The sequence below is a fragment of the Eptatretus burgeri genome, chromosome 3, assembly GCF_056783735.1.
Source record: "Eptatretus burgeri isolate ZD-2024b chromosome 3, Ebu_testis_v1, whole genome shotgun sequence".
NCBI lineage: Eukaryota > Metazoa > Chordata > Myxini > Myxiniformes > Myxinidae > Eptatretus > Eptatretus burgeri.
Window position 1 is genome coordinate 54,060,822 of NC_140963.1, and position 72,089 is coordinate 54,132,910.

Genomic DNA, 72,089 nt, shown 5'->3' on the forward strand with positions numbered 1-72,089 from the left:
ACTCGAGAGGTGAACAGAGACCCTGCTCCAGCACAGCCCGGGGCCTCGCAGCAGCAGTTTTTGCAACAGGTTTGATTCACCAAATGAGCTGTGCACTTTAGATGCAGTCGCGGTGGCAGCACGAGCCCCCACCCGCACCATTGAACACATGTTCCAGAGGACTTGCCGTGTAGACCTCCAGGCCTTCGTCGTGCATTGAAGTAACCACAGCAAGTTCACGATGTATTTGCAGAGCAGCAATCAAGAGTGTGGCTGAGGACATTCTTCCAGGCAGGCACCACACAACGGCGACGTTAAGACTTTGCTCAACCTTCTCCTCAGTGGGTTTTTTCTTTTCTTTTTTTTCACATCGCTCATCTTATCTCCTCAGGAAGGGGGTAGTTTCATGATCACGTGTTGAATGCCCAATCACCCAAATCTGGGTTCTCCCCATCGTCCAATCTTTCGGTGGAAGTTCTTTCCAAAACTTCACGAGACGAGATCGTACATTGCATGGTTCAACTGCTCTCAACACTCAAACAAACAAAATCAAGGTTAACATCGATTAAACCAGCCATCAGTAAACGTCATGGGCTCATGTATCTCAACAAGACTTACAAAGGTTCTTGCAGAAGCATTCAACTTGCATTATCAATATTTTATCTCTTTCCTTATTATTTCCCTAAATGACAACTAAAATATACAGAAATCTCAGTTGTATGTATACTCAAATCATTCATCATTTGCTATTTCCATGTAGAAAAGCAACAGTCTTTATCAGGGTTCCAATTTGCAATCAATAATTCTTTTCACCAAAAATATTCCATCATCTATATAAAAATATAAAAGTAAGCTACTTCTTTCAAGTACCGAATCCAAAGTGATTCGATTTTGCACAGTTACCATTTAACATTCATATCTGCTAAACAATTTAAGTTTCAGTCACAAGTAGTTCCAGAGCAACTGCCATTATATTATCTTGATTCAATTTGCAGTAACTTTTCCCTATCCTCAATTAACAGATTAACAAGGTCCTTAGGCCGAAGTCACATTGGCTCTACGGCGAGGATACGGCGGCGTACGCCCTCTGAATTGACAGAAACGTGCGGCGGCCGCAGAGTTTCTGCGGTGGCCTCAGAGTGGCCCTACGCCATTTGGCTATATTTTACAGGCCGTAGGGGTCGCCATGGAATTATAACGCGGAGTTATAACTTTTTTCATTTCTACGTTTGCTGGAGCAATTTGACAAGCCGAAAAAAAAAAAAAAACCTCGTAAAAAAAAATTATAATAAAAAAAGAACCCACTCGTGACCGTCCGTCTGGCCGCACGTTCGCCTTAGGGACCCCCTGCGGTCGCCTTGCGGGCACCTTGCGTCTGCCTTGAAAATTCTATGGCCGCCGCAGGAACGTCCTCAGGTCACCGTGCGACATCAAATCGAAGACCGTACAGCACCCTCACGTTTTCGGTCTCCACAATTTATAAATACCCCGTGCGGCTCCCCGAAAAATAAAAACATATGTGACTGCTACATTGTGTGACCGTGGAAATACTGCGGCCGCCCTGTAATTGCTAGTGGCTGTAGATTTTGGAGACCCCACGGCCGCCGTGGCAAATGTGACTTAGGCCTTAGGTAAAAGGATTCTCAAATTGTAATCTCAAAACAAAAGTTCATTTTTTTTTTCAATATTAATATCACATGCAAACAGTTTAATCAATACCAAATGCTAACATTATTTCATTAACCTGATGAGCATCCATTTCTTTGTTTAACCAATGAAATATCTTGGAAAATAATGTTTAACCAATCTCAATCATCACCACTCTGAATTCCATCGACATTTTAAATCCCTGACATTGTCCATCTTGTCCACTTCTCTCTCTCACCAAAACAGCACACGTGCTGCAATATAACCAGCTTCACATACACAAGCGATCTATCACTTCCTCTGACCTTCTCAATTACAAATCCATTTTCACTTATCAAAACAAATAAATACAGTTTAAACCTCTGTTTTTTTGGGGGGGTTTTTTAAACAGTTGTATAAAAATTGTCAAATCATTTGTCAATAAACAAAATTCTAATCAAATTAAATATTTCATGAATGAATCCGACAAATCGATAATATCCCAGCGGTGCCTCCAGAGGAACATACAAAGCCACCAGAGATGTTTTGCTTTCTGCCATTCGTGCCGACAGCTGACCTTGGCAGACAAGCTTGCAGATCAAAAGACTTTATATTTTGCTAAGTGTGGAACTTGTTACATTTCTTTGTCCTGTAATATAACCCAATTTTTCCACTAACTGATGCACCTCGTTAACAGATCAATCATTATATATGGTAACATGAATTCATTCATCTATCAACTTTAACATTCTCAGACTAATAAAACAGTACGCCTAGTTCAACGTCCATCCGAGGGCATCATCTATTATCTGTGAATCGCCCTAAACATCATCAAATCATTTAAAAAAATCATTCCAAATCACGTTTCTACATTTAGATCACATCTTTTAAGTACAATGGTTACAACTCTGATCAAAATCTTCCAAACATTTCTGACACGTCCTAACAGCTTGCTCAGCACTCAAACCTGCCGGGTTGAGTAATTACAAATCCTCACAATGCCAGTGAGAGCTCACCTCGCTTTGGACTTCACCTTCCGAATATATCCCACATTCACAATTGTTATTTCAATTTATCCAAAAATCCCTATGGCTTTTAAATAAAACTTCAACACTTGCTTCCCCAAATGGACCCCACCCCAAACAGACTCAGTTTGAGAGGGTTGGCCCATACAGTGTAGCTCGTGACCCTCGCGCCACAAACACCAAGCAACAAGGAACAGGAAGTTCTCTCCACATCCGGTGGGAACATCCGGTGGGGGGAAAAAATGCTAACACAGGCAAGAACCACAGGTTGGCATCACACCACCATCGCTCACACAGAACACATAATTTCCCCCGACACACATTGCTGTCAAACACACGATACATTTCCCTCATTAAAAGCATATTTCGGATTCGTTTCATTTTAAGTTTGGATGAGAATTTGCAATATGACGAGGGGAAAGGAAGGATTACCTCACAATTTATCGTTAAACGCAGATTAACACAATGAAATTGCACTCTCAAGCTTGAAAGAGCGCTGAGCCGATGCACGATTACGTCAACACGCACACTCACGAGCATTGTGTCTCATCGACTCGCCTGTGATCGCGTGCCTAAAACCTTAAAACGTTCATTTTTTTCATCAGAATTGTTACAGAAACCTGTGAAGGACGTCCTCAAACCTTCTAAAGTGTTATCATTCATCTCGTAGACCCTCACAATAAGCAGTCCCTCGACGGGACAATTCTCAGGTTTCCTTTTTTTGCCTACAAAAACCCACGGCGTCACGGTCACTCGTGACTAATCTGGAACCTGCAACCTTCTTACGTGCTCGATCGAATTGCCTCGCTGAGACACGGCACTCAGCATAAACCCTATAAAATATCAGTTTTTCTCCAGATTTTCGACAATCAAGTAATATGGAATAGGCAAAGCCCAGAAGCGAATGTAGAATTCTTCTTACATTCGCTTCTGACTTTACCTATAATGTGTTCACAACTGTATACTTGCCAACTATACAGTGGTGCATGTAAGCGCCGCACAGCTGATGATTTTGACGCAATTTCCGGTTACTTCGGCCTGGATTCGGGATCAGCGATCAAATAATGTAAATCACGATTAAAAATTATTTTTTGATGATGCGGGTCATATCTTTATTAAAATTAACTTTGGGGGAAAAATAATTGAATAAATAAATAAATAACCAATCACTTCTGGTCAAGAATAAAAGAAATTAAAAGTTCCGGAAAGAATTTCAAAATCACTCCCGGTAATGTTAAATACAAAATAAACACTTCCTGTCATGAAAAAAATCACTTTCGGAAGTATAAAATTAACTTTGGGAAAAAAAATAATTGAATAAATAAATAAACACTTCCGGTCATAATCTCCCGGCATGCATCATTCCCCATGACAAAAACCGAAAGCAAAAGGGTCATAGCCGAGACACGGATTCCAAATTGCCAGGGTATTGTGCTGTTGTTGTTGTTGTTTCCTATTCTCTCATGTGCACGCGTTGAGGATGAAGCTCCCTTCGTTCGCTATTAAACATGCTTAACGACCACCAAAAATGAAAACAGAATTTAAAATGAACCCATAACGTCGATCAAAGCAAAAATCTCAGATCCCCACAGTAATTCACACAATTATTTAATATTATTTTATTAGTCACTAGGTGAATGCACCCGGCGCTGCCCGGGTTCTTTTTGAATGAATTTAATCTTCTATACATATGTCTGACGCGAGCACAGTATCAGTCCCCTATTGGGCCATGGCAGTCATAGGCTAAGGGGGTTGGTTAGGGGGAAACACACCCCTCCCCCCCCCGGCTGAGGGGCCTTGCCACATAGCCTATAACCTTCCTGGGGCCCATCCCGACATTTTTTGTTTCAGTGGTTAGCTCCTATCTTTCACCTTTCAGGAGATTAGCACATGCAGACAAACAAACAAACAAACAGACAAACAAAAACTTAAAATCATATGTTAGATATATTGCATATGGCGTTGGCCCCATGTCAATCGGCTGAACTTGAAAAATTAACGTTACGAAATCAGGTGATGATGTCATAATTCGAAAACCGGAAGTCGGAAGTACAATTCTTTTACATCGGGACACTCCCGGATACATGCTCTGTCAGTGTGTGAAGTTTGGTGAGGATCAGTCCAGTACTTTTCACGTGCATAGGTCACAGAGAAACACACAATCAGGTGATGACGTCATAATTCGGAAACCGGAAGTTGGAAGTACAATTCTTTTACATGGGGACACTCCCGGGTACATGCTCTGTCAGCATGTGAAGTTTGGTGAGGATTAGTCCAGTACTTTTCGCGTGCATTGGTCACAGAGAAACACACAGACACACAAACAGACACACTTTCAACTTTATCTATCTATAATTCCAGCAATCTCTGTGTATGTGTCTGTGTGTGTGTGTGTGTGTGTGTGTGTGTGTGTGTGTGTGTGTGTGTGTGTGTGTGTGTGTGTGTGTGTGTGTGTGTGACCACTGTTTCTCGACAACCTCTGGTCCGATCTAATTGAAACTTGCCAGGTATATTGCTGGGGACCTGAGGATGTGCCTTTTCAAGGTTTGATATTAATCGGACAAGTGCTTCCCAAGTTATGGCCATTTATTTACCAACCAATGGGAAGACGCGTTGTTGCGTGGGCGTGGCCGATAGGGAAGGGAAGCACAGCCACGTTCCCCATTACGGTTACAACGTACGGGCTTCCGGAGAGTGATGACTTCGTGTATTCTAATAATTTCTCGATTTCTTATGCGCATTTATAGATAAACACAATGGCCCAAGTTATGATCGTTTTCATATTAGACGGTGTATAAATTTCGGGAACATCAGAGTGCTGGTTTGCTCCGAACCAGGAAGTAAATTTTTTCTCTCTCTTCTCTTCTCTTTTTGTTTTTCCTTGCCATGACATTGCGAAAAGGTAAAATACATTGGCGCTAATTGAATAATTGGGTATTAAAAATAAATTGTGAATAATCGTAACTGCGAATAATATCGAACTTCCGGGTCACGCACGTACGGGCATGTGAGAGCGAAGAAATGGCCTGTGCGGTTTATTTATTTATTATTATAATTTTTTTTTCTTTTTTACGGGCACGTACTAGTATATATATATATATGTATATATATATATATATATATATATATATATATATATATATATATATATATATATATATATATATATATATATATATATATATATATATATATATATATATATATATATAGATGACAACATGATATTCAGCCATCCACGAACGATCTTTACATAATCCAACAGCTTAGCAAGTCAGGCTTGCACAGACTCCCTCCTGACCATCACACGTGATTCCAATTCCCTATCGAGTTTACACATGCATTCACACAAGTCTTCAAATTCAAGTCCCAAGAGAGCACGTTTCATTGCAGCGAAATCTATTGGACTCGCACAAGTTTCATTTCTCCACTCACTCAGCAACACATGCATCTCAATGCAAACCACCAGCCACGCTCCCAGCCGGTCAATCGTCTCCTGCACTCTACAAAACGTTTCGTGCAAATCATTGCATTTACAAATCCGTAACACCTCCGTACAATACAATACAACAAACCAGAAATACAAACAGGTAACTCGACGAATATTTATAATACTCATCTGTTTCCCACTTAACCATTGTCCTTTCTAACCCCATCTCAGCCTCTCTCAGCCACTGCTCTTCGGCCTCTCTCAGCCACTGCTCTTCGGCCTCTCTCAGCCGGTCTGTGGCACGTCGCTTCGTTATGCCCAATGTCATCATTCTTTTTTCACCTGTATTTCCCATCTTTCAAACCGTTAACAGGTTAACAAATACCATATAGTATACACTTCAATAATGCTCGAAACAACTATAGTACTTATCGTTTGCTTAAAACGGACCCTCTCTCTCTGCAGGATCCTCTCTTTCGATCAATAAAATTCTCTGCCATGTACTCTCTGTTCGAAGTGCGTTACCCGCGAAGACAGGCTACCGTCCAGGAACGCTCTCTGCTTACCTTCGCTCAAGCACCTGCCGTTCCAGACCTCCAGGGACTGCTTCCAGGGGTTCAGCACATCCGAGTCACGGCACCAAACTGATGAGGAATTTTTGAGTTTCGTTCACTTCTGAAGTCTCGTTGTGATCGTTTAGAATTCCTCAGTTTGTTGTGGAACTTTAACTGGTTCTATTTTATTTCTCTTACTTTTCAAAGACACTGTTTAACTGACTCGATGTAAATCTTGTTTTTCCAAATCAAAGACACAGATTAATTCATTTTCCACAAACGTGAAAATACATCACATCAGAGTTTTATTTTAACTTGGTAGCAACTTAAGTAACAAGGAGTACAACCCACTGTGGAGGTATACATCCACACATGCTTGCACTCTCTTGGAGTGCAACCCACTGAGATGCTATACATCCTCATGTGCTTGCACTAAAACAAGATTACATTTTCTGGTATTTATATGCTTTTCATGGGAGAGTGGTGGGGGCTGTTAAGCCTTAAACAAGAACTCCAAAATGTAATACGTGTCTTCTAGGTGAAAAGCAACTTTGTAATCATAACAACTTTGGTGTTATCAGAAAGGTCACTTTGTTCCAGAGCAAGACAATCCTTTTATCAACATTTAGGGCAAAAGACTCTTGGCTAAAGGGAAGGAACACTGACAGCCAATTCGCCTTATAGCATAAAAATTAAATTTATAAAACACCGGCACAATTACTATTTAGAGTACATTAATATAATTATTTTCTTCCACAAGCGAAAAACGATTTTGATCTTTTCGTGACCTTGACCTTTGATCCAATTGGACCCAAAAGTTAATGGGGTCGTCCAAGGTTCATTGCCCACCTGTGGATTAAATTTGATAGTGTTTGCTAAAGCCGTTTTGCTGTAAAGTTGCTAACAGACAGACAGACAAACAAACAAACAAACAGACAAACAAACTGGACGATTACAATATCCCGTTCCCTCCCTCCGGGGGGCCGGATAACAACCATGCGCATGGGAAAAAGGACAACAAGACAAGCAATAACAAACAATCCTCTTTATGCCCAAAATGAACAGAGCAATTGTTTTTATACTATTCTGGAGTGCAAAAGACACGAGAGAGCTAAACATCTGGCAAGGGTGAATGGGGGTGGGGGCCAGCAAGCATGAGAAAGGGAACTGCAGACCTGGCCACTTTGGGAGGGAAGGGGTGATAGACACGCTCAGATCATGACAGCCCGGGAACACGAGGCCGGCCGTGAGAAGGAGAGGGTAACAACAAGGTTGAGACAAAATATGAAGAGGCCGAGTGAATGGAGACACGAGCATATTACTTTGATCATTGCTTTCGTTCACCATTGAGTAACCAGTTTCTCCAAATACGACAATCAATTTTATGCTGTTATATAATTGTCCTTTGACAACAAGGCGTCCATTGAAATCGCCTTTCGGGAGTTATTTAATTACCATCAGACAATTGGTGCCAGCAGCAAAGTGTCCTTCTCTTGAGCAGCAGAGCAGTTTCATTTAAACATTGCAAACACTAATTTGGATATATGACAGGCTGGGATGACAGGATGACAGGCTGAGTCAACCCCCATGATGTTAATTCAGTGGCCAGTAGAGCTTGAACTCAGGACCCCGAGGATCCCAAACCACCACCCTAACAACTAAAGGCACACCAGGCTCTGGGAATACATGAATATAATTAATTTTATTTCTGCCACATCGTGCTCGAAGGCGCAGGAGAGGCAGGCACATTTTGCATGTGTGGAGTGTGGAAGGCTCCCGTCTGATTCGGAGTGGCAGACGAGAAGGCGGAGCAGCAGGCGAATGCAGAGATCGATCCCAGGCCAGACAAGAGGAAGAACAGGTGCATGGATGGCTTCGCAACTTGTCCGTTTTCGGCCCTGCGTTGCAGGATGGGGCGCCGCCCCGAAGCGATGTCGTCACCCGAGTTGGGCGCTCTGTTTTGGCCCCAGCCACCACATGGCCCGGCCGTGATTTCCGGAAGCAGCCTCATTGTAATCCAGCGAGAGTGAAATTGTCTCGCTCCGAACCCCGTGATATGAATCGCCTTGCACGGAACTCCCGGGCCATGCCCCGGCGACCGGCCGAGTGGCGCGTCAGCCCCGCATACCCGCCTGGGCACCCCCGGTGACCTGCGGTTAGCGCTGGTCAATGCACTTGTTCCGTGGTACGCCATGCGATCCGAGGGATCCGGACCGTACAGCATGCCTCTGCTTGGTGGCGGCTGCATCGAGACAGGCGTGCGGAAGGATGTCTGCTGTCCGTGGGAGACATTAATGGCCGCGGCGGCATGCGAAAATCGACTGAAAGACGCCGTTGTGAACCAACACGCAGACCCGAACCAAGATGTGTGCCATGTATGCCCTGTACTGTGCGATGGTAAGATGCCATTTAATCAGCACGTAGACCCGAATGAAGAGGTGCGCTATTTTCCCGTCCTGTGCAATGGATTGAAGGAAAGGATTGGATATAAATCAGGGTTAAAAAGAGGATAGATATAATTACTGGATGGAGATTTGGATGAAAGGGTGCGCCACGTGCATCCCGTACGATCCTGCGGTGGGAAGTTGTTGGGGTTGTTTTTTTCCATCATTTCATTAGTTGGTTGTTCCTTTTGCGTCTGCGAGAACATTCATTCTGTGGATGATGTTGCTGTGATTTTCAGAAGCGGCTGTCTGGGTAGGGTGCCTGCTTGGATTTATTTCAGGAATAAGAGGAAAAGCGTTCGAATGAAGATTGAGATGTAATCAGACCTAACGATGAGATCCACACAACGCACTTCGTTCTGTTTGACGCAATAGACATGAGGGAAAGGTCTAACTGCACATATATTAATGAAATAACTGTCTGGGGATCACTGTATGATGGATGCCATTGCCTTAGAGGCATGCAGTTTTAAGAACCGCAACAATTTGGTTTTATGTATATATGTATTATGTATATGTATGTAGACATGATGTATATGTATCCCTACAGTATGTATGTGTGAATGTTTGTATATCCGCTCTTTACCCATTGGTTGGATAAGTGACCTGACGTCACTCAGATTTGTAACCTGAAAGACTTAACCTAAACTACCCAGAGGATTGAAAAGACCCCCCCACCAAGAATCCAAAAGACCCAAATGACCCTGAGGATCCAGAAGACCCCAAGGACCCAAAGGACTGAAAAGATCCTGAACACCCAATGGAATCCGAACACCCAAAATACACTGAAGACCCTTCATGACCCCGAAAACTAAGAAGACCCAAAAGACCCCGAAGCCCCACAAGACAGAAAAGACGCTGAGGACCAAAAAGACCCGAAAAACCCTTAAAGACCCTGAGGAACCAAAAGAACTCAAGTTCCGAAAATACCCAGAGGAGCAAAAAGACATTCAGGACCCAAAGTACACAAAAGACTCTGAGGACCCTGAACACCCAAAAGATCCAGAGGACTCAAAAGACCTTGAGGACCCAAAAGACCCCAAGGACCTACCAAAAACCACGAGTAACCAAAATACTTTAAGAACCCTAAAGACCCAATGGTATGATCTCGGCCTCATGGAAATTCTGCATGATGGAAAATGTGGTCCCGAAACACCCCCTCCCCCACACACAATCCCAATTCCATCCCCCAAGTTCTCAATCCCCCTGCCCCCTTCCCAACGTCTCAATCGCCCTCTTCCCACTCCATGCATCCTCACCCCAACTCTCTGTCCTCCCCTCCCCATTTCTTACTGTTCTTAACAACGTCACACAAAGATACATAGGGAACTTTGGTGTATTAGAAAGCCATTCAGCCTCTCATGTCTGTGTTGTTCCTGTCCCCGTTTGTTTAGAGCAATGTCAAATGTAAATAAAGATGGAACCTGAATTTCACAATCACTTCCCCTTTCTTCCCTCATCCTTACGATAATTCACGGACCGATGTTTGTCGCGCAGCTCGGCCCATGGTTGTGGGCCAATTCCATCCAGACTTGGATCAGCATGACCCCAATTAATGTATGGGGTGATTTTATCATTACCGGTGGTCTTGGGGTGGGGGACGCAAATTCTCCATGGAGATGTGAATGAATGAGGTCGTGCCGCCTCCATCTGGGGGAGGGTATCACAATTCTCCAACACTTCCAGCACAGTATTCCTGTGTCCGTGTTTTCAGTGCAGTGAGGTGTTTTGAATGATGAGGAAAGATAGCCTGGCGTTGGCTTGGCGGTTCGGATGGGGGCTTGGGACCATCGGTCCGCTGAATTAATACCGGAGGGTTGACTGAGCCTGTCATCCTTCCGAGGTCGGAGAAATGAGCACCAGTGCATTGGGAATTGGGGCACTGCATCAGCGGTGTAGCCACGCCCCGAACCAATCATGTAACCAGCCGCCGAAAAGGCCGCACACGATGGGAGGAGGACAGTGTGACAGTTCCAAGTATTCAACACGTTCTTCTGATGTAAACCTTTTTATTTGAGCGGTGTATAGGTAAATAAGAACAGAGTTCAATTTGTTCGACCACTTTATTAGCGTGGAACGACAATAATCAAACAAGTATTGAACAGGTTGAAAAGCCCACAACATCCCTGGCTCCGGCTCAGGCTGCGCATGCGCACTGGCACAGGGGACCGTCGATATGTAGAAGTACCGTAAAGTACAATGTTCTCTATCTCCCTCCGAGTCTTTATTATGTTAATAGATAAAGGCTGAGAAAATATTAAGTTTAATGAATAAACAAAAGTTGATATCGCCCATCGTGTGACTATTCCATGGAGTAGTCCTTGTGCCTGGCAGGCACGCTGGTCGCTCTGGTGGATCGGCGTTGACCTATTGCTGGTGCTGGTGGTGTCACATCGGGCCCCAGTGGGGATGGGGCTCTCGGGGTTTCAGGGGCCGATGGTGGCGTCTGAAGGATCGCGCGCCTCGGTGTGCCTCGTCCTGGTGCTGCTGGCGTGACTGAAACGGGTGTCGTCTTGCGCTGGGGTGTGCATACTGACGTCAGTGCCGGCGTGGGCCCCGTTGGCGTCGCAGATGTCACGGGTTCGCTGTCGAGGTCAGGCAGTTGCGGTGTTACAACGGGTGCAGGTACAGTGATGCGGGTTGCTGGATCATCATAGATAGACCGGGGTGGCAGCTGGTCATTGTGAACTGGGCTAAACTTGCGCAGGAATTTCCTGTTCCGAAGTGTGACTCTGCCCGAGCCGTCGATCTTGATCACGTATTGGTCGTGTTGGCGTACCTCCACGATACTGCCTGTCTTGTCCCATTTTTTTGGGTGGAATCCTGTCTGGTTCTGTACGCGGACTAGGTCCCCTACAGCAAGTGGCGGAAGGCGTTTGGTGTGTTTTGCCCAGGTGTCGGCTGTGCGGATATGACGTTTGAGGAGGGCCTCCTCCCTCGCTTTCAGGGTCTCATGCCAAGTGTCGTGCGGTCTGTACTTCCCGGGGATAATTGGGATGAAATCGCGTATCGGGCGGCTGAAGACACACATTGCCGGGGAGATCTTCGTGTCAGGGTCAGGCGTGTTACGATATTGTAGTATCGCTCTCTGCACAGCGTCAGTGTCAAGTTCTCCCTGCGGGCTGGTGTTGTCCGTGATAAGTCATTTCATTGTCTTAACTCCAATCTCCGCGCGACAGTTGCTGTGAGGGAAGGCCACCGATGACAAGCGGTGGTGTACGCCCCATCTGTGCAGGAATGACCTGGTCTCGGTGGAGGTGAACTCCGGTCCCCCATCCGATGCGAGCTCTTCTGGTGTCCCGTACATCACGAAGACGCGACGTAAGTGGTTTATGAGTCCGGCAGCGCCACCCGTCGACTTTGAGATGATCGGCCAGTTCGAGTATCTGTCCACCGTCACAAGGTAGTGTGCACCCCTGTGTACAAAGAAGTCCGAGCACACTGCCTGAAAGGGGTAAACGACCGGGATAGGTGGAGTTGGTGGCGCTCCAGGCTGTGATGGTGTCATCCGGTGGCAGTGTCCGCAGTTTTTCCGAGTGGTGCTGATGTCGGCCGACATGCCTGGCCGGAATACAGAGGATTCTGCGTGGGCGGTCATCATTGATACGTCCTGGTGGGCAGCGTGTAGGGCGCTCAGCACATCGCCGCAGAGTGAGGGTGGTATGACTACTCGGTCCTTGTATAGGATCACTCCATCTGTCGATGTAATGTTCTCGCGGTACTGGTGATAGTCGCGAATTGTCTCTGGCATCTCGATTTTTGAGTTGGGGATGCCGTTCATTGTCATTCCCTCCAATATGTGCATATCGCCATCGCTGCTGGTGGCTTCCCTGACGCGATCCCATGTTACTGATCGCAATGATTCGAGGCCCGCGGCGCACCATGCCAGGTTGTCCTCCTCGACGTCGTCGTCATACTCCGGCTCAGTTTGGCGTAGGAGAGACAGGACGTCGGTGTGCGTGCTTGGTTGAAGGTGGGTTGCTATGGTGGCATTGTCATCTGGAAGGTTCATGAGTGGAGGTCGCGTAGTGCCGACCGGCCTGCGCGACATGGCATCTGCCGCCTTGTTCTTCATGCCCGGGATATGTATGATGCGGAAGCGATAACGCAGGGTCTTCTCCTTGAGGTTCCTGAGGCGGGGGTTGGGTATGTCGTCAAGTGCTCTGTCCGAAAGGAGTTTCAGCAGTGGTTTGTGGTCTACCGCAATGATCAGGTTCTCGCAGCCCAGTACGAAGTAGCGCGCCTTGTCCAAGGCGTCCGCGACTGCGAGAGCCTCGCCCTCTATGGGTGCGTATCTGGATTCTGCCACGTGTGTAAATCTGCTGCCGACCAGGGTTATTTCCATCCATCAGTGCAGCAGAATGGTCTAACTGGCACGCATCGGCAGTGCTTTTGAAGCAACCAGAATCCGATTCCCTCCTTCGACCAGTCCGTGGCGATGCATGTTGGCTTAGTTTTGTCAAATATGCGGACACCGTGTTCGATTTCTTGTACGATCACGTCCTTCGACTCGCGGAATATGTCCTCTAACTCCATGGGCCACTGGAAGCGTTCTCCACTTTTCAGGAGCTTCCGGAATGGCTGCATTCGTTCGGCCATACTAAAGGCGTATGCCACCTGGTTGACAAGCCCGAACCACGATCTGACGTCGGTGATGTTACGCGGTTGTGGGAAATCGTGGATTGCTTCCAGGTAGCGGCTGCACGGTCGCACGTCGGTCATGGTGATGGTGAAGCCCGCGAAGTCCACCGTGGGTGCGCTGAAGACAAACTTCTCTGGGTTGAGGATGATTCCATTCCGGCCGCATATATCCAGCCATTGGACCGCCTGGAAGTAGCTCCCCTCAATCGTGTCTGACCATAGTAGCGTGTCATCTACGCACTTGGTCTTGTTACCAATGTCCGCGACGATCTCATCGTATCGTCGTGAGTAACCGTCCCCCGATGCCATATACCCTTGTGGGGCAGATAGGTACCGGTAGCGCCCCCATGGAGTGATGAAGGTCGTCTTGTGGCGGTCGTCCTCGTGTAGGCGGACGCTATGGTAACCGTTCCATGCGTCGAATACTGTCTTGCGCTTCCCGTTAGGTACGCGTCTCGCCTGGTGGAACGGGGATTGGGTGTGGTGGGTCTCGCGGAACGCATGCTTGTTCAAGGCCTGAAAGTCGACGGTGCGTCGCGGCTTGCCATTCTTTTTTGCGCAAATTACCATGCGGTGACACCATGTCACCGGCGTGCCGACGGGTACTTCCTCCAACACGCCGAGCCGAACGTCCTGGTCGAGGCCTGCTTTTACCTCATCTTGCCAATTTATGGCCACGGAGATGGGAGTGTGATGGGCAACCAGTGTCGCGTTCTCACTGAGCATAAGACGTAGTGGCGGGCCGGTCATTCTCGGTAGTGGCTGGTGTGGGCATGTGTTGAATGTGCTCTGAGCATACATCCTTAGTAAATGTGACTGTAGTGCCTCTCTGTTGGCCTCGGTCGCTGGCATGGGGAGTGCGGTCGGCTTGGTCGGCGGCTCCGCGCGTCGCGGGCAGTCGCACAATTCCGAGGTCGTCAGATTCACCTCTCCGAGTGTCGGGAATCTGTCCGAGATCATTCCCAGGTCCATGCAGGCCGCGCGGGAGAGGAATATGCGGTCCGAAGAGTCCGTCACGTACGCGATTTGGCGCGTCTCCAATCTCCGAGCGTCGTCACTGTTACCGGCGAATCTGACTACCACGGCTCCGAGGATACGAATTCCTTTGTTGTTTGCGGCCTTCATGGTCATGGATACAGGTATGAGGTCCTCAGTACTCAGGCCCATTTGTTGGACGACCTTAATGCCGATCAGGCAGCTCTGGCACCCCGTGTCTGCCATAGCGGGTAGGGTTACCGCGTGGGTGTGTTTCAGGAGGTTAAAACCCAGCGCTTTGTAATCCTTGCGCTTGTTGGTGAGAGTGAGGTTGACGTATGGCTGCGGGTCGGATATGTGTTTCATCCACTTATCGCACATATCATCGTGCAGGTGGTGAGCGAGGGGAAGCGTGCGCATTTCGTCCTCTGTGCTGGCCATGGTGACCGTGCATAGCTCGACGAAGGCTGCCGTCTGCTCGTCGTACATCCCGTCGGTCTCCTTAGATGGGGGTCTTGCCGATCGGCCGCCCAGGCACGCCTTGTCGAGGTGATTCTGGCGGTCACACTTCCAGCACTTTTTACCGAATCCGGGGCACTCGGCGCGTCTGGCGCGCCATTGAGGCGTTTTGCCGTGGCCCACCTCGCCACAGTAGATGCATACTCCTTCGGGCTTGGCCTTCCGTTTTTCCGGCCTGGCTCCTACTCTGGCGCGGACGTCCTGTCGCTTTCCCTGCCGATACGAACTACTGATCGCGTCCGTGCTCTGAGTGTCAAGCAGGCGCGATGCTGAGCGTTTTCCAGACTCTTTGGCCTCGATATACTCTATCATGTCCTTTAATGGCATGTCCTGGTTCTTCTCACCGAGTAGGTCAAGTTGTATTGCTTGGTCCGCGATGCCACGGGCAACCACGTTGCGCAATATCTCTTCCGTGAAGTCGTTGACCTGATCGCACCCCGCCTTGGTGCACCTCATTTCATACTTGCACGTGTCTGCCTGCCCCTTGATGCGGGCGTGGAACGACCGGACGGGCTCCTCGTGTCTCTGCCGCATGTTAGACAGGGCCACTCGAGCTACCATCGTGTTCTCCGTCCGGACGGCGAGCGCCTTCATGGCGGCGAGGACGTCTTCTTCATCGCTGCCCATGAGGCTCCTACCCGCCGCGCGAGTGAGGTCCTTTCTCAGCTCCTCCTCACAGCACTCCAGGAGCTGCGTGACTATGTTGGGTCCGACAAGCTTAGTACCTGTTTTGTATTCGCCCCAGCGGGTTATGAAGTACGACCAGGCCTCGCCCGTTCCGGCCAGTGCTATGGAGGGACGCTTGAGTTTCTCCATCTTGGCATTCGAGCTCGCCGCCCTGGGGGCGGCGACGTGCACAGTGCCGTGTATACTCAACATGGCCGCCACCACTGCCGCCTCTGCGTGTGTCGCCATATGGTCACAACCCTCGATCAGGCACTCTGCTTCCACCGGCGCCATAGGAATAGTTATTCTGGAGTAAACGTTCTATTTTCGGTGATGCACACGTGTGTACAGTGTCCTGGGGGCGAAGATTGGGTACAGTACCCGAGAAATCCAAACTCACTGTCGACGTTCTCGTGGTCCGTTTTCACCCAGTCGTGTCCTCCTCAGCACCGACGATCTTTACTCGACTGCATCAAGTTGTTTGATGATAAATAAGAACAGAGTTCAATTTGTTCGACCACTTTATTAGCGTGGAACGACAATAATCAACCAAGTATTGAACAGGTTGAAACACCCACAACATCCCTGGCTCCGGCTCAGGCTGCGCATGCGCACTGGCACGGGGGACCGTCGATATGTAGAAGGACCGTAAAGTACAATGTTCTCTACAAACCGAAGTCGTGCTGCGGATCTCGCGAGATCAACCCGATCCAGATTAATCCGCAGGAACTATTTTACATGGCAGGGTGGTGTCCCGTTGTTATGGTAATTTTAGTCATGGATCCCGACTCTCGATTCACAAATGAGCGTCCTTGGTTACAAGAAATGTCACATCGCCAGTGGAGGACGTGGTTTAATCCGTCGTGCGAGCGTGGTGCACGGGGTTACCGTGCAGGGGTGCTGTATCGAGGAAGGTTTGGCCTCGCCGGGCACGTTGTATCGTGTGTGTTATTAAAGTTGATTTCAATCTCACCAAGACTGGTGTTTGGCCTCGGTGCTCCGTTGGGGATTCCCTTTAACCATCGTGGCGTGGTGGCAGCGTCGGGATACGATTCCACGCACTCTTCACCCCGGAGACCGCGATCGGCAGAACGTCCCTGTTCCGAGAGCCATCTTCGAACCCCAATCGCACCTCACAAGAAGGTGAGTGGCCCACCAGCTCACTCTGTAGCTGTGTCATCAACATCGTCTGGACAACGTGCCCGTCGTCAAAATGGCCACCACACACCGCGCACCGAAGCAGTGGTCACTTAGCAAGAGTGAAACGGTGAACTCGTTTGAAAATTGGAGACAATTTGCTTTATATTTTATCACTCGATCCCAACTTTGCTCCCTTCCTCACTGAGGACGTCACCGGGGAGAAGGAGAGCAGAGCGTTCCCTCTTCGTGGACGTGTGGATGATGGTGAGGATGTCCCCGTTGTGCAGCGTCACACTGTCCAACAGGAGGTCACCGTACTGGAACTTACACTGGGTCAGATTGCAAACTACTGCCCTGTGATATCCCACAACACCACAGTCCGAAACTCCACCTCTGTAGTCAACATATGGCAATCGATTCGACAACATTTTGGATTCCCGTCGACAGGCGCACACTTCATTGACTTTCCAGCGATACGCCATAACCCCGAAGAGCGCCATGAAGACTTATACCAACGCCTGATGGAGTTTGTGGAGGATAACTTGCTTCGACAAGATGGCGGCATCTTCCACAATAACCAGTTGATCACTGAAGATGAGGAGTTATCCCCCTCGTTGGAGAACTCCATTGTGCTCACATGGCTTCGCCTTGTCCACAGTGGACTCCCCGAACTCGTCAAACAACGCTATGGAACTGAACTCAGGTCCCGCACTTTAGCCTCCATCAAACCGGAGATATCCCAGGCGCTTGACTCACTATTAGATGAGCTCCTTGCTGCTGAAGATACAACGTCCTTGTGCACTTCAACGTCTCGACCACAGGTCCCCCGCCCGGCATCGTTCCCATCACCGTCAAAACCTCGTCAAGTCTTTTCGGGGACTCGTTCCTACAACCTTACAAAGTCCTGTCCCCTCTGCAAACAAGTACGCCGCACTGATTACGGTCATTTCCTCAGTGAGTGTCCTTTCCTCCCCGAATGAGCTCGTCAGTACATCGCCAGAGCACGCCATGTGGCTGACATAACTGAAGAGTTGGATGACGAGTCTGGAGACGTAACATATGCCCATATGGACAAGGTAGTTAATAACATAGACTATACAGAACCGTCCACTGTCTCGAGTGTCCAGACTCGCCAGTCTCAATATCTTGACACCTTCCACGGCCACCACACAACCCGAGTTACCATCGACAGTAGGGCCACGGGTAACCTGATTCGTGAGACAACTGTAAGGAGGTTTGGAGCCAAGATTCAGAAGAGTGCACAGTCCGCTCGTCAGGCTGATGGGTCTTCCCCTCTTCAAGTGGTTGGTGAGACCAGATTGACACTGATCCGCGACGGAAGGGAATTTCAGTTTGAGGGCCTGGTTGTCGAAAATCTTAACATAAAGGTACCAGCAGGAACACCTTTCATGGAGTCTAATCACATCTCAATCCGCCCTGCGAAGCATCAACTTATCCTGGGTGACGGCACCACAAACGTTTATGGTTCTCAGGAAGGGAGCCTTAATCGCCATGCAGTATGCCGAGCTCGTGTCGGACGTGCCCCACCCCACACAACTACTCTGTGGCCCGGTGAGTTTATCGAAATGGTCCTTCCATGGGACATGTCGAGTATCGACTCAGCGTTCACACTCGAACCTCGCACGGATGCCCCCAGTGCGAGGTCACTGCGACCCATTGAGTACTGGCCCCCACCGAGTGTCATCCGTAGCATCAGCGGGAAGGTTCGGATCCCCAATTTAACTAACGAACCACGAGTTCTCAAACGACATGAGCGATTTTTCCAAATTCGCCCTGTATACATACCCGAAGAACACCCAGATGACTATACTGAGACCAGTCCCCCCAAATTAAAACGCACACTCACTTCACTCTCAGGACACTCTTCGACTGTCACCCTCGACCCTGACAACATGTTCGCTCCTGACACATGATCAAAGTTTTGTGCCCTTCTTGAAGAGTATGATGAAGTGTTTGACCCAATGTTCCAAGGCTACAATGGTGCTGCAGGCCCCTTTGAGGCTGTTGTTAACATGGGCCTCGTTCAGCCTCCACAACGCAAATGCCATCTACCACAGTATGCGCAAGATAAACTGCGTGAACTACAACACAAATTTGATGAACTAGAAAAGCTTGGAGTCTTTGCTCGCCCTGAGGACATGGGGATTACTGTGGAATAACTGAATCTTTCATTCTTGATCAAGAAGCCCAGTGGCGGGTTCCGCTTAGTCACAGCCTTTGCTGATGTGGGCCGACACAGCAAGCCCCAACCTTCTCTTCTGCCAAACGTAGATTCCATCCTCCGCAAAATTGCTCAGTGGAAGTATCTAATTACTACCGACCTTACGAGTGCCTTCTACCAAATCCCATTATCTCGCAAGTCCATGAAGTACTGCGGTGTAGCCACACCCTTCCGGGGAATACGTGTGTATACCAGATCCGCTATGGGTATGCCTGGATCAGAGACGGCACTCGAAGAACTCATGTGTCGCGTCCTTGGTGATCTCTTGGAGAAGGGGACCGTCGCCAAACTCGCTGACGACCTCTATTGTGGTCGTGACACATTGGACGAACTTCTCCAGAACTGGAGAATGGTGTTGCAGGCTCTGCGTAAATGTTGACTTCACCTCTCTGCTACGAAGACAGTTGTATGTCCAAAGAGCACCACCATCTTTGGATGGATCTGGTCTCATGGTACGATCCAGGCCAGCCCACACCGTGTGGCTACACTCTCTCCTTGTTCTGCTCGTGAGAAGGTCAAGGGAATGAGATCCTTTATCGGGGCATATGAGGTTCTCGCTCGTGTTATCCCCAACTGCTCCGCTCTCTTATCCCCCTTGGATGATGTTGTGGCTGGGTGCCAATCACTGGACTGAGTTGTGTGGACTGATGAGTTACATTCTGCCTTCCACAGAGCCCAAGCTGCTCTTTCGTCAGCTCGTACAATTACTCTTCCTCGTCCAAGTGATCTGCTATGGATCGTGACGGATGGTTCTGTCAAAAAACACAGCATTGGATCAAGTCTGTACATCAGTCGCAATGGAAGACCTCACTGCGGGTTTTTTTTAGCGCAAAGTTACGCGGACGCCAACCTACCTGGTTGCCATGTGAAGTGGAGGCCCTTTCATTGCTGTATCAGTAAAACACTTCAGTTCCTTCATTATCCTATCTGAACATCAGGCATCCATCCTCACCGATAGCAAGCCGTGCGTCCAAGCGTATGAGAAGCTCTGTCGTGGAGAGTTTTCAGCGAGCCCTCGTCTATCCACATATCCATGGATAGCAGTTCAGGCAGAGTGCGCAGACTTACGGCGGACTCATGCCCAACTGATTCAGGGCACCCGTCCATCGAAGAAAACAACCAACATCAAGGATGTCAAATGTTACCTCCAGGTTGCGTCACTTTCCAAAGATGGCCTAGTTGTAGTCCGTCGGGACAACCCCTTGTCCTCGGCATGTGAGTGCATTATTGTCCCACGTCAGGTAGTCAATGGCTTTCTAACAGCATTACACATTTAACTGGATCACCCGAGTCATCATCAACTCAGTTCTGTGATTCACCCCTATTTTTATGCTCTTGAATTGGACAGAGCAATCGATCAGGTAACCTCGAGGTGTTAACAGTGTGCTGCATTGCTCAACATTCCTCATACCATTACCAAGCAGTCCAATGGAGAACTCCCTGGTGCTGTTGGTGTATCCTTCGCAGTGGATATCATCAAACGCAATCACCAGCGAGTTCTTATATTGCGATAATGTTCCACTTCCTACACGACATCGTGCCTTGTGGAGAATGAACAACACATCACTCTCCACAACAACTTGATCCGCTTATGCATAGAGCTCCGGCCATTGGATGGACCACTTGCTGTCATCCGCACCGATCCGGCTCCCGGCTTCACACGTCTGGTCCACGATGAGCTTCTTAAACGTCACCGGATGTGCATCGAGATTGGTCGCATTAAAAATCCCAACAAGAATCCCATCGCCGAGAAGGAAGTTCGTGAATGTGAAGACGAACTTCTACAACAGGAGCCGATTGGAGGACCAGTAACTCCACTAACCCTCGCACTGGCCACTGCCAGTATGAACTCACGAGTTCGTGCACGAGGACTCTCGGCCCGAGAGATGTGGTGCCAGCGGGATCAGTTCACCAATCAACAAATCCCGTTTTCGGACTTACAAATAATACAAGCCCAACACCATCTTGGTTCCATTAACCACCCCCATAGTGAGAAGTTGAAGGCACCCATGGGGTCCGTCAAGCCCAATGTGTCAGTGGAAGTCTGTGATTTGATCTATTTGTACTCTGATCGTAACAAGTCATGCGCAAGAAACCGCTACCTCGTCTCTGCCACCGGTGGACAATGGTGCAACATACGTAAATTTGTGGGGTCCCAATTGAGGAGTGTGGCTTATCAGGTGAAAAAGTCTGGTTGCTACAAAGTCCCAGGCTACTGGAAGGATATGCTCCCACTTCCTCGCAATCGGGGATATGGTGTTGCACAACAAACCGAGGACGTATGCCTCCAACCAGCAACAAAACCACCAGACCCCCCATTCATCCCTTATGAGCTGTCTTCACCTGCCGACAGTGCTGAATCCTTCCCATTCCCGAGTAGACAGGTACCAGATCTAGGTTCGGATGCATCCCCGAGGCTTGACACCTGTAGACCTGGTTACTCTAAAGCCATCGGCGACACCTGCGAGGAACATCCAACGGTGTGCCCAACCGTCTGGACACCAAGACGCTCCAACCGTGTACGTTACCAGCCCAAACACTTCAAGGATTTTATTTTGGATGCTTGGAGTCATATTGTGGTCACAATGCTTGCAGAAACTGTCATGGGGCAGAATAATCCCCGAGACCGGAGGGCAGTCTACCCGGTGATGGTCTCAGTATATCTGACTGACTGGTACATGATTTATATGACCTCCTCCAGGTTAAGTGACCATTATCCTTGTTTAACTTTGTGTACTCTGCCTCAGTATTTGAAGCCATGTACTGTCACCTACTTTCTTCATTTATAACACCAAGCATGATAGGAGATAAATGACCTCGTAAAAAAAAGGGGGGGGGAAGTGGTTACGCCAGTAGAGTACGTGGTTTAATCCGTTGTGCAGGGGTGCTGTATTGTGGAATGTTTGGCCAAGCCGGGCACGTTGTATCGTGTGTGTTATTAAAGGTGATTTCAACCTCACGAAGACTGGTGTTTGGCCTCGGTGCTCCATTGGGGATTCTGTTTAACCCATGTGGCGCATGGTGTTTTCAAGAGTTTTGTTGTGGTTGGGGTGGTGGATTTGGATTGGGATTTATATTATTAACATAAAGATCAACATATTTTAACTTTACTCAAAGCATGGTTTTTTAATGGTGGTGTAAATAGAAGCTCGAGGTGTGTTTCCTACTCGCTTCGTGTTTGTACATGACGTCACATCAAGGGGAAAATGTTCTGCTGGAGCAGAAGCCCTCTCCCTCTCCCTCTCCCGTCTCCGTCTCCCTCCCCTTCACCTTCTCCCCTCCCTCTCCCGTCTCCCTCTCCTTCAACTTCTCCTTCTCCGTCTCCCTCTCCCTCTCCGTCTCCCTCTCCCTCTCCGTCTCCCTCTCCCTCTCCGTCTCCCTCTCCCTCTCCCTCTCCCTCCCCCTCTCCCTCTCCCTCTCCTTCTCCCCCTCCCTCCCCCTCACCTTCTCCCACTCCCTCACCCTCTCCGTCTCCCTCTCCGTCTCCTTCTCCGTCTCCCTCTCCCTCACCTTCTCCCACTCCCTCACCCTCTCCGTCTCCCTCTCCCTCTCCCTCTTCGTCTCCGTCTCCCTCACCCTCTCCTTCTCCCACTCCCTCACCCTCTCCGTCTCCCTCTCCCTCTTCGTCTCCGTCTCCCTCACCCTCTCCTTCTCCCACTCCCTCACCCTCTCCGTCTCCCTCACCTCTCCCTCTCCCCTCTCCCCTCACCCCTCCCCCTTCCTCCTGCCTTTCCCCTCTCCCCTTCTCCCCTCTCTCCTCTCCCCACTCCCCTTTACTCTCTCCCTTCTCCCTTCTCCCTTTTGTTGGTGAGTTGTGCATGGGAGTGGCATCATGGCGGCTCTGTGAGTGTCGCTGTGAGTACTGTGTCGTGTTGGTGTTTTTCCTCTCCCCTTTTCGCTCCCCTTGTATCCTTGTTTGTGTGTGTGAAGTTTTCCCCTGTGTTTCCTTTCTTTGTTGAGACAGGAGAGAGAAAGAGAGCGTGCACAGTAAGTATTTCTCAGGCCTGTTCAAGACGTCCTGGTTTTTGGGCCTGTTTTATCCCCCGCCTCTTGGCGAAAGGGGGATATTGTTGTCACCCGGGTCGTCCGTCCGTCCATCCGGCTGGCTGGGCGTCAACATTTATAGCTGTGAGTGCGATAACTCATAACTGTTCGCCATATCGATTTGAAATTTGGGTCACACATGTACCACCTGAAAAGGAAGAACCCTATTGATTTTGTGCGTGGCCAGATCCAAGATGGCCGACTGGGGCGGCCATCTTGAAAAAAATGTTTCAATGTCGGGGGATTCCCCATCTCTGATGGGTATATTTTTACTTGCGGGTGTTTCTCCATTTTGCCTTTTTCTTCGTGAAATACTTCGTTCATATTAATCTTTTTGTTTCCCTCCATTTGCTAGTTTTGCTTGTGGTTTCTTGATCCTTCAATATACTTTGTATTGTTTTACATTTTAACGAACGTACGTTTGCATCATTTTGTGTATGAGGAACTCACTCCAAAGAACAGGGTCATAGTTTGTCCACCCGACGGAGTGAGTGTTGATGATGCTGTAATGGGTTTCCGAGAGCTCATCGGGCTCGAAAATATTCTCGCAGCGTCGACGATGAATCAACGTGTTGTGATATTTTTGTCTGAAGAGCGGCGATACGTTGCTCAGAGGGTTGAAACCGGCTTGTCTCTCCTGCCGGATCTTTTTCTTTCTGAAAGTCCTTTGGACACACCTGCTGTTAAAATTAATATATTGTGATGGCTGTGGAAATTCGCAATACACCATAAAGGGTCCTTAGTTATGATGCTAAGTTTATGTGCAGATAGTTCCCCACCGTTGTTTAAAGGGAATTCGTGTGATTCACCGGGCTGCGACTCTTTGAGATAGCCGTTTTTCTTTTCTATCGTTATTTTGAACAAACCTCCACGCAAGCAACAAGCCGCGTTGAAAACCGTCAAACGAAAAAGGGAACTTAAAGAGTTCCGATGGGCGCGCGGATTTTTCCCGCCTATTTTTCCCCGCGCTTGGTGTGAAGGAAAGGGGGAGGGCAGCTCGCCGCCGATTGGTGGATGAACAGCGTGAGGCAGTCGGGGTGAGGGAACGCCCCTTTTCGGGAACCTTCTCGAAGGTAGGTGGAGCCTAAAATGGGGAGGAGCGAAGGGAGGAGCGAAGGGAGGAGCGAAGGGCGGAGCCCCGCGCTATATAAGGCGTACCACATGCGGGGCTCGCTCTCTCTCTGTCGGGGTCGAGTGCTCCTCTCTCTTGGTCGCCAGGGTCGAGCTCGCTCTCCCTCTCTCTCTGTCGGGGTCGAGTGCTCCTCTCTCTTGGTGACCAGGGTCGAGCTCGCTCTCTCTCTCTCTCTCTCTCTCTCTCTCTCTCTCTCTCTCTCGCTCTCTCTCTCTCTCTGTCAGGGTCGAGTGCTCCTCTCTCTTGGTGGGCAGGGTCTAGCTCGCTTTCTCTCTCTTGGTAGGCAGGGTCGAGCTCGATCACTCTCTCTCTCTCTCTATTTCTTTCTCTCTCTCTGTCTCTCTGTCTCTCTCTCTGTCTGGGTCGTCGACCTCACTCTCTCTGGTCCATGAGCTCTCTGTCTGGGTCGTCGACATCATTCTTTCTCTGGCCTGAAGCGCCTTCTGCCCTTCCTTCTTTCCGTGTTTGGTCGTGGTTCGTGAAAGCACCAGCAGCAATGCCGGAGAGAGCTCGCTGACCACGCCAGGGGCCTGAGGTCAGGCGTGGCTACGCAAGGCCGTGGGGAGTCGACGTCGCGACCTGCCCACCGTCGCGCCACGAGGGCGCGGGTAAGACCCTTTGGTCTCACGGGACCCGTTCGGTCCGTCAGGTCCCGTGCCATAAAGGTTTACGAACCCCATCTTCCTCTTTGCCTATGGGGAGGGTTTTTTTCTTTGCTTTTGTATGACTGCTGTGGCGCTGTGTCCCGATAAGTAGACCTGTGTAAGTGACTGTACATTGCTCGTATTCGGTGGTAACGCTTGCTATTTGTTTCTTGTACATTGCATGACTGCCTTGCTTCTGAATACGTGTGTGTTACAAATGTCCTTGTGTGAAATGTGTCCCGTTCGTCCTCTTTTTCCCTTTTGAAAGTGCCATATTGAATCGCGGAATAAATTAATAGTTTGTTTTGAACACCCGGTAAACAGAATCACATCCGTCGGGGTCGGCGATAACACCGCTCGGTTATCACTGCAGCACGGAACGGACCGCTTAAGCGGTTCGTGTCCTCGGCCAACCTGCGGCGTGGTACAATCGCCCGGTCGACTACTCGCGCAGGTATTTAGGTTGGTCGAATTTGGCGAGCAACCCTATCCTGCGTAGGTGGGCAATTGGCACGATCGTGGTGAGGTTAAACCCCCACCCGTGACTAGCTCCTGGCGGTAGTTCCAAGGAGGGTCACGACTGAATTGTCTGTCCAGTGGGCGACGCGGCTGCCATTAGAGGTACGTGGCCGCTCGCATGCCGGACGGGCCAGAATTCGTAACAATATCAAATATTCCACCTTTCTTTAAAAGCGAAGAGATTATCTCTGCTTTAAGTAATTTTGGGACGGTTGTATCACGCATTTCCATGATCCCATTATGTTTGTGTTCTGGCGTTTTGGTTCGACACATTATGTTGTTCCGACGCCACTGTTATATTGTTTTGAAGAATGGTGTACGGTCACTTAGTACTGCTGTGACTCTTAAATATAAAGATCGTAACCACCGAGTTTATATTGCCAATGAAGTAATGACATGCTTTATTTGTGGTGAGCATGGACATTTAAAGAATGCGTGTCCGAAACCAAACATTCCTCGTGGTGTCTCAACGTGTGGAATGTAATGAGGACTCTCAATGCCAGGAGCCCAGAACAAGCACGAATGATGCACCTGGAGCTGCAGAACCCAAGCCAAGCACGAGTGGTACATCTCGGGTGGTGGAACGTGCAGACACGTCCCATTATCAACCCTGGAAAGCAAGTGCAGAAGTTAAAGAACCTCAAGTAGACAACGAGGGTTTTGTCACCGTTCACTCCCGAAGAAAGCGTCCCAACATCAACGGTCATAATGTAATGGTGGGCGTTTCTAAAAAGCTAGCGCCATCGAGCAAACTACACGGCTCTCATGTAAATACAGCCAGCTCGCTCTATGCTTTGGAAACGGAAAACAAATTTGCAGTTCTATCTCGGGTGGATGTTGGCGGTGCTCCTGATCATGTACAGGATGAGCATGAGCATGAACAAGAGGGTGGTGTTGTGCCCCATCAGGTAGATGTGACCACCTCAGTGGTTGCTGATGTCATCGACATTGAAAGTGAGCCTATGTTGGTCCCTCTCTCTACCAAAAGCATCGTGGCTGAGACATCTGCATTCCAGACAACTCTGGACGTTAGAGATGTGGAGCATGTGTGTTCTGCTTCGGTCATGGCTTTCTCCCTCCCAGAATCAATGGAAATGCCTGCTCCACCTATGGTGCATGGTTCAAGTATGCATCATCAATCAGACTATGATTCTGACGGGGCCTCGTCGTTTGCCTCTGGTGATAGTACCGAAGTCTGGAACCATCCAGGCTTATCTCAGGAATCAGAGGGTGTTCCGACTGTGCCCCCCCCAGGAGATCATAATTTTTTTACAGCACACCTTCCGTAAGAGACATGTTCAAATTCAAGATTCCTTTCCAGACATGCACAGTTTTATTAGCTCTGCAAAGTGGCTGCTCCTTCAGTCTGAGCAGTTTGGCATGACTGAGCCACAAATGTTTCGTCTGAGGAAGAGGGTTTTGAAAGCAAGGAAACTGCTGCATCCATAAGCCGGCCAATTGACTGATGTCTTTTTCAAAATTCCACACGATGGCTTTCTCGATTGCTACTTTAAACATTAATGGAGGACACTCGAACTTCTGCAAATATGAAGTTACTGAGCTTGTATTGAAGAACCACATTGAATTTTTACTCTTGCAGGAAACCAGATGTAGCTCCTCCTGTATGAGCGAATGGGAGAGAATGATGAAAGGAAGATGGTTCTTCAGCAGCTTAGAGTGTCCCAGAGCTGGGGTCGCCATCTATTTACATCCCTCTCTCTGTAATCTCATTGTTGATTTAAATGAAATTATTGAAGGATATTTAATCTCACTCACCTTTACGCTTAATGGTTTTAAACACACATTACTCAATGTCTATGCGTCCCATAATCAGCTGTGAGTACGGATCGAACAGTACGGATCGAACTTGTTTTACGTGGTTGGAAACATCCCTCACACACTTAGATTTTAACGGATTTGTTTGTTTTGGAGGGGATTTTAACTTCACGATGGATTCTACCATTGATCGCAATGGGAAAGAGCCTCACCCAGCGAGCATTATACCCCTGGCTCGGACTTTGACAACCTTCTCCCTTATTGACATTTGGAGGACTTGTAATCCATCAACATGACAATATACATGGTGTCGGTGTTTAGATCGCTATCTGTCCCTTGCAAGGTTAGACCGTGTTTATATTAATAATGATTTTTTAAATATTGTGACCCACACTGGTATCGTCCCCAGTGGTTTCTCAGATCATCATATGGTCATACTTCGCATTCACCTACCAATTCGTAACCAAGGTGCGGCCGACTGGACTTTTAATGTAAGCCTCCTCGAGGTTCATTTGTTCCTTGATGCTTTTCATGTTTTTTGGAGAACTTTACTCCAACGTAAACCCTCCTTTCCGCATCTTGTGCAATGGTGGGACAATGCCAAAGCACAGATAAGATCCTTCTGCCAGCAATACGGAGCTTATCAAACTCGACATGACTCTGCCCTTCAATCCCTGGTTGCCAGAGAAATATTATCTTTGCAATCCAACCTCTCAGCCTCAAATACTGAAAGGACCAACTTTTTGCTGGCAAAGAAAAAAGCCCTTCTTGCTGCACTCTGTGCAAAGCAGGCCAGGGGAGCTCTGATCCATCTCTGAATGGAAAATCTGTATCACTTGGATGCTTCTTCCAAGTTCTTCTTCGGACTGGAAGTTCGGAAAAAAAAACAAGTCAGCAGATAGCCTCACCAAACACGAAGGAAAGAAGAATAACGCACTGTCAAAAAGACATCCGGGTTTCACTCAAGGATTATTTCTCTGAACTCTACCAAGCCAAGAGCATTGATAATGAGATTGTGGAATCCCTGACTTCTTCCCTACCAACCTTATTGAAGTTAAAATGTTAAATGGACATTTTGAATTTGAATTAATACCAAGTGGGGTTAACTCGGCCTGTCATCCTTCTGAAGTCGGCAAAATGAGTGCCAGCATACTGGTATACTATGTCAGAGTGGCGACCCTTCCAGGATTGTGGCCAATAGCCAAGGAGACTGCTTTAGCAGCACCAACGCTCTGCACAGAGTATGGTCCCAATCTCCTCTCATCCTCCAAGTTTAGTTAAACAATGAATATGTTCCATTTGTTGTCCGCCCTGAGTGGTTGGCGTCCCTCATTCCATATCTTGGGACCTATCCTGTTCCGGGTTTGCAAAAATGACATCGCAGCCTTTTTGAACAAGATCTGTAAATGCATGTCCGAAAAATGGTTGAGGACGTGTTCGATACCAGGCTATTTTGTTAACAACTAAAATGGCCACCAGTCTACCAGTTGGCCATCTTTGATCAGATCACAAAATAAAAGGAGGTGCTCGTGTATACCATCAGCCACTGCGCTTGTGTCAAGTTTGAAGAAAATTATACCATGCATGTCTGAGAAATGGTAAGGGACACATCTAAGTAATAAAAATGGCTGCCAGTCCGCCACCTTGGATCCGATCTCGAAAAGAAATGAAGTGCTTATGCAAGCCATCATTCGTTATCTGTGTACCAAATTTGAACAACATTGGTATGTATATTTCCGAGATATAGCTGCGGATGCACACACACGGACACAAAAATCGAGACCAAATCCATAAGCCGTTTTCAGGTCTGGTGGGGGCTCACAAACCACCAGACTAGAAAATAGAGAAAACTTTGTGTGTTTCTGTATCATATAAAACAAAGGGAATCGTATGACTTGTGGAATGAAATGTCTTCCACTTCTAACACATGTCTGTAACTGTTGCTGATACCAAGTTCATGAAGTTGAGTGAACAATGTTTTGTTTTGGGTTTCGGAATGCACATTCAGACCAATATGTAATGGCAGTGGGAATGCTTTATCCTTTTGGTGACATGGCTCATCTGCTCCCTTTGCCTCTTCCTTCGAGTTGAGCCTGATTAGTTGACATTCAGTGGGATATGCCAGTGAGTTAGCAGCATTTTGATCCTTCATAGTTAATCCACATAATAGCATTGAGAGCAGAACGTTGATGGAATTCTCTCCACTGCACTGTCCTGGCAATCATGAGTAACTACCTGAGAATTTGGGAAATTCTGTCTTGAACATTTCTTTCTGTACAACTTTTGCTGCATGTACCATTGAGAGAGCATCTTTACCGAAGTTACTTGACTTAAATCCTTTTGATAGGTTTTGAAGACCTTCATTAAAGACGAGAAAAGGATTTTCAACATCGGACTGTTCCTGGCACTCATCTGGGTAACGCATCAAAAGATTGTGTTTTGAGTCTTGTCTTGTTTTCTGATACCCAAATGCAGCAAGGCGAATTTCATACTCTTTGTGCAAGTCCGCTAATCGGAATATGTAAACACATCCCCTTCCACACTGCTTTTAAAGAAGAATACCATTTCAGCATATCCCCTTGATTCTGTCATTGTCTGATCGGTTCATTCTGAAGGTGCTGACTGAGTTATTTGCATATTTCTGAAACAAGTGATGAACACATCTATGCAATGCTCATAATGGTGCGTTTTGCCTCGATGGCAACCAAATCCCCACCTGCTATTGTGGCCGACAAATCACAATCCTGCATTTCCTTGGCCTGTTCTCTGAGCACTGTGTGTGGTTCTCATTCAGTACAACTATGAAGTTGCCCTTCTGGTTTCTTGCAGAAACTGCACACATTTCCACACTTTGACACCTTCTGGAGTGTTGTGCGTTTTAATTTTCTTTATCCAGTATTACCACCACACTGTCCATTGTTCCTCTTTATGGCATATTTCTCTTGTATTATTTTCAGTTTTGAGTGAGCTAATTTAAGCTGACACTTGAGGTGCCACTTTGCCTTGTTGACATGATCTTAAAAGCAAAAACAATTCAAACGAAAATATATAGGCATGGACACACACACACACACACACACACACACACACACACACACACACACACACACACACACACACACACACACACACACACACACACGATGAGAAAAGAGGAAGACAGGAAGTTTAACCAGAATATTAGCGAACGTAGTGAGCTTCATAGTTAACGCGTGCACATGAGAGAATAGGAAAGAACAACAACACAATACCCTAGCAATTTGGAATCCGTGTCGTTGGCTATGACCCTTTTGCTTCAGGTTTTATTTTGCTTCCGGTTCTTTTTTGTTTCCGGTTTTTGTCATGGGGAATGATGCATGCCGGGAGATAAAGGCATCGTCGGAGACATGAAAGACCCAAATATCAGACATGGTGTATATTTCCTCCACTGATTTCAATAAAGATATCTCCCGCATCATCAAAAAATAATTTTTAATCGTGATTTCCATTATTTGATCGCTGATCCCGAATCCAGGCCGAAGTAACCGGAAATTGCGTATGCAGTTGTGAACAAGTTTCGGTAAAGTCAGAAGCGAATGTAAGAAGAATTCTACGTTCGCTTCTGGTATTTATTTTTTTAGATGAGATCCTGTTCTAGGCGGTGTAGTTGTCGTTGTGAAGGTAATGTTGAGGTAATATTTATTTTTTTAGATGAGATCCTGTTTGAGGCGGTGTCGCTGTCATTGTGAAGGAAATGTTGAGGTAATAAAGATATCTCCCGCATCATCAAAGAATAATTTTTATCAGGATTTTCATTATTTGATTGCTGATCCCGAACCCAGGCTGAAGTAACCGGAAATTGCAGCATCGAATGTAAGAATAATTCTACATTCGCTTCTGGGCTCTGCCTATTCCATTTTATGTTTAAAAAACTTAAACCGTCATAAACTTGTTGTTTTTGGTGGTGGGTGGGGGGGCTCAATGTTAAAGTAATACAGAGGCTGCTGAAACAAGGGTAATATATTCATTAAATATGCACAAAGGGAGTGTGTGGAGGTGGCACTCGGATGTGTGAATGTTGTGGATGTATTGGGTGCAAAAGCTTATTTTAGTTCATAGGATTGTGAGCAGTTCACATGTCTGATGGACTACTGGAATAGGAAGCTTGAGTACCATGAATTAAAATGCATTTATTTACACAATAAATAGAACACAGGAAATATTTCAAGCTGGTTGGTGGATTTGTGAGATCAGCAATTGGGTGAAGTTCCTGAAGCTTCTGAAGAATCATCTCAACATCGCGGTTTCTCTGCGTCGTCTCATTCAGAGATCTGGAAAAGGAGAAAATCACAAATCTGTAAGCAATTTCATTACTCTCACCGATGACTTACCAGTTAAAAAAGGAACTCAGAAAGGTTTTGCTTCCATTTATTTGAAAACCGATATTCCTGGAATAATGCTCTTTTGGTGCTCCCATCTGAGCCTGTGGCTGATTGATGCTTGGGTCCCAGATTCAAAATCCCTTCTACTATATTGATTGGTCGATTTTCTACTCTGTATTAATTGACTTGATCCGAAATGCGGTTTGTGTACAATGTTCACCATGAGGCTGAGATCTTTGAATGAAATTTGAGTGTCCCAAATGTTCCCAGATACACCATCACCTGTACCTGTCTCGTTGGCTTATGGCTGGTCAATGAATGTAAGGTGCCACTGGTCATTTTCACAAAGGTCATATTCCTTGTTCTCCTTCACCCTCTTGACATCAAATCTCCTTCATCCTGCTCATCACACAAACTGTTTCAGGCTCAGCAAGTCAAATTTTTCAGCAACAGTGTGCCCTTCATGAGGAACATCACTTTTGCCTTGAGGAATGTGGATAAGGGTGCTCGTTATATCAAACAAACAACTTTGGTTCGTACAAGGAACACTGCAATCAAACAACTGGCAACAACTCAATCGGCCATCCTGACATCCCCATGCATTTCCTCTTCGTGTTGTTTCTTTTTGGAAGCTCCACAATGCTCATATCATGGTTCCAAATAGAGAGTTCATTGTGATTGATAACAGCACACAGACGGTAGGTCATGTCCTGTCTGTGCTGCAAGATGAAGAACATTACGGGAGGGCTTTGGGAGTATGAGGGTAAAAGATTGACTGGGGCATGTATTTTGTGTCTTTTCCCTCGGTTTGTCCGGAGCCTCAACTCGAAAATGACAGGACACATTTCTTTTATGTTTGGCATATGTGATGTGTGTAATCATATCTGGGAATGAGACATGAAATGAGTTTGGGATTGAATCCTATTTAGAATTTTGGCAATTTAAATATTTAGGGGGAAATGAAAAGTACAGGGTTGTGTATGCTCTCAGGAAACATTGATTTATTTTCACTTTACCATCGCCAATACCAACATTATAGGATGGTCAAGAGGAATGTACACTTGCCTCTGAGGTGTCTATCCTGGGTTTGAATCTTGGCTCAGCAATGAACTGTCATCCCGGTGTTTTACAAGCAGGGTGATTCATCAATGTGTCTGCCTTTTTTGGATGGATGTTAAACTGGGTGTCTCATCTGCTGGGATTTGTTGGTGGAAGTTAAAGATGCCACGGTGTCCATTGTGAAGAGTTGATGAGCGATTGCCGGCTCCATGAACAAATTACAAATTCTTGCCGTGACTTCCTGTGTCGGTTTGATGACCCATTCAGGATTGTGACCCCAGCCAAAGAAACCGCTTCCGCAGTACCGATGCTCTGTGTAGACTGAAGAGCAAGGTTCATGATCGAATCTAATACCCTCACACCACCTTCAATGTTATATTTATATGCACTATCATCTCAACTACAAACATCCAGCATTGAATTATTTGGGTGAGGCTCAGCGAAGCGAGATAGAGGCAGTTTATTCCTGATCTTTGAAACACCCTGCAACCTCTGCCTGCAGAAAACACGATTCTTTGAACTCCGGCCACATTTTCCATCCAATCATCACGTAACTTTGGTAAAAAGAAAAATGATGCACGGGCAGGCGCTCCGATCTTGAAGGATTTGTGCGATTCGCTCAAGTGATTGTGGAGAAAACAAATTTAAAAGCAAATGGAGGTGAAAAGGTGAGGGCCTCGACTGACGTTCCACAACATGGTCAAGGATGGTTGTGTATGCCTATTACCAGTTTGTTTGTTTATTTATATACACTTTACCATCTCCACCACCAAATCTACATGTTTATTTATTCAGTTAGTTCAATGTAAAATCTAAACGTCCAATTTTTAAGGTGTGATTGGTGGCTGTTTCCTCAGTGAGGACTTGCATTCTTGTTTTCTTTATATTTCAGAAGAAGGGAATCCTAAAACAGGAGCTCATGAAAGATTATTTAAAAGGATATAAAAGCCAATGTAAATAGAGGGTATTTCAACGAATGTAAAATTTTCCAGCAATCACAGTACTGGTCATGATAGTTGTTTTTACATTGTCAGAAGATCAATTCATAGTGTTTGATACGAGGTGCTCACCTTGTTGGAACCCACCTGAGTTTCGATTTTTGTTTCATTGTACAGGGACCTTTCGTTAAAACGAAATGACCAGCATGTCCGGTAGATGGCTTATACAGACCTGTTTAAATGGCACTTGATGCATCTTGCACCGTGATCAAAACCTGGAACACTTTGAGGCAGATTGATAGTCAGGTGGTAAATAAACGATTGACTTCAAAGGTGTGTCCATTTACCTCACCTGTATACCATTTTGTTCCTCACCACATTTCATCCTCATTGTCTCATCTGTGTACCTTATCAGATTCCATCCTCATTAAGCTTCTCTCACAGTGAATCTTTGAAGGGACCCTGAATGTGAAAAGACAAAGGGGTCTGTAGGCACTGGCAATTGCAGACATGATCTCAAAAATTTATCTTTAAAAAAATTTAAAGTTAAAAAAAAGAAAAATATAATCTTAAAAATTCATGTAAAGTACAGTAAGTTTACTCTCGTTTTTCAACTGAAATTATATATATATATATACATACCAGCAGGGATACCCGTGCTCCGCACAGGAATCCCGTGGATGACAGTGGGTCTGAAGGAGTTGATGTCACAGTTAATTGTAAAATTGTAGAGGCTGCCATCATTATTATTTTTTTTCATCACCACTATAATATTATATTTTGCCTGCCATGTTTTATATGCAGAAGACTCGAGTTCAAAAATGTTAAGATTTATTGCCGCATCAGATAAAAAAAAACCAGAATGCCTCAACAATGTGAGGCTGGTTTCATGTTGTCATTTGCGACTTAATTTATACGTCGGGCATAACCCATCCTGGCCCAGCGTGTTTGATTTATTTACGTCTGTTATCCTGATAAAAAATTATGTTGTATTATGTATACGAAGTTACAACATACCTACGCCCATAACCATTCTATAAAATATCTACAATAGCCCATAACCATTTAATTATAAAATATTATACACATACGCCATACGCCATCACCATTCTATTTATATCTGTAATATGCATACAAACAAACCACCACCACCATTTTTTTTTCCCACCACCATTTTTATTTTTCACCAGCAACATGTATTTCCTTCATCGCACATCCTTTTCCCATTTATGAAATAACTGAAGTCGCTCAATAATTTTAGTGGAGTGCTCGAGGATAAACAATATTTGAAGTCTTCCCCTCTGGGGCCAATATGTATAAAGCCTCCGATGATCCCACTCTGGAGCATCCCACATATAGCTGACCATGGGAAAAGCAAGGAGTGGATAATTCCAGCCCTGCTACTTTCAATGACTGTCCTTGTGCCTTATTGATAGACATCGCAAAGCACAGGCAATCAGGAAATTGTAGTCTCTTAAATTCAATCGTTGAATTTTATGGAATGAGTGGAATTCGCGGAATGAATACATCTTCTCCTTTCGCACATCCTGTCATGATAGTGGCCTCAATTACATGTGGTAGTAGTCTTTTCACAATCAGTTTAGTTCCGTTGCAAAGTTTTGGTGCATCGAGATTACTTAATAACATAATAGGGCATCCAACTTTTAACGACAGATTTTACGGAGGCAATCCTGGTAATTCCAATGAGTTTGTAAATTCTGTGGGATAATGTATGGCTTGCTCAGTATCCAGTGTGGTGTCAATAGACTTGTGACTATGTTGTTCGCCTGGAACTACTTGTAATAACTGATGGTTTATTACACGGACTGTTTCATTAAGTGGAACCAGGATTGTTCTTTCACAGAGCCACTGTATGTTTTTGTAATTCGTCGCTAAATTGGGATACACATGAGCCTCTAATTCTTCGATAGATGAAACGATTGTACCACAGTCATCGGGAATAGATATTACATCATTTGTGTTCGGGATTTCACCATTTCCAAGTTTGAGAAGTAATTGTGCGAAATTGCCAGCATCTAAATCACCATATAATTTGACCCTCATATTTGTTGTTAGATGAATAGTTTGTACGAATGTCCAGAGGTATGAAGATTTTATACTGGCTTTCATTTCATCAGCTGGAGTGCCACGGGGTACCACAGGTAAAGTTTGTCTGAAATCGCCAGAAATAACCAGCGTAGCTCCACTTTATAGGCAGGTCTTCTCCTCTTAAATCTCGCATAGTTCTATCTAATGCTTCGAATGCATCCTTAGGCGACATCGTACCTTCATCCCAAACTATGAGGTCGCAATTCTTCAGCACTTTTGCTGCTTCAGTTTGTTTGCCAATGCCACAAACCAGATATTCCATTGTAGCTAAGTCGAGAGGCAATTTGAAAGCAGAATGCGCTGTGCGGCCACCTGAAAGTAGTGTTGCGGCTATACCGGATGAAGCAACGGCTAATGCGATCTTTTTCTGGCTCCTCATCTTAGCAAGCAAAAGGTTGAGGACAAATTTTTTGCCAGTACCACCCGGGGCATCCAAGAAAAATATCACACCACTTCCCTCTTGAACCGCTTCAGAAAACAGTTGATATGCATTACTCTGATCCTGTACCAGAAGCGGCTCATTGTCAGAAACAAACTTTGCGAGAGTATCTGTGTTGTAGTTTGTTTCACGGAACCATTCTCTTCTGATGGTTGCGCTTTCAGACCTATTAGAAGAGGGAAGTCCCCACTTAGTTAAATCTTTCCCGCTCATGGATAATACCAAATCTTCAATGTATATCAGAGCCTCATTGAACATATCTGGTGTGTACTGGATGTCCTCTGGGGATGTTCTCTTTGGACTCTGTTTTTTACATCCTCAGACAGGGCCTCCTTGTGAATGTCCCATAGGCTCTTGGGATCTGACATCTCACACGCAGTTATCATAATAGCAAATAGATACCTCATGGTCGATGGGGATTGAGAAATAGTTTCCTCTTCAAGCGTGGTGTTCCAATGGGCATCGTCTTCGAGGAGTCCGAGGAGATTGCAAGCCTCACGGAATGTGCTGCAAATTTGCCCGTCCACTATTCTCAGGTCTCTCAGGTCACTGGACCTCGTTATGCATGCAGGAGGAGGCGGATGCAGAAACACTCAAAATTATTGGGATGTACTGTGTACACTCGACCCAATGCGTCATATTTGTAAATACCGGGATATCCTGGAACTTCTGAACCTTGCTTCCTCCTGTTCCAACGTTTCTGACTCGAGTTCCAAGTGAAATACGTTGGCAGCTGAGCATACAGTAGAGTTCGAGCAAAGTCATCAATTTCGCAAAGTTTGAAAAATGCCAGTAAGTTAGAAATTGGAGGTTCTTCCGTCGTAAGTCGACGACTACCTGTATGTACAATAAAATATGACTTGTGTTAATCATGCATTAAAAGAGGCGTTTGTTGATGTGAATAGGGCCTATGATAAGTGTGTCGAATGCATAAGTCATAATTCGGAAACGGGAATTCGGAATTAACTGCAGCACTATTTTTTCATTCTATTGCAAATGGCATTGGCCCCATGTCAATCTGCTGAACTTGAAAAATTAACGTTACGAAAAGTGTGTCGAATGCATAAGTCATAATTCGGAAACCGGGAAGTTGGAAGTCATTATCTTCAATTGACTGTCGTATTAATTTCTCATTCTCAAGCAAATTCCGTTGGTCCCATGTCAATCGGCTGAACTTGAAAAATTAACGTTACGCAATCAGGTGATGACGTCATAATTTGGAAACCGGGAAGTCGGAAGTCATTGTCTTCAATTGACAGTAGCATTATTTTTTCATTATATTGCAAATGGCGTTGGCCCCATGTCAATTGGCTGAACTTGAAAAATTAACGTTACGAAATCAGGTGATGACGTCACAATTCGGAAACCGGAAGTCTGAAGTACAATTCTTTTACATCGGGACACTCCCGGGTACATGTTCCGTCAGCATGTGAAGTTTGGTGAGGATCAGTCCAGTACTTTTCGCGTGCATTGGTCACAGAGAAACACACACACACAGACACACAGACAGACAAACTTTCAAATAAATATATATATATATATATATATATATATATATATATATATATATATATATATATATATATATATATATATATATATATATATATATATATACAGATATACACAAATATCTTTCTCATCAGGTCTTCCAGGTCTTCAAATTTGCAGCTTGTCCAACTTTCATTGTCTTGTTCATCTCCCCTTCTTTCTTTCAGATCCTATTTGATTGTATGTTCATTGTTATTAACCTCCGCCATCGAAGATGGATGGAGGTTACTGTTTTCACCCCTTTCTGTTTGGTTGTTTGTTTGTGAACAGTATTACGGAAAACTCCTCGACGGATTTCGACGAAACTTGGTGGGGGGGTTAGGTCTGGTCCAAGGATCATGCCATTAGATTTTGGACTGATCCAAAATCCAATATGGCCGCGATGGCGGCCAATTTGAAAAAATATTTGAATTTTTTTTTTGCATTTCTACAAGTTTTAAGTGATTTCCAACTAAATCCCCACCCCCCCCCCAAATAAAAAAAAATTGTAAAAGAAAAAAAATTATTTGCAACTTTTTTTTCAACAAAATTTCGATTTCTTTTTTTTGCATTTCTACATGTTTTTAGTGATTTCCAACCCCCCCCCCAAAAAAAAATTGCTAGAGAAAAAAAAATTTGCAAATTTTTTTCAACAAAATTTCAAATTTATTTTGCATTTCTTCATGTTATAAATGATTTCCAACAAAAAAAACGCCAAAATTTTAATTTCAGCTGATTTTGGAACTTCAGGTGGATATACCCACGTAAAATCAATTTCTGTCTCAAGTAATCTAGTGATGACGAATGAATTGAGTATGTAAAAGTTAAAAGTAAAAAGGAAAGTTGCAAACTATAACTCTGTGAACACTGTTGATGTCAAATTGAATGAATAGGATATCAGGTTCACTTGATTGACCAAGCAGTATTGGTGGCGGAGGTTTTGCACTCTACCGAGTGCTCCCCCTCAACTTAAATGACTTGTTTCAAACATGAAAATAAACCTTTTGGGGATAAAAATAAGGAGTGTCTGAAGGAAAGAAAACACAGAAGCAGAAATGGACAAAGACAAAGGAGTGTCACCGATCTTCCCACATGCAATGCGATTAATCTTCGATACAAACTGGTCCAGAAATACGTCATAAACGATTGAATCCTCCACGACCTCGTGAGGGAACAATATTTGATGTTGCACCACACTATGAAATGGACATTGGCTACTGGGGTTGTCTTTGTGAGACCAGCAATTGGGTAAAGTTCTTGAAGCCATTGAAGAAATGGCTGAAGATTGCGTAAGATTTGGACCTGATTTTAACTCAAGAAGGCAAAGGAGAGAATAGTGAATCATCTCTGAGTAACTTCATGACTCTCATGAAGTATATACCAGATAAAAAGGAGCCCAGAAAAGTTTTGCTTCAATCTCTTTGAAAACATATTTTCACATAAAATGCCATTCTCATGTTCAGCACCTCAATCTGGCTCATCGAGCCTTGGATCCCAGATTCAAACACCTCGTCCTGTGCTGTTTTGTCTCTTATCTACGATTGATAATCTACGATTATCTACGAAATGCAATATCTGTACAATATCCACCATGAGGCTGAGACAATGTAGAAAAAGCTTAACTTTTGTGTCAGTGATATTCTAAGAGGTCACTTTACCTGTATCTGCTTTGCTGTGTTATGGCTGGGTAGAAGATGTTTGGCAGCATTGGTAGAACAGCACATACGCCTCATTTGTGCAAACTTCATTTTCATTGATCTCCTTCACTTTGTGGTCGTCAAACATCCTCCATCCTGTGCAACACACAAACATGTTAAGGCTCAGCAAGTTCGACGTTTCAGCAATAGAGTGGTGTTCAGTGGTTGAAGGACAAAGTAGAGGGAGACTTTGGCAAATGAGGGATGTGAGGAGGAATGAGGGGTAGGGGAGGATGCACGGGGTGGACAAGATGGATACAGAAGCACACTCTCAAGATGGAGAAATTGGAAAAATTTGGAAGGAGGTGATGTTGGGAGTTGGAGGGTGGAGTGAATGAGTTAGTAAAGATAGTTTGAAAGCTTATGTTCACAGCAAAATAATCGAGCAGTGAACAAATGGGAAGTGAGGTTTGGGGGACGGAGGAAGAGTAGCAAATTTAATGAGCACAACGGACACACTCAAACAAATGAATACACCCAATTGGCCTTCCTGACATACCGGTGTGGTTCCCCTTTGTGGTGGTTTTTTGTGGTAGCTGCGCCATACTCGTATAATGGTTGAAGGGAGAGGACTCATGATGATTGATAACAGCATATAGATCATAGGTCGTGTCCGTGCTGCTCTCTTGACTATCCAGACAATTTGCTGTGAGGTCAAGGTCACTTTGGGAGGTTGGGGGAAGAAGGGGAGTGGATGGGGTGAATGTTAATTTTATTGCATGTCAGTTAAATCAAAATTGAAACCTGAAACAAGAATTTATGCATATTTCTGCAAAAGGAAATTATAGGTGATGTAAGTTGAGAGAATTTCAATGAAAACAGTATTGTGATGAGAGCAGTTACAAAATTAAGCCAATAGCTCATTGCACAGTGTTGGTGATGAGATATTCGTGGTTCGGATGTGGCATGTTTCTGTGTTATCAGTTCTCGCAGGGGTGCAGCACTGTGGCTGATGCCGTGCCCCCTGTATGTGAGAACAGGAATTTGTAACATGTTTGGGGTGCCTGCAATGAGGGTCAGCGTTCGTCCTTTGGGGGCCCCATGCAAAACGCAATAATGACCCAGTGAGGTCCCCGTGAGCCCTGTCAATCTGTCATCACATTAAATTGTGCATTTTAGCATCCGTCTGTCTGACGTTGATTTATTCACTCGTTACCTCTGTCATCTCAACCAATTAAACTTGCCAAGTGGACGACCGGTCATAAAGAAAGGTTGTAACAACTTCATGTGCCCCCCTCACCAGGAGTTGGGCGATGTAAATTATCTTTGTGAATGTGTACCATGTCGTGCCGTTCCCATTGATGGTGGGAGAGGGTATTATGAGTGCCGTTTCAGAAGCCTCAATTATATCACGAGTAAGAATAACAACAATAGTGCAATAATTGGCAGTCATAAAAAGGATAATGGGATCCCTCAAAGCTGCTCCCATAAATATATTTCTCCTTATTTTTTGTGGTTATAACAACTGTAACCCCTCATCTCACCGGCAGCCATAAACACAAACTCACCAAAAAGCCGATCGATGGGAGAGTTCCATGACCAATCAGCTTGCCTCGCCAGCCGTTCATTATCTCCCGTTCCTTTTATTAGAGTGCTTGCTTGAGTGCTTAAGCCACTTCGCAAGTGCTCTACAACCTGATTGGTAACTGAACACACCCCAGCACATGTGGTCGACCGAGAACCCTTCTTCTTGTTCTGTCGATTGTGTGATGTAAAAAGTTAATTTTGGGTGATTTGTTCCCTTTTCCCCTTCTGTTGAGCATTTTTCGCTTTGCAGCACCGCTGTGATCGTTTTGTTTCATCCTTGGGACAGCTGCTCTGATTTTAAAAACCACAACATTCTGTCATGCTCATGTGCCCATTGACTCATGAGGGGGTGTTTTGTGATCATACAGTAAATTGTCGTGTGGATTTGCTCAACAATATGAACATGTATTAATTTTTTGTTGTTGTTGTTGTATACCTTGTCGAGGCTCGAATGGGAGTGAACACACAACGCCCAGCAAGGGGGGCATGAGACAAGAGGAGCGGGAGAGGGAAGGACAAAACAGTGGGGAACAGAGACATTAGGAGATCTGTGGAAGGGAGAGGGATGTGGCGGGGAACACGTGGTATACAAGATGGACATTACAGGGACTTTCAGGAAGGAAAGCAGGGAATTTGAAGGAGGTGGGTTTTGGGTGGATTAACGGGGGTAGAAAAGATCGTGGTTTTGGATGGGGGGAGATAAGAGGTGGTGGTGAACAGCTGTTTTGAATGCCAGAATGGGGTTGTTGGCAGACGTTGAGCTCCCTGTGGAAATATGGTGGGGACAAATCGCAGACACAGCAGGGCGGGGGTGGGGTGAGACCGGAGAGGAGACGGAAGAAGACAGAAAGACCACTGACTTGCCGAAGCAGAAGTGGATACTTTCAGTCCTGGGATGACTCCATTCCACCTATTAAAGCTGAAACCTTCCTACATCGCTCACTCGGCACTGCTGCATCATCAAAAGACATGTGTGAACACTGTGGGGAAGCACAATAAGTCTCTCTCAAACACTGCCTGTTGCTAGCAAATTCCACCCGATCAATATTTAGTTTTTAAGAATATGTATAACATTATGAATTACGCAAATTTTATTGTGGTTATTGTTGCATTTGTAAACATTAAACGTCGTTTTTATTCCATTTAACCTGCCTTCTCTACGACTACTACGAACCCTGCCCCCCCAATTTTGTCATCGTCCTATTTCATTAAACATCAGGGAAATTTTTTTTATCGATTCATGATGTGACACTGCTTTCTTTCGTTGAGATGGACTGATGCGGCATTCTCTTTGCACTGTTTATTACCACTCACAAGTTGACATGTTTTGTGGGCAAAGTGAGATCCCACCCGTGGGGACCCCATACAATTGCATGCGTTGCACACCCCGAACGCCGCTTCTGCTGGAAATAGCTCGCTTACTCTTCACTAAGGACACCATGGGATTTTTAACATCCACCAACAAATGCCAGGGACGGGACACCCGGTTTAACATCTGTCCGAGGGACGACACACACACTGATAAATCGCTCTGCCTGTGAAACAACACGATGACAATTTATAGCTTGGTCCAGATTCGAACCCAGGCAAGACAACTCAGAGGCAAGTGTATGTGCCTGTAGGCTATCCTGCCAGCCCTGGAGATGAGGTGCTCACCTTATGGGAAAGTCCACATGATTTTCAAGTTTCGTTCCATCATGCAGGAACCGTTTAAACTGAATGATCAGCACTTCGGGTAGATGGCTGATCGAGACTTGCATAAACGCCACTCTGTTCATCTTGCACTGTGGGCAAAACCTGGTCGGTCGAAGGAGTAAAGGTTCACAAAAGGAAGAATTCACAAAAATCAAACAAGGGGAAGAGGTAAATAGAAACATGATATTTCACGTGTTATGATGCTGTGTTAAACTGAAACACTGAGAGAGAATGATGATCATGTGGTCATTAAACATTTGACCAGAGAGTTCTGTTCTTTTCCTGCCTTACCACATTGCATCTTCATCGAGCTTCTCTGGTGCGGTGAATTTGAAAAGACATTCCGATAGGGTCGTGCTGGTGTTGGGGTCTAATGGCAATGCCAATTGCAGGTACTTGAAGGGTTCACAGTTGATCGACACCTGAAATATATCGCATTCACAAAATGAGATCACTGATGCAACAAAGGCTTCGAGAAAGATGATTGAGGAGAAGACAACAGGGGTGAAAAGAGAAAGAAAAATTACCCCCGTGCGGGAGTGACGGTCGTCTCTGCGAGAAAATATATAGCCTCCTGAAGGTAGGGAAGTTTTTGCAAACTTTGAAGTTTTTTTCCTCATTTTCCTCATTTTCTCATTTCCTCAACAAATCCTCATTTTCGTATGAAAATCGTCATTTTCGCATTTTTTGCCAACTTTGAAGTCACGTGACACGAAAACGAATATCAAAAATCCGGCCCGATCAAAATTTAGATATTGTCCCATAGATTCATATGCCACAATCAAATTCAAGATCGCATGAGAAATGACGGGAGATCATTTTCGCAACGGACGGACGGACGGACGGATCGAAGGACATCTACACCCATATTATTATGTCATGCTTGAAGAGATGACCGAAAAAGGAGGGGTTGCCCTTTTGATGTCACAACGTAAACACTTGGTTCATGGGGTATGAAACCCTGGTTCAAATCCCATCTACCATATCAAGGAATAATAAGGAAACTGTGGCAGGAAGAGACCATTCGGCCCATCATGCCTGCAACACATCAACACCACATCAAATATATCCATCAAAACAAGGTAATTTAATTGGGGGAATGAGAGAAGGAGTGTGAGATGGGGGGAGGGAGGGTTGGGGGAAATTTGGCACAATCAGGGATATTCCAAGGGTGCTTAAATTAAAAATAATATGGGCAATACCCCTGGGTACTCACCTGGTTGGATAATGATAATGAGGAGGAAGTCAACATGGGACGGAATTAGCAAAATGAAAAAACCAAAGTGGTTTCAAATACCTATTTTAGGGAGCAATCCCCACCCCTAACCCAACCCTCAGGTCTTTCTGTGGACCCCCTCTGACCCAAAATGTTTTTTTTATGCCATGAACAGTCTTTGGTACATCACGGGTGATGAAGGTTGTTGTCTAGTTTCATCGGCATTGCATGTCGAGTTTCTGAGAAGAAAGCAAATACCTATTTTGGGGTATAACCCCCCGTAGACCACCTTCTGGCCTGATTTTTTTTGTTATTATCCCCCGCCAACCAACGAAGTTGGTGGGGGATACAGAAATGGGTTCCATACGTCCGTCCGTCCGTCCGTCACATTTCGTTTCCGGTGCTTAACTACAAATCACCTCAAGATATATTTACGAAATTTAGTACACATATCAAGCAAGTGGTGAACTGGTGCCTTTTGATATTTAGAGATTTCCCTCAAAAAAATTTCTTCACTTTCCATGGAAACAAGGGGTATTAAGAAATAATTGAGGTTAACCTTTGTTAACCTCAATGCAGAGTTGCAAAACTATTAACTATTTCTTGATGAAATTTGGTACACACATCAAGAATAAATTGAACTGGTGCCTTTTGCTACTTGTCCTCATTTACTATGGCGGGGGATATCGAAGACTCTGTCTTCAACGGATGCGAGTTATTTTTTTAATGCTGTGAACAAATTTTGGGTTCATATCAGGTGATGAAGTTTGTGGTGAAGTTTCATCAAAATCATCTGTGTAGTTTCAGAGAAGTTGTAAGTGTTGATGGATGGACGGATGATGCGCCATCCCATAAGCTCCCTGGAACTCCGTTCCAGGTGAGCAAAAAATGGGGAATTATTTTTATTTTAATAAAATTGTATTTTTATTTTTAAATTTTTAGCTGCGTCGCGTTGCGAATGCTGGCTCGAAGAGAGCTCCACGTTCTTCTTCTTCTTCTTCTTCTTCTTCTTCTTCTTCTTCTTCTTCTGCTTCTTCTTCTTCTTCTTCTGCTTCTTCTTCTTCTTCTTCTTGTTCTTCTTGTTCTTCTGGTGAAGACAAAACCTTTCTGACGCGTCTCTTGGACACATTCGTCCTTGTTGTTATTTAATTTTATCTTCAAAAACCAAACTTGGAAGAGGACTACTTGAGGTCATTTTGCAAGGCTCACAACAAGAATGTGTCCAATCTTTGGCAAGCCAGAATATATCAGCTGGGAAACCTGAAGGTCAAACTGTCCAACCTGTCTCCTTTTTGACAGCTCAAGTAGTATCCTGTTAAGTCTGTCTCTCGTGGGTACTCCCACTCCTGGTGAGTAATGTCCTTTCTATTTTCATGCAATGTTGTCTGTGATCATCAGTTTGAATTTCATCCTGACCACTTGACGTTGGATTTACTGCTGTTTCTCAAAACGTTGGACATTGTTTCCCTGACTCAAGCAAGAGTTCAAACAAACCTGTGTCTGGACATATCACAGAAGTTTGACACTCAGAATGTCATGATAAGCTTGCCACACCTTTTCTTGTTGAATACAAGGCCAACGTTCCTGGCTTTCTAAATTTCTTCACTCACACCATCAGCACACAACTTTGAACCGAACACTTCCTTTTATCATCCAGTGGATGGACTGCACCAAAACAGAATTTTGGGCCCAGTCCTGTTCCTCTAATATATAAATGACCTCTGATTTTCTGGTAAAAACCCTGTTTTCCTCTTTCTGACTGTGACTCTAAATTCTGCTGTGCAATTCCAACAACACCAACGGGATGATAGTAGTAACTTCCTTTTCTTCTCTGCCTGGTGTTGGCTTCATGGTGAGTGTGGCAGGCTTTGGATCCGAGGATCCTGAGTTCAAATCCCACTCGGCTGTTGAATTAATACAAGGCCGGGTTAACTCGACCTGTCATCCTTCCAAGGTCAGCAAAATGAGTGCCAGCATGCTGGTATAGTGTCGGAGTGGTGACCATCCAGTATTGTGCCCAATAGCCAAGGAGACTGCTGAAGCAGCACCAACGCTCTGCACAGAGTATGGTCCCAATCTTCTCCACCTCCTCCTCCTCCTTTCTTCTGATCTTGAAAGGGTCAGATGCTGGTCTCACCCTCAGAATATCTCTTTCAATCCGTTCAAATCGCACACTTTCAACCTTTCACTCTGGAAGACTCGTCAACTGAACACACCTATTTCCATGGTAAACCACTGGAAGATGTTCAGGCTCGAGCTTTTCAGCTCAATCATAATCCATGTCGTTGTCATCTCCTGGACGACCACCTGCACCGATGTCAGCTTTTCTCAAAAACTTGATGAAAGGTGAAATCACAGTGAGGGCTCATACTTAATTACAGTTTGGGAATTCTGCAAGCTTGGTGGTGGCTAAGAAGTTAAGTTGGTTGGCTTTGGCTTAAGACTTTAAGGTCCTGAGTTCAAACCATGACAAGATATTTTGTCATGACAAAAATCATGTGATAACCCCTGTTGTTTCAGTAATTTCACTGTGTGGAATTAAATGGCTAGCCAATATTTATTTACAACTAAAATGGCCACCAGTCGGTCATCTTGGATGTGATCTCGGAAAAAATATTGACATGCATATGAAAGCCACCATTCGTTATCTGCTTGCCAAGTTTGAAAAAGATTGGTAAATGCATGTTGGAGAAATGGTTGAGGATGTGTTTGATACCAGGTTGTTTTTTTCAACTAGAATGGCCACCAGTCCATCAGTCGGCCATCTTTGACCACATCACAAAATAAAATGAGGTGCATGTGTATGCCATCATGTGCTCTGCTTGTGCCAAGTTTAAAAAATTGGACCATGCATGTCTGAGAAATGGTTGGGGACACATTTAAGGAACAAACGCCAGTCGGCCATCTTGAATATTATCTCAAAAAAAATGATGTTCATGTACAAGCCGTCATTCGTTTGCTGCTTGCCAGGTTTGAACAACATCGGTAAATGCATGTCCGAGAAATGGTTGAGGAAGTGTTCAACATCGGGTTTTAACAACTAAAATGGCCGCCAGTCTTTCCATCTTTGATCGCATCACATTACAATATCATGTGCTTCTGCAAAACATCATGTGTTGTCTTTCTGCCAAGTACGAATAAAATCGTGAGATACATGTCCGAGATATGGTTGCGGACACACACACGTGCAGGGACATGAAAATTGACCCAAATCCAGAAGCCACCATTTCAGACTAAGTCCAACGGGGACGAATAACACTTGACGGGTTGACTCAGCCGGTCATTCTTTTGAGGTCGGCAACATGAGTACCAACTTGCACCGAAAAGGGAGCCAATGGAGTGTCCTGCGTCAAAGTGGTAAACACATCCAGGGTTGTGCACCCCAGCCAATGAAATTACCTCAGCAGCGTTATGCACCTGATGGTACGAGGAGTTTCGATTGTCCATCCATTGTATTCTATATTTCAGTAACATATGTGCAACATTCAAACTCTTTGTTGAGCTACATTTCTTTGTGCCTGGTTTTCTCCACCGATGGCCGATCTAATCACATTATGCCTTCCAAGGCTTCCACATTGTGGCTTTTCGATATCATGGTGTCTCGCTCAAATACTTCTCTGCACTCTTTTACTCTCGATTCACCTCTTCTCTCTTCGTACTTTCAGTTCCGATGAGTCACGTCCTTTTCTCATTTGTAATTTGGTATGAATATTAAAATTAACTTCGTCCAGAGAAATATAATCATTATTCTTGAAGTTGTGAAAATATAACAGCAGAAATGGACAAAGACAAAGGAGTTTCTCGCATACCTTCCCACATTCTGTGCAGGTAATCTTCGATACCAACTGGCCCTGGAATATGTCATCAATGATGGAGTTCTCTTTCTGCTTGTGAATTAACCAGCTCTCCTCCACAATATCCTGATGGAAGAACTAAACACATGCATTAGTGTTTGAGATGTCCTCTTCAATGTGCAGATAAAGTGTGTGATGTTTGAAGACAAATCTAAAAACAAATTATTGTTTGGTGTTGGCTTAATGGTTAGGGTGGGGACTTGGGATCTGGGGATGCTGAGTTCAAATCCAATTCAGCTATTCAATAAATACCAGGTGGGGTTGAATCTGCCTTTCATCCTTCTGAGATCAGCAAAATGAGTGCCAACATGGTGGTGTACTGTGTCGGAGTGGCGACCCATTCAGGATTGCGTCCAATAGCCTTGGAGATTGCTTACACAGCACCAATGCTCTGCACCTTGTGGTCCCAATGGATGTTTGGAATTCTCGTACTAATTAAATTATTGCTGTCAGGGACTGTCTCAATTTTGGACATGAAAATGTCAGGGAAAGAGGAAGAAAAGGTGGTTGACCAAAGATAAGGTTAATAAAAGGGGTTTGTGGGGTGGGAGGAGGTATATGAAAAAAAAATGGCTATTTTTGTGTTTGTCATATGTTGAACTGAATGTCATTTGAAAATTATCGAATACTTTGCAATTTTGGGTTTGAAAATTTTTTTCACAATTTTTTGGTGTTATTAGTTTTTGTTCTCAATGTTCAAAACCGGTAAAGGAACAAAAATCTATCTGTGGAGGTCTTGATGTGATTGAACTCACTCTGTTGGGATGACCATCAGCGCCTGGAAGGTCGATGGAGATGTCATCACACACACAGTTCAGCTCTTCGTGAAGGCAGTTGAGAAGACAGTCCAAAAACTCCTGAGCATCTTGCTGCTGAAAGGCTGTAAACTGGCGAAAATACTTATCCACCAACTTCTGGCAAGGTGGAGGAAGATCGATGAAGAGAAAGGGTGAAAAGTCAGTTTTCACAAGTCCAGCGGATGATACAATGGAATTCAATATCTGACAAGAAATTTAAAAGGAATTGAACTGCAAACACATGACGACCATGACTGATGCAGATTTTACAATCAGATTATTTTTTATGCCTCCACTGACGAACTCATCCGATTGAGGCATGATGTTTATCGGGTTCTCCGTCCGTCCGGACGTCCATGCTAATTCTCTCTGTTTTCTCTTCAACCACTTATCCGATTGACCCGAAATTTTCACCATAAGTGTGAATCCTCATGCAGAATGTTTCCATGATACATCTGATGGCATTGGTCATGTGGTTCAGCGGACATATTTTATGATATAAAAGCCTTCAGAAATATTCTTCCCTGAGAAAAATGTTTGTCATTTCAACCTGATTGGACGCATGATTTGGCAGACAGAATTATTTAATATTTTGAATCTGGGTTCAAGGATTTAAATCAAATTTGGGACAAGTATGTGTTATGATGTAATATTGTGGACGGAGCACTCAAATCTGGCAACGTTGTGACGTCGAAGAGTGTCCTTATAATTTGTCTTCTTTTTTTTGCTGTTTGGTGAATTATCGTTAAAAGTGGTCAAGAGTCGTCTCGCTCACATTTGCCATCATTCGTTAGTGGAGCTTAAATATCCTACAGTGCCCTTCCTGAAAAGTAGGCAAGTTATCGCCAGCATCCTGAACGAATCACAAATTCCTTCTCCATCTCACCTTCAGAAGGCACAGCTGCACTCACAGCAAATGATACTTCCTGCAGCCATTTGCTGTTTAATAAAAAAGAAGATGACGAAGTCGTCTCACAGCAAAACAACTTTCTTTCTTTGGTGTGATGTGAGAACCTTCCCTTATATTACCTGCTGTATATCACAGGTGATGACGAACATGTAAAATGGAACTTCCATTCATACTTTGAATGTGTAATCGTAAAAACAAGAGTGAATCTTGACCATATTTAACCCAATATAAATAATTATAAAATCCCATTCACGAAGCTTGGAATGTTGTCCCATGAAACCTGCACCTGCTTAACGAATGAACCATGAAAGAATGCTCCGGCTTTCTCTCAACGTTTGCTTACCTTCAGATTTTCCGGCTTGATTGCGAGATGGTCTTTATAAGAGTACACTTTGAGGCTCCTCATTCCAATGCAGATCTGTTTTTTGCTCCAAAGAGCAAACATAATCTGGGCAAAGGCAAAGGTCATCTCTCCACCGGACCCAGATGGGTTATGAGGGTTTAATTCCTTCAAGAATGTCTTTCCTGTCAAACACATTGAGAGTTTGATGAGTATGAGGGAAAAAGCAGTGAAATTAATTTTCAAATTGATATTGTGGTTACTGGAGGTCTTTGGGTCTCTAAATATGCCGCCTGCTCGTGTTCGACTCACTTGGGCAACTCCCCAATGCACTGGATCAAAACTACAACTTGACACCCTCAAACCACTTTCTCAAAGCGAAGTAATCCAAAGTGTAAATTTATCGTTATTTAATTCCCAGACCATGACCATAAGTTATTCTTACATTTAACTCCAGATTGTGACTCCACATCCTCAATTTTATAACTTCCTCAGAAACTATTTAAGTAATAATCTCTCAATTTATACTCCCTGAGTATGTAAGATGGGTGTGTTCATTGGTTTTCGAGTTTGAAGGACTAAAAATTTAGCTCGAAGGTAGCGTACTTGCAGATAAGCATATGAGCTGTAAGGTCTGAGTTTGATCTCAGTCAAGATGGGATCTGACTGGAATCTGTTCATCTGGTGAGCTACAGACGGAATAATGTGTTTTCGACTTTGTAATTATTTTTGAAGGTACATTGAGGCAACTGACATTTGCGAAGCATTCACTGGTCCAGCACTTCAATGATCCCGTTGTGCCTTTCAAAATGGGGTGGCAATGGTGTGCTGAGACCCTGGAAAACTCCGAATCCCTGTCCCGAATAACATCAAACGGTGATGTAAAATCACCTTGTATATCCTTTGGTGGTGTCTCCACTGCTTCAGCAGCATCTTCGATTTTTGGAGGAAGACTGGTGAGTATTCGGGGCAGAGATTTTGTGACGTAATCATTTGGAGATTCCAAATAATTTGGGGACATCAAATATCCTGTGACTATGTGGTAGCTTTGATGCAGAGCTAAATTTTATACTTTTGAATTAACTAACTTTTGCAGCAATGTAGATCTAAAAACCACTAAAATCATACAACTGTGAGAACGAACTTCACAACAAGCCGTTATCGGACCAGGTTACGAACCGTGGAAGTACTCCAGTAGACCAGGAGTGTTTGCCAAACACTGCAGGACGCAATTCATAAAGCAAGTCAGGCCAAGGTTCACGAGGCCAATGAATCCATCTTGGGTATCGGTCTCCATAGGTTTGATCTAATGTTAGGTTTGGGAAGAGGAAAACAATTAATGGATCGTTGAACCGACATTGAGTGAAACAATCCATTGACAGACAATGTGCTTCCTTCACTTGTTTTCCTGTTTCCTTCCTTCGTCTGTTCATCTACAGCCAAGATCTCAGATAATACCTGTCTCCCTTGTACCTGTGTCTCACCCTTTCAATGCTTTGGGTTCCTCATAGACGGTTCACTCAACCTGATTAATCTCCTGTCTGTGTGTGAGTTGCTTTGGCAACTCGATCACATGGTGCACTCCACAGGACAATCATGAGGGTAAACCATTTGATGTTAACAGAGATTGGATGATATGTCCTATTTTGGGGATGAACAAAATGTCTGAAAAGGTGAGGATGGACACATTGAAGAGAAATAAATGTCGGAATAAAGAAGGAGGAAAGAAACGTGCAGGTCGGTCGATGACCTTCATTTGTTTCTTTATTTCTGTACCTTTTTCTCCTCGAGAAAATCCCCGGCAGCTGGTGGAGATTTGCAGTCAAAACGATTCATTTCTGGAACAGAAAGTTTTTGTTTCAGGAGAGTTCAGTTTTACAAAGATACAGACACTTGTACAAAGGAAAATGTAGATTGTGTTTGGTCTCACCTCTGATGGAAGATGGGCTGAGTGCAGTATTCGGTGGTTTGACTGCACCTGGGCAATGAGCCGTCGTGTTCATTTTGATTGCAGACAAGGATGTCTTTGTAAAATTGTCAGCCAATGGGGAACGAGGCACTGCATTGCCTTTCACTGCAGACGACACCTCACTTGCTGGTTTGCCTGTGGATGGGGAAGGGGACTCTTTGCTGCTCTTAACTGCAGACATTGAGGTCTTTCCTCGTTTGTCTGCAGATGTGGAAGGAGGCTTTTGGCTGCTTTTTACTGCAGACGTTGAGGCCTTTGCGCTTTTGTGTGCGGATGGGGAAGGAGGCTTTTTGCTGCTTTTAACTGTGGACGTTGAGACCTTTGCTGGTTTGTCTGCAGATGGGGAGGGGGGCTCTTTGCTGCGTTTAACTGTGGACGTTGAGGCCTTTGCTGGTTTGTCTGCAGATGGGGAAGGAGACTTTTTGCTGCTTTTAACTGTGGACATTGAGGCCTTTGCTGGTTTGTCTGCAGATGGGGAGGGGGGCTCTTTGATGCTCTTAACTGCAGATGTTGAGGCCTTTGCTTGTTTGTCTGCCAATGGAGAATGATGCTTTTTGCTGCTTTTGAAAGCAGACAAAAACTTCCCTGCTGGTTTCGCTGCAGATTGGGAAGGAGGCTTTGTGCTGTTTGTAACTGCAGATGCCAAAGCCTTTGCTTCTTTGTCTGCAGATATGGAAGAAGGCTTTGTTCTGCTATTATCTGCAGCTGGTGTTGTCTTTACTCGTTTGTTTTTCGGCATTGCAGGATCCTGTGCCTCAGCTGATGATGTCAGACATTCGCCAGGTTTAAGTCCATTCTGATGCCATTCACTCTTCTGATGGGTGTTTGACTTTCTTCGACGCCAAAAACTCTTCTTTCTTTTCGCACTCTGTGGTGGTTGTGGTGGTTTTTCAACAACACTGGAGCTGCAAGGAATGAAATCACAAGAGGAGGAATTACAACACATTCGATGAGTTCAATTTACACTTCTTTTCAATTTCGATGAGTTCAATGAGGGTGAGGACGAAGGAGGTTTGCCTCTTTGAACTCTTGCACAAACATCTTATCATCAAAAACAACGGTATCCCTAGATATTCGCAAATTGTCCAGCAATGGAACAAATTCTCTTTTTCTTTGTCTATCCTTAACAATTGATGACTGCAATCTATTTATTTTGAGGTTCGCAGGATGGACTCAAGGTATGCACACTCGTCTCTGAGCCATTGAGCCTGGCCTCAAATCTCAAACCATTCAGAAAATGCCATCCTCGTTTTTCGGAGGCAGGCAAGGCATCGATGTGTTTGTCCGTCCCTCCGATGAACATTAAATTAGGCGTCCCGTCTGTCAACAATTGTTGGAGCACGTTAAAGATCCCATGGTTTCTTCCATGAAGAAGAAGTTTCCATTCAGATTTGTAATTTGTTCAGGTTGATGAGTAATCACCGAAATCACCGACATTGGATCTTGCCAGCCGGTTCGTTAAAGACTTCGGCCAAAATCTTTCTTGTGCCAAACAGACAATAAACTGCAAAAAATAGGTTCTGTTTGTTGCAGTTGAAGTGGTGGTAGTCGTTGTCTTTCACGAACCGAAGTACCTGCTACATTAACATCACACCTTCCTGCCACATTAACACCACACCTACCTGCTCCATTAACATCACACCCACCTGCTCCATTAACATCACACCTACCTGCCCCATTAACATCACACCTACCTGCCCCATTAACATCACACCTACCTGCCCCATTAACACCACACCTATCTGCCCCATTAACATCACACCTCCCTGCCCCATTAACATCACACCTACCTGCTCCATTAACATCACACCTACCTGCCCCATTAACACCACACCTACCTGCCCCATTAACATCACACCTCCCTGCCCCATTAACATCACACCTACCTGCCCCATTAACACCACACCTATCTGCCCCATTAACATCACACCTCCCTGCCCCATTAACATCACCCCCACCTGCCCCATTAACATCACACCTCCCTGCCCCATTAACATCACAAATTTCCATGGTTTTTCCTGGACAACAATCAAGGATATCGAATATTTAATAAAACTACATTCTATTTTCCTGCAACAATTTCAATTTATTGACTTTCATCATCTTTTGTGTTTTCTTTGTTTTTGCTCATTTACTGACTTGATATTAAAAAACAAAATGTCTGACGAGGTGGAGGAAAATGTTTCGTTTCTGATTCGAGATTCATTCACCTGTTGATCACAAACAATGAATAATCGATTAACCACAATCCCCAAACATGAGGAGAGTTTTCACTTACCTTTCTGAATTAAAGCAACAACAGAAAACTGTTCTAATCTTCTTCACAAACTGAGACATTTTCCCAACTCTTCGAGGGCTCGTGAAACGTGAACGAACCGTCAAACCGTCCTCACGAAATGACGTCACAATGTCCTTGTTTCGTGGGTTCCAAACGGACGCACTGTCACCATGGCGACGTGGAGTTTGTGTTATTCAAATTGTTTAATATCATATTTTCATCCTCGTCCACGTCCGTGAAGTCAGAAAATCCATAATTTACCTCATCTTGCTGAACATGTGTTGTTTGGATCGTTCTCCCAATGTTACAAACATATCCGGCAACGAAAGAATAAAAATAAATTATTAAAAGGCAAATATTTAAATAAGTTCATTTAATTGGAAATGAGAAAATTATTTTATTGTAAATTGTAAAAGGTTCTTGATCATTTCCTGGATTAGTGTTCACATCTCGCTGTTGGAACATCTTCGTCATTCAAAACACCTCGTTGTGCTGGAAACCATGGCGACAGGAGTACTGTGCTGTGATTGGTGGAGACTTGTCATACCCTCCCCCACCTGGAGGCGATGCCACACGATACACATTCACATTGAGAATTTGCAGGACCCCCCAACCCCACTGAAGACCACCCTCAAAGATAAAAACTCCCCTTTTCATGAATTGGGGTCACAGTGATGATCTGTAGTAAGTGTGGATGTCATGGGCCCAGAACTGGAGAAGAAGTGCGATAAACAAACACAAACATCCGACCGTGAATTGTGAGGCTTCATGAGTTTTTTTGTTTTTTTTGCCTCCACTTAGCTGTCGGTTGTCTATACACCGCCCAAGTTAATGTATGCATCAGAACAACGTGTTGAATGTTCACAACAAGTCTCTCATCGGACAGGAACTCTGGGCTTACAAATACAAACAATGATTTTTACATAAAATTCAGGTTTATATGTGTGTGGAACTTTTGGGCTTCCATCGATTTAAAATGTTGCCATGGTAACTGTGAGATATTGTCTTTGATTCCAAACCGAAGTAGTGCTGCGGGTCTCACGAGATCAACCCGATCCAGATTAATCCGCAGGAACTATTTTACATGGCAGGGTGGCGTCCCGTTGTTATGGTAATTTTAGTCATGGATCCCGACTCTCGATTCACAAATGAGCGTCCTTGGTTACAAGAAATGTCACATCGCCAGTGGAGGACGTGGTTTAATCCGTCGTGCGAGCGTGGTGCACGGGGTTACCGTGCAGGGGTGCTGTATCGTGGAAGGTTTGGCCTCGCCGGGCACGTTGTATCGTGTGTGTTATTAAAGTTGATTTCAACCTCACCAAGACTGGTGTTTGGCCTCGGTGCTCCGTTGGGGATTCCCTTTAACCATCGTGGCGTGGTGGCAGCGTCGGGATACGATTCCACGCACTCTTCACCCCGGAGACCGCGATCGGCAGAACGTCCCTGTTCCGAGAGCCATCTTCGAACCCCAATCGCACCTCACAAGAAGGTGAGTGGCCCACCAGCTCACTCTGTAGCTGTGTCATAAACATCGTCTGGACAACGTGCCCGTCGTCAAAATGGCCACCACACACCGCGCACCGAAGCAGTGGTCACTTAGCAAGAGTGAAACGGTGAACTCGTTTGAAAATTGGAGACAATTTGCTTTATATTTTATCATTCGATCCCAACTTTGCTCCCTTCCTCACTGAGGGCGTCACCTGGGAGAAGGAGAGCAGAGCGTTCCCTCTTCGTGGACGTGTGGATGATGGTGAGGATGTCCCCGTTGTGCAGCGTCACACTGTCCAACAGGAGGTCACCGTACTGGAACTTACACTGGGTCAGATTGCAAACTACTGCCCTGTGATATCCCACAACACCACAGTCCGAAACTCCACCTCTGTAGTCAACATATGGCAATCGATTCGACAACATTTTGGATTCCCGTCGACAGGCGCACACTTCATTGACTTTGCAGCGATACGCCATAACCCCGAAGAGCGCCATGAAGACTAAAACCAACGCCTGATGGAGTTTGTGGAGGATAACTTGCTTCGACAAGATGGCGGCATCTTCCACAATAACCAGTTGATCACTGAAGATGAGGAGTTATCCCCCTCGTTGGAGAACTCCATTGTGCTCACATGGCTTCGCCTTGTCCACAGTGGACTCCCCGAACTCGTCAAACAACGCTATGGAACTGAACTCAGGTCCCGCACTTTAGCCTCCATCAAACCGGAGATATCCCAGGCGCTTGACTCACTATACTATTAGATGAGCTCCATGCTGCTGAAGATACAACGTCCTTGTGCACTTCAACGTCTCGACCACAGGTCCCCCGCCCGGCATCGTTCCCATCATCGTCAAAACCTCGTCAAGTCTTTTCGGGGACTCGTTCCTACAACCTAACGAAGTCCTGTCCCCTCAGCAAACAAGTACGCTGCACTGATTACGGTCATTTCCTCAGTGAGTGTCCTTTCCTCCCCGAACGAGATCGTCAGTACATCGCCAGAGCACGCCATGTGGCTGACATAACTGAAGAGTCAGACGACGAGTCTGGAGACGTAACATATGCCCATATGGACAAGGTAGTTAATAATAACGTAGACTATACAGAACCGTCCACTATCTCATGTGTCCAGACTCGCCAGTCTCCATATCTTGACACCTTCCACGGCCACCACACAACCCGAGTTACCATCGACATTGGGGCCACGGGTAAACTGATTCGTGAGACAACTGTAAGGAGGTTTGGAGCCAAGATTCAGAAGAGTGCACAGTCCGCTCGTCAGGCTGATGGGTCTTCCCCTCTTCAAGTGGTTGGTGAGACCAGATTGACACTGATCCGCGACGGAAGGGAATTTCAGTTTGAGGGCCTGGTTGTCGAAAATCTTGACATAAAGGTACCAGCAGGAACACCTTTCATGGAGTCTAATCACATCTCAATCCGCCCTGCGAAGCATCAACTTATCCTGGGTGACGGCACCACAAACGTTTATGGTTCTCAGGAAGGGAGCCTTAATCGCCATGCAGTATGCCGAGCTCGTGTCGGACGTGCCCCACCCCACACAACTACTCTGTGGCCCGGTGAGTTTATCGAAATGGTCCTTCCATGGGACATGTCGAGTATCGACTCAGCGTTCGCACTCGAACCTCGCACGGATGCCTCCAGTGCGAGGTCACTGCGACCCATTGAGTACTGGCCCCCACCGAGTGTCATCCGTAGCATCAGCGGGAAGGTTCGGATCCCCAATTTAACTAACGAACCACGAGTTCTCAAAGGACATGAGCGATTTTGCCAAATTCGTCCTGTATACATACCCGAAGAACACCCAGATGACTATACTGAGACCAGCCCCCCCAAATTAAAACGCACACTCACTTCACTCTCAGGACACTCTTCGACTGTCACCCTCAACCCTGACAACATGTTCGTTGCTGACACACGATCAAAGTTTTGTGCCCATCTTGAAGAGTATGATGAAGTGTTTGACCCAATGTTCCAAGGCTACAATGGTGCTGCAGGCCCCTTTGAGGCTGTTGTTAACATGGGCCCCGTTCAGCCTCCACAACGCAAATGCCATCTACCACAGTATGCGCAAGATAAACTGTGTGAACTACAACACAAATTTGATGAACTAGAAAAGCTTGGAGTCTTTGCTCGCCCTTAGGACATGGGGATTACTGTGGAATACCTGAATCTTTCATTCTTGATCAAGAAGCCCAGTGTCGGGTTCCGCTTAGTCACAGCCTTTGCTGATGTGGGCCGACACAGCAAGCCCCAACCTTCTCTTCTGCCAAACGTAGATTCCATCCTCCGCAAAATTGCTCAGTGGAAGTATCTAATTACTACCGACCTTACGAGTGCCTTCTACCAAATCCCATTATCTCGCTGGTCAATGAAGTACTGCGGTGTAGCCACACCCTTCCGGGGAATACGTGTGTATACCAGATCCGCTATGGGTATGCCTGGATCAGAGACGGCACTCGAAGAACTCATGTGTCGCGTCCTTGGTGATCTCTTGGAGAAGGGGACCGTCGCCAAACTCGCTGACAACCTCTATTGCGGTCGTGACACATTGGACGAACTTCTCCAGAACTGGAGAATGGTGTTGCAGGCTCTGCGTAAATGTTGACTTCACCTCTCTGCTACGAAGACAGTTGTATGTCCAAAGAGCACCACCATCTTCGGATGGATCTGGTCTAATGGTACGATCCAGGCCAGCCCACACCGTGTGGCTACACTCTGTCCTTGTTCGGCTCCTGAGAAGGTCAGGGGAATGAGATCCTTTATCGGGGCATATGAGGTTCTCGCTCGTGTTATCCCCAACTGCTCCGCTCTCTTATCCCCCTTGGATGATGTTGTGGCTGGGTGCCAATCACTGGACTAAGTTGTGTGGACTGATGAGTTACATTCTGCCTTCCACAGAGCCCAAGCTGCTCTTTCGTCAGCTCGTACAATTACTCTTCCTCGTCCAAGTGATCAGCTATGGATCGTGACGGATGGTTCTGTCAAAAAATACAGCATTGGATCAACTCTGTACATCAGTCGCAATGGAAGACCTCACCGCGGGTTTTTTTAGCGCAAAGTTACGCGGACGCCAACCTTCCTGGTTGCCATGTGAAGTGGAGGCCCTTTCATTGCTGTATCAGTAAAACACTTCAGTCCCTTCATTATCCTATCTAAACATCATGCATCCATCCTCACCGATAGCAAGCCGTGCGTCCAAGCGTATGAGAAGCTCTGTCGTGGCGAGTTTTCAGCGAGCCCTCGTCTATCCACATATCCATGGATAGCAGTTCAGGCAGAGTGCGCAGACTTAAGACGGACTCATGCCCACCTGATTCAGGGCACCCGTCCATCGAAGAAAACAACCAACATCAAGGATGTCAAATGTTACCTCCAGGTTGCGTCACTTTCCAAAGATGGCCCAGTTGTATTCCGTCGGGACAACCCCTTGTCCTCGGCATGTGAGTGCATTATTGTCCCACGTCAGGTAGTCAATGGCTTTCTAACAGCATTACACATTTAACTGGATCACCCGAGTCGTCATCAACTCAGTTCTGTGATTCACCGCTATTTTTATGCTCTTGACTTGGACAGAGCAATCGATCAGGTAACCTCGAGGTGTTAACAGTGTGCTGCATTGCTCAACATTCCTCATACCATTACCAAGCAGTCCAATGGAGAACTCCCTGGTGCTGTTGGTGTATCCTTCGCAGTGGATATCATCAAACGCAATCACCAGCGAGTTCTTATATTGCGAGAATGTTCCACTTCCTACACGACATCGTGCATTGTGGAGAATGAACAACACATCACTCTCCACAACAACTTGATCCGCTTATGCATTGAGCTCCGGCCATTGGATGGACCACTTGCTGTCATCCGCACCGATCCGGCTCCCGGCTTCACACGTCTGGTCCACGATGAGCTTCTTAAACGTCACCGGATGTGCATCGAGATTGGTCGCATTAAAAATCCCAACAAGAATCCCATCGCCGAGAAGGAAGTTCGTGAATGTGAAGACGAACTTCTACGATAGGAGCCGATTGGAGGACCAGTAACTCCACTAACCCTCACACTGGCCACCGCCAGTATGAACTCACGAGTTCGTGCACGAGGACTCTCGGCCCGAGAGATGTGGTGCCAGCGGGATCAGTTCACCAATCAACAAATCCCTTTCTCGGACTTACAAATAATACAAGCCCAACACCATCTTGGTTCCATTAACCACCCCCATAGTGAGAAGTTGAAGGCACCCATGGGATCCGTCAAGCCCAATGTGTCAGTGGAAGTCGGTGATTTGATCTATTTGTACTCTGATCGTAACAAGTCATGCGCAAGAAACCGCTACCTCGTCTCTGCCACCGGTGGACAATGGTGCAACATACGTAAATTTGTGGGGTCCCAATTGAGGAGTGTAGCTTATCGGGTGAAAAAGTCTGGTTGCTACAAAGTCCCAGGCTACTGGAAGGATATGCTCCCACTTCCTCGCAATCGGGGATATGGTGTTGCACAACAAACCGAGGACGTATGCCTCCAACCAGCAACAAAACCACCAGACCCCCCATTCATCCCTTATGAGCTGTCTTCACCTGCCGACAGTGCTGAATCCTTCCCAATCCCTAGTAGACAGGTACCAGATCTAGGTTCGGATGCATCCCCGAGGCTTGACACCTGCAGACCTGGTTACTCTAAAGCCATCGGCGACACCTGCGAGGAACATCCAACAGTGATCCCAACCGTCTGGACACCAAGACGCTCCAACCGTGTACGTTACCAGCCCAAACACTTCAAGGATTTTATTTTGGATGCTTTGAGTCATATTGTGGTCACAATGCTTGCAGAAACTGTCATGGGGCAGAATAATCCCCGAGACCGGAGGGCAGTCTACCCGGTGATGGTCTCAGTATATCTGACTGACTGGTACATGATTTATATGACCTCCTCCAGGTTAAGTGACCATTATCCTTGTTTAACTTTGTGTACTCTGCCTCAGTATTTGAAACCATGTACTGTCACCTACTTTCTTCATTTATAACACCAAGCATGATAGGAGATAAATGACCTCGTAAAAAAGGGGGGGGGGGAAGTGGTTACGCCAGTAGCGTACGTGGTTTAATCCGTTGTGCAGGGGTGCTGTATTGTGGAATGTTTGGCCAAGCCGGGCACGTTGTATCGTGTGTGTTATTAAAGGTGATTTCAACCTCACGAAGACTGGTGTTTGGCCTCGGTGCTCCGTTGGGGATTCCCTTTAACCCATGTGGCGCATGGTGTTTTCAAGAGTTTTGTTGTGGTTGGGGTGATGGATTTGGATTGGGATTTATATTATTTACATAAAGATCAAGATATTTTAACTTTACTCAAAGCATGGTTTTTTAATGGTGGTGTAAATAGAAGCTCGATGTGTGTTTCCTACTCGCTTCATGTTTGTACATGACGTCACATCAAGGGGAAAATCATCTGCTGGAGCAGAAGCCCTCTCCCTCTTCCTCTCCCTCTCCCGTCTCCGTCTCCCTCTCCCTCTCCCGTCTCCGTCTCCCTCCCCTTCACCTTCTCCCTCTCCCTCTCCCTCTCCCTCTCCGTCTCCCTCTCCCTCTCCGTCTCCCTCTCCCTCTCCCTCTCCTTCTCCGTCTCCCTCTCCCTCACCTTCTCCCACTCCCTCACCCTCTCCCTCACCCTCTCCGTCTCCCTCTCCGTCTCCGTCTCCTTCTCCGTCTCCCTCTCCCTCACCTTCTCCCACTCCCTCACCCTCTCCGTCTCCCTCTCCCTCTCCCTCTTCGTCTCTGTCTCCCTCACCCTCTCCCTCTCGCTCTCCCCTCACCCCTCCCCCTTCCTCCTGCCTTTCCCCTCTCCCCTTCTCCCTTCTCCCCTCTCTCCTCTCCCCACTCCCCTTTCCTCTCTCCCTTCTCCCTTCTCCCTTTTGTCGGTGAGTTGTGCGTGGGAGTGGCATCATGGCGGCTCTGTGAGTGTCGCTGTGAGTACTGTGTCGTGTTGGTGTTTTTCCTCTCCCCTTTTCGCTCCCCTTGTATCCTTGTTTGTGTGTGTGAAGTTTTCCCCTGTGTTTCCTTTCTTTGTTGAGACAGGAGAGAGAAAGAGAGCGTGCACAGTAAGTGTTTCTCAGGCCTGTTCAAGACGTCCTGGTTTTTGGGCCTGTTTTTATCCCCCGCCGCGTGGCGAAAGGGGGATATTGTTGTCACCCGGGTCGTCCGTCCGTCCGTCCGTCCATCCGGCTGGCTGGGCGTCAACATTTATAGCTGTGAGTGCGATAACTCATAACTGTTCGCCATATCGATTTGAAATTTGGGTCACACATGTACCACCTGAAAAGGAAGAACCCTATTGATTTTGGGCGTGGCCGGATCCAAGATGGCCGACTGGGGCGGCCATCTTGAAAAAAATGTTTCAATGTCGGGGGATTCCCCATCTCTGATGGGTATATTTTTACTTGCGGGTGTTTCTCCATTTTGCCTTTTTCTTCGTGAAATACTTCGTTCATATTAATCTTTTGTTTCCCTCCATTTGCTAGTTTTGCTTGTGGTTTCTTCATCCTTCAATATACTTTGTATTGCTTTACATTTTAACGAACGTACGTTTGCATCATCGTGTGTATGAGGAACTCACTCCAAAGAACGGGGTCATAGTTTGTCCACCAGACGGAGTGAGTGTTGATGATGCCGTAATGGGTTTCCGAGAGCTCATCGGGCTCGAATATATTCTCGCAGCGTCGACGATGAATCAACGTGTTGTGATATTTTTGTCTGAAGAGCGGCGATACGTTGCTCAGAGGGTTGAAACCGGCTTGTCTCTCCCGCCGGATCTTTTTGTTTCTGAAAGTCCTTTGGACACACCTGCTGTTAAAATTAATATATTGTGACGGCTGTGGAAATTCGCAATACACCATAAAGGGTCATTAGATCAGTTATGACGCAAAGTTTATGTGCAGATAGTTCCCCACCGTTGTTTAAAGGGAATTCGTGTGATTCACCGGGCTGTGACTCTTTGAGATAGCCATTTTTTTCTATCATTATTTTGAACAAACCTCCACGCAAGCAACAAGCCGCGTTGAAAACCGTCGAACGAAAAAGGGAACCAAAAGAGTTCCGATGGGCGCGCGGATTTTTCCCGCCTATTTTTCCCCGCGCTTGGTGTGAAGGAAAGGGGGAGGGCAGCTCGCCGCCGATTGGTGGATGAACAGCGTGAGGCAGTCGGGGTGAGGGAACGCCCCTTTTCGGGAACCTTCTCGAAGGGAGGTGGAGCCTAAAACGGGGAGGAGCGAAGGGCGGAGCCCCGCGCTATATAAGGCGGACCACACGCGGGGCTCGCTCTCTCTCTGTCGGGGTCCAATGCTCCTCTCTCTTGGTGGCCAGGGTCGAGCTCGCTCTCTCTCTCTCTGTCGGGGTCGAGTGCTCCTCTCTCTTGGTGGCCAGGGTCGAGCTCACACTCTCTCTCTCTCTCTCTCTCTCTCTCTCTCTCTCTCTCTCTCTCTCTCTCTCTCTCTCTCTCTCTCTCTCTCTCTCTCTCTCTCTCTCTCTCTGTCAGGGTCGAGTGCTCCTCTCTCTTGGTGGGCAGGGTCTAGCTCGGTTTCTCTCTCTTGGTGGGCAGGGTCGAGCTCGATCACTCTCTCTCTCTCTCTCTCTCTGTCTCTCTGTCTCTCTGTCTCTCTGTCTCTCTCTGTCTCTCTCTGTCTCTCTCTGTCTCTCTCTGTCTCTCTCTCTCTCTCTCTCTCTCTCTCTCTCTCTCTCTCTCTCTCTCTCTCTCTCTCTCTCTCTCTCTCTGTCTGGGTCATCGACGTCACTCTCTCTGGTCCATGAGCTCTCTGTCTGGGTCGTCGACATCATTCTTTCTCTGGCCTGAAGCGCCTTCTGCCCTTCCTTCTTTCCGTGTTTGGTCGTGGGTCGTGAAAGCACCAGCAGCAATGCCGGAGAGAGCTCGCTGACCACGCCAGGGGCCTGAGGTCAGGCGCGGCTACGCAAGGCCGTGGGGAGTCGACGTCGCAACCTGCCCACCGTCGCGCCACGAGGGCGCGGGTAAGACCCTTTGGTCTCACGGGACCCATTCGGTCCGCCAGGTCCCGTGCCATAAAGGTTTACGAATCCCATCTTCCTCCCTGCCTATGGGGAGGGTTTTTTTCTTTGCTTTTGTATGACTGCTGTGGCGCCGTGTCCCCATAAGTAGACCTGTGTAAGTGACTGTACATTGCTCGTATTCGGTGGTAACGCTTGCTATTTGTTTCTTGTACATTGCATGACTGCCTTGCTTCTGAATATGTGTGTGTTACAAATGTCCTTGTGTGAAATGTATCCCGTTCGTCCTCTTTTTCCCTTTTGAAAGTGCCATCTTGAATCGCGGAATAAATTAATAGTTTGTTTTGAACACCCGGTAAAGAGAATCACATCCGTCGGGGTCGGCGATAACACCGCTTGGTTATCACTGCAGCACGGAACGGACCGCTTAAGCGGTTCGTGTCCTCGGCTGACCTGCGGTGTGGTTCAATCGCCCGGTCGACTACTCGCGCAGGCACTTAGGTTGGTCGAATTTGGCGAGCAACCCTATCCTGCGTAGGTGGGCAATTGACACAATCGTGGTGAGGTTAAACCCCCACCCGTGACTAGCTCCTGGCGGTAGTTCCAAGGAGGGTCACGACTGAATTGTCTGTCCAGTGGGCGACGCGGCTGCCATTAGAGGTACGCGGCCGCTCGCATGCCGGACGGGCCAGAATTCGTAACAATATCAAATATTCCACCTTTCTTTAAAAGCAAAGAGATTATCTCTGCTTTAAGTAATTTTGGGACGGTTGTATCACGCATTTCCATGATCCCATTATGTTTGTGTTCTGGCGTTTCGGTTCGACACATTATGTTGTTCCGACGCCACTGTTATATTGTTTTGAAGAATGGTGTACGGTCACTTAGTACTGCTGTGACTCTTAAATATAAAGATCGTAACCACCGAGTTTATATTGCCAATGAAGTAATGACATGCTTTATTTGTGGTGAGCATGGACATTTAAAGAATGCGTGTCCGAAACCAAACATTCCTCGTGGTGTCTCAACGTGTGGAATGTAATGAGGACTCTCAATGCCAGGAGCCCAGAACAAGCACGAATGATGCACCTGGAGCTGCAGAACCCAAGCCAAGCACGAGTGGTACATCTCGGGTGGTGGAACGTGCAGACACGTCCCATTATCAGCCCTGGAAAGCAAGTGCAGAAGTTAAAGAACCTCAAGTAGACAACGAGGGTTTTGTCACCGTTCACTCCCGAAGAAAGCGTCCCAACATCAACGGTCATAATGTAATCGTGGGCGTTTCTAAAAAGCTCGCGCCATCGAGCAAACTACACAGCTCTCATGTAAATACAGCCAGCTCGCTCTATGCTTTGGAAACGGAAAACAAATTTGCAGTTCTCGCTCGGGTGGATGTTGGCGGTGCTCCTAATCATGTACAGGATGAGCATGAGCATGAACAAGAGGGTGGTGTTGTGCCCCAACAGGTAGATGTGACCACCTCAGTGGTTGCTGATGTCATCGACATTGAAAGTGAGCCTATGTTGGTCCCTCTCTCTACCAAAAGCATCGTGGCTGAGACATCTGCATTCCAGACAACTCTGGACGTTAGAGATGTGGAGCGTGTGTGTTCTGCTTCGGTCATGGCTTTCTCCCTCCCAGAATCAATGGAAATGCCTGCTCCACCTATGGTGCATGGTTCAAGTATGCATCATCAATCAGACTATGATTCTGACGGGGCCTCGTCGTTTGCCTCTGGTGATAGTACCGAAGTCTGGAACCATCCAGGCTTATCTCAGGAATCAGAGGGTGTTCCGACTGTGCCCCCCCCCAGGAGATCATAATTTTTTTTACAGCACACCTTCCGTAACCATAATTCGTAACCAAGGTGCGGCCGACTGGACTTTTAATGTAAGCCTCCTCGAGGTTCATTTGTTCCTTGATGCCTTTCATGTGTTTTGGAGAACTTTACTCCAACGTAAACCCTCCTTTCCGCATCTTGTGCAATGGTGGGACAATGCCAAAGCACAGATAAGATCCTTCTGCCAGCAATACGGAGCTTATCAAACTCGACATGACTCTGCCCTTCAATCCCTGGTTGCCAGAGAAATATTATCTTTGCAATCCAACCTCTCAGCCTCAAATACTGAAAGGACCAACTTTTTGCTGGCAAAGAAAAAAGCCCTTCTTGCTGGACTCTGTGCAAAGCAGGCCAGGGGAGCTCTGATCCATCTCTGAATGGAAAATCTGTATCACTTGGATGCTTCTTCCAAGTTCTTCTTCGGACTGGAAGTTCGGAAAAAAAAACAAGTCAGCAGATAGCCTCACTAAACACGAAGGAAGGAAGAATAACGCACTGCCAAAAAGACATCCGGGTTTCACTCAAGGATTATTTCTCTGAACTCTACCAAGCCAAGAGCATTGATAATGAGATTGTGGAATCCCTGACTTCTTCCCTACCAACCTTATTGAAGTTAAAATGTTAAATGGACATTTTGAATTTGAATTAATACCAAGTGGGGTTAACTCGGCCTGTCATCCTTCTGAAGTCGGCAAAATGAGTGCCAGCATACTGGTATACTGTGTCAGAGTGGCGACCCTTCCAGGATTGTGGCCAATAGCCAAGGAGACTGCTTTAGCAGCACCAATGCTCTGCACAGAGTATGGTCCGAATCTCCTCTCATCCTCCAAGTTTAGTTAAACAATGAATATGTTCCATTTGTTGTCCGCCCTGAGTGGTTGGCGTCCCTCATTCCATATCTTGGGACCTATCCTGTTCCGGGTTTGCAAAAATGACATTGCAGCCTTTTTGAACAAGATTGGTAAATGCATGTCCGAAAAATGGTTGAGGACGTGTTCAATACCAGGCTATTTTGTTAACAACTAAAATGGCCACCAGTCTACCAGTTGGCCATCTTTGATCAGATCACAAAATAGAAGGAGGTGCTCGTGTAATACCATCAGCTACTGTGCTTGTGTCAAGTTTGAAGAAAATTATACCATGCATGTTTGAGAAATGTAAGGGACACATTTAAGTAATAAAAATGGCTGCCAGTCCGCCACCTTGGATCCGATCTCGAAAAGAAATGAAGTGCTTATGCAAGCCATCATTCGTTATCTGTGTACCAAATTTGAACAACATTGGTACGTATATTTCCGAGATATGGCTGCGGACGCACACACACGGACACAAAAATCGAGACCAAATCCATAAGCCGTTTTCAGGTCTGGTGGGGGCTAACACACCACCAGACTAGAAAATAGAGAAAACTTTGTGTGTTTCTGTATCATATAAAACAAAGGGAATCGTCTTACTTGTGGAATGAAATGTCTTCCACTTCTAACACGTGTCTGTAACTGTTGCTGATACCAAGTTCATGAAGTTGAGTGAACAATGTTTTGTTTTGGGTTCCGGAATGCACATTCAGACCAATATGTAATGGCAGTGGGAATGCTTTATCCTTTTGGTGACGTGGCTCATCTGCTCCCTTTGCCTCTTCCTTCGAGTTGAGCCTGATTAGTTGACATTCAGTGGGATATGCCAGTGAGTTAGCAGCATTTTGATCCTTCATAGTTAATCCACATAATAGCATTGAGAGCAGAACGTTGATGGAATTCTCTGCACCGCACTGTCCTGGCAATCATGAGTAACTACCTGAGAATTTGGGAAATTCTGTCTTGAACATTTCTTTCTGTACAACTTTTGCTGCATGTACCATTGAGAGAGCATCTTTACCGAAGTTACTTGACTTAAATCCTTTTGATAGGTTTTGAAGACCTTCATTAAAGACGAGAAAAGGACTTTCAATATCGGACTGTTCCTGGCACTCATCTGGGTAATGCATTAGAAGATTGTGTTTTGAGTCTTGTCTTGTTTTCTGATACCCAAATGCAGCAAGGCGAATTTCATACTCTTTGTGCAAGTCCGCTAATCGGAATATGTAAACACATCCCCTTCCACACTGCTTTTAAAGAAGAATACCATTTCAGCATATCCCCTTGATTCTGTCATTGTCTGATCGGTTCATTCTGAAGGTGCTGACTGAGTTATTTGCATATTTCTGAAACAAGTGATGAACACATCTATGCAATGCTCATAGTGGAGCGTTTTGCCTCGATGGCAACCAAATCCCCACCTGCTATTGTGGCCGACAAATCACAATCCTGCATTTCCTTGGCCTGTTTTCTGAGCGCTGTGTGTGGTTCTCATTCAGTACAACTATGAAGTTGCCCTTCTGGTTTCTTGCAGAAACTGCACACATTTCCACACTTTGACTCCTTCGGGAGTGTTGTGCGTTTTGATTTTCTTTGTCCAGTATTACCACCACACTGTCCATTGTTCCTCTTTATGGCATATTTCTCTTGTATTATTTTCAGTTTTGAGTGAGCTACTTTAAGCTGACACTTGAGGTGCCACTTTGCCTTGTCGACATGATCTTAAAAGCAAAAACAATTCAAACGAAAATATATAGGCATGGACACACACACACACACACACACACACACACACACACACACACACACACACACACACACACACACACACACACACACACACACACACACACACACTGAGAAAAGAGGAAGACAGGAAGTTTAACCAGAATATTAGCGAACGTAGTGAGCTTCATAGTTAACGCGTGCACATGAGATCAAAGTAAAAAACAACAACACAATACACTGGCAATTTGGAATCCGTGTCGTTGGCTATGACCCTTTTGCTTCCGGTTTTTTTTAAACGCTGTGCAGTGTATAAACACGATTGGGTTTTATTTCGATCTTGTGAATATTACTTAACGCGTGCACATGAGAGAATAGGAAAGAACAACACAATACCTTAGCAATTTGGAATCCGTGTCGTTGGCTATGACCCTTTTGCTTCAGGTTTTATTTTGCTTCCGGTTTTTTTTTGTTTCCGGTTTTTGTCATGGGGAATGATGCATGCCGGGAGATAAAGGCATCATCGGAGACATGAAAGACCCACATATCAGACATGGTGTATATTTCCTCCACTGATTTCAATAAAGATATCTCCCGCATCATCAAAAAATAATTTTTAATCGTGATTTTCATTATTTGATCGCTGATCCCGAATCCAGGCCGAAGTAACCGGAAATTGCATATACAGTTGTGAACGAGTTTCGGTAAAGTCAGAAGCGAATGTAAGAAGAATTCTACGTTCGCTTCTGGTATTTATTTTTTTAGATGAGATCCTGTTCGAGACGGTGTAGCTGTCATTGTGAAGGTAATGTTGAGGTAATAAAGATATCTCCCGCATCATCAAAGAATAATTTTTATCATGATTTTCATTATTTGATTGCTGATCCCGAATCCAGGCTGAAGTAACCGGAAATTGCAGCATCGAATGTAAGAATAATTCTACCTTCGCTTCTGGGCTCTGCCTATTCCATTTTATGTTAAAAAAAACTTAAACCGTCATAAACTTGTTGTTTTTGGTGGTGGGTGGGGGGGATCAATGTTAAAGTAATACAGAGGCTGCTGAAACAAGGGTAATATATTCAATAAATATTCACAAAGGGAGTGTGTGGAGGTGGCACTCGGATGTGTGAATGTTGTGGATGCATTGGGTGCAAAAGCTTATTTTAGTTCATAGGATTGTGAGCAGTTCACATGTCTGATGGACTACTGGAATAGGAAGCTTGAGTACCATGAATTAAAATGCATTTATTTACACAATAAATAGAACACAGGAAATATTTCAAGCTGGTTGGTGGATTTGTGAGATCAGCAATTGGGTGAAGTTCCTGAAGCTTCTGAAGAATCGTCTCAACATCGCGGTTTCTCTGCGTCGTCTCATTCAGAGATCTGGAAAAGTAGAAAATCACAAATCTGTAAGCAATTTCATTACTCTCACCGATGACTTACCAGTTAAAAAAGGAACTCAGAAAGGTTTTGCTTCCATTTATTTGAAAACCGATATTCCTGGAATAATGCTCTTTTGGTGCTCCCATCTGAGCCTGTGGCTGATTGATGCTTGGGTCCCAGATTCAAAATCCCTTCTACTATATTGATTGGTCGATTTTCAACTCTGTATTAATTGACTTGATCCGAAATGCGGTTTGTGTACAATGTTCACCATGAGGCTGAGATCTTTGAATGAAATTTGAGTGTCCCAAATGTTCCCAGATACACCATCACCTGTACCTGTCTCGTTGGCTTATGGCTGGTCAATGAATGTAAGGTGCCACTGGTCATTTCACAAAGGTCATATTCCTTGTTCTCCTTCACCCTCTTGACATCAAATCTCCTTCATCCTGCTCATCACACAAACTGTTTCAGGCTCAGCAAGTAAAATTTTTCAGCAACAGAGTGCCCTTCATGAGGAACATCACTTTTGCCTTGAGGAATGTGGATAAGGGTGCTCGTTATATCAAACAAACAACTTTGGCTCGTACAAGGAACACTGCAATCAAACAACTGGCAACAACTCAATCGGCCATCCTGACATCCCCATGCATTTCCTCTTCGTGTTGTTTCTTTTTTGGAGCTGCACAATGCTCATATCATGGTTCCAAATAGAGAGTTCATTGTGATTGATAACAGCACACAGACGGTAGGTCATGTCCTGTCTGTGCTGCAAGATGAAGAACATTACGGGAGGGCTTTGGGAGTATGAGGGTAAAAGATTGACTGGGGCAAGTATTTTGTGTCTTTTCCCTCTGTTTGTCCGGAGCCTCAACTCGAAAATGACAGGACACATTTCTTTTATGTTTGGATATGTGATGTGTGCAATCATATCTGGGAATGAGACATGAAATGAGTTTGGGATCGAATCCTATTTAGAATTTTGGCAATTTAAATATTTAGGGGGAAATGAAAAGTACAGGGTTGTGCATGCTCTCGGGAAACATTGATTTATTTTCACTTTACCATCGCCAATACCAACATTATAGGATGGTCAAGAGGAATGTACACTTGCCTCTGAGGTGTCTATCCTGGGTTTGAATCTTGGCTCAGCAATGAACTGTCATCCTGGTGTTTTACAAGCAGGGTGATTCATCAATGTGTCTGCCTTTTTTGGATGGATGTTAAACTGGGTGTCTCATCTGCTGGGATTTGTTGGTGGAAGTTAAAGATGCCACGGTGTCCATTGTGAAGAGTAGATGAGCGATTGCCGGCTCCATGAACAAATTACAAATTCTTGCCGTGACTTCCTGTGTCGGTTTGATGACCCATTCAGGATTGTGACCCCAGCCAAAGAAACCGCTTCCACAGTACCGATGCTCTGTGTAGACTGAAGAGCAAGGTTCATGATCGAATCTAATACCCTCACACCACCTTCAATGTTATATTTATATGCACTATCATCTCAACTACAAACATCCAGCATTGAATTATTTGGGTGAGGCTCAGCGAAGCAAGGTAGAGGCAGTTTATTCCTGATCTTTGAAACACCCTGCAACCTCTGCCTGCAGAAAACACGATTCTTTGAACACCGGCCACATTTTCCATCCAATCATCACGTAACTTTGGGAAAAAGGAAAATGATGCACGGGCAGGCGCTCCGATCTTGAAGGATTTGTGCGATTCGCTCAAGTGATTGTGGAGAAAACAAATTTAAAAGCAAATGGAGGTAAAAAGGTGAGGGCCTCGACTGACGTTCCACAACATGGTCAAGGATGGTTGTGTACGCCTATTACCAGTTTGTTTATTAATATACACTTTACCATCTCCACCACCATCTCTACATGTTTATTTATTCAGGTAGTTCAGTGTAAAATCTAAACGTCCAATTTTTAAGGTGTGATTGGTGGCGGTTTCCTCAGTGAGGACTTGCATTCTTGTTTTCCTTATATTTCAGAAGAAGGGAATCCTAAAACAGGAGCTCATGAAAGATTATTTAAAAGGATATAAAAGCCAATGTAAATAGAGGGTATTTCAACGAATGTAAAATTTTCCAGCAATCACAGTACTGGTCATGACAGTTGTTTTTACATTGTCAGAAGATCAATTCACAGTGTTTGATATGAGGTGCTCACCTTGTTGGAACCCACCTGAGTTTCGATTTTTGTTTCATTGTACAGGGACCTTTCGTTAAAACGAAATGACCAGCATGTCCGGTAGATGGCTTATACAGACCTGTTTAAATGGCACTTGATGCATCTTGCACCGTGATCAAAACCTGGAACACTTTGAGGCAGATTGATAGTCAGGTGGTAAATAAACGATTGACTTCAAAGGTGTGTCCATTTACCTCACCTGTATACCATTTTGTTCCTCACCACATTTCATCCTCATTGTCTCATCTGTGTACCTTATCAGATTCCATCCTCATTGAGCTTCTCTCACAGTGAATCTTTGAAGGGACCCTGAATGTAAAAAGACAAAGGGGTCTGTAGGCACTGCCAATTGCAGACATGATCTCAAAAATTTATCTTTAAAAAAATTTAAAGTTAAAAAAAAAGAAAAATATAATCTTAAAAATTCATGTAAAGTACAGTAAGTTTACTCTCGTTTTTCAACTGAAATTCTTCCATGAGCCTTTGGGAAATTAAAAAATGTAA

At 45.5% G+C, this 72,089-nt stretch overlaps 2 protein-coding genes and 2 pseudogenes across 4 annotated transcripts in view; all 4 read right to left on the reverse strand.

Moving 5' to 3' along the window:
* Positions 1-29,413: 29,413 nt before the first annotated feature.
* Positions 29,414-33,115, reverse strand: LOC147029917 (uncharacterized; annotated as a pseudogene).
* LOC147029918 (ubiquitin carboxyl-terminal hydrolase 21-like) lies at positions 31,507-54,452 on the reverse strand. The gene is made up of 13 exons (XM_085873425.1): positions 54,076-54,452; positions 51,759-52,702; positions 51,605-51,666; positions 51,008-51,134; positions 49,832-50,013; positions 48,537-48,695; positions 47,737-47,859; positions 43,003-43,133; positions 42,673-42,813; positions 39,989-40,152; positions 39,451-39,585; positions 32,006-34,176; positions 31,507-31,666 (listed from the first exon to the last, which is right to left on the reverse strand). The coding sequence occupies exons 1-11, from the start codon at positions 54,132-54,134 to the stop codon at positions 39,470-39,472; spliced, it is 2,208 nt and encodes a 735-aa protein (XP_085729551.1). The 5' UTR covers positions 54,135-54,452; the 3' UTR covers positions 31,507-31,666; positions 32,006-34,176; positions 39,451-39,469.
* A 12,589-nt stretch (positions 54,453-67,041) lies between these two features.
* On the reverse strand, positions 67,042-70,837 carry LOC147029919 (uncharacterized; annotated as a pseudogene).
* Positions 69,230-72,089, reverse strand: part of LOC147029920 (uncharacterized) — a 32,637-nt gene continuing 29,777 nt past the window's right edge. Inside the window, exons 12-14 of one of the 3 annotated variants that reach the window (XM_085873423.1) lie at positions 71,785-71,894; positions 69,730-69,839; positions 69,230-69,390 (exon numbers count right to left, since the gene is read on the reverse strand). The gene's annotated coding sequence lies outside the window, so the exon portion shown is untranslated. Of the gene's footprint in view, positions 69,391-69,729; positions 71,895-72,089 lie in introns of all 3 variants that reach the window. The other 2 variants (XM_085873422.1, XM_085873421.1) reach the window with 2 other exon arrangements.

Excerpts from the sequence above, each read along its gene's own strand:
- LOC147029918 (XM_085873425.1), bottom strand. The coding sequence starts at position 54,134 with ATGTCTCAGTTTGTGAAGAAGATTAGAACAGTTTTCTGTTGTTGCTTT. Across the intron at positions 50,014-51,007 it reads TCTACTGGAGTACTTCCACG|GAAAGACATTCTTGAAGGAA; the intron begins GTTCGTAACCTG and ends TGTGTTTGACAG. Across the intron at positions 39,586-39,988 it reads CACAAAGGGGAACCACACCG|GATGGAGGATGTTTGACGAC; the intron begins GTATGTCAGGAA and ends TGTGTTGCACAG.